This window comes from Vigna radiata, chromosome 7, assembly GCF_000741045.1.
Source record: "Vigna radiata var. radiata cultivar VC1973A chromosome 7, Vradiata_ver6, whole genome shotgun sequence".
NCBI classification, from domain to species: Eukaryota; Viridiplantae; Streptophyta; class Magnoliopsida; order Fabales; family Fabaceae; genus Vigna; species Vigna radiata.
The window spans coordinates 52605732-52675096 of NC_028357.1; the positions used below are offsets into that span (position 1 = coordinate 52605732).

At 30.7% G+C, this 69365-nt stretch overlaps 11 protein-coding genes across 16 annotated transcripts; 4 read left to right on the forward strand and 7 right to left on the reverse strand.

Annotated features, from left to right (window-relative positions):
* Positions 1–1445: 1445 nt before the first annotated feature.
* On the reverse strand, positions 1446–3551 carry LOC106767260 (inositol oxygenase 2). Its single transcript, XM_014652110.2, has 10 exons — positions 3370–3551; positions 3155–3293; positions 2967–3048; positions 2676–2880; positions 2524–2583; positions 2355–2407; positions 2143–2265; positions 1971–2040; positions 1797–1875; positions 1446–1715 (listed from the first exon to the last, which is right to left on the reverse strand). The coding sequence occupies exons 1-10, from the start codon at positions 3401–3403 to the stop codon at positions 1607–1609; spliced, it is 954 nt and encodes a 317-aa protein (XP_014507596.1). The 5' UTR covers positions 3404–3551; the 3' UTR covers positions 1446–1606.
* An 18897-nt stretch (positions 3552–22448) lies between these two features.
* LOC106769447 (zinc finger CCCH domain-containing protein 20) lies at positions 22449–24225 on the forward strand. The gene has a single exon (XM_014655068.2). The coding sequence runs from the start codon at positions 22749–22751 to the stop codon at positions 23826–23828; it is 1080 nt and encodes a 359-aa protein (XP_014510554.1). The 5' UTR covers positions 22449–22748; the 3' UTR covers positions 23829–24225.
* Positions 24226–27482: 3257 nt separating this feature from the next.
* On the forward strand, positions 27483–29146 carry LOC106766635 (transcription factor MYB87-like). The gene is made up of 3 exons (XM_014651352.2): positions 27483–27768; positions 27842–27971; positions 28191–29146. The coding sequence occupies exons 1-3, from the start codon at positions 27489–27491 to the stop codon at positions 28675–28677; spliced, it is 897 nt and encodes a 298-aa protein (XP_014506838.2). The 5' UTR covers positions 27483–27488; the 3' UTR covers positions 28678–29146.
* A 1168-nt stretch (positions 29147–30314) lies between these two features.
* Positions 30315–36590, reverse strand: LOC106769263 (vacuolar protein sorting-associated protein 32 homolog 2). Of its 4 annotated transcripts, none has more exons than XM_022784254.1 (8): positions 36474–36590; positions 36140–36301; positions 35438–35537; positions 32189–32274; positions 31429–31520; positions 31099–31213; positions 30761–30956; positions 30315–30497 (listed from the first exon to the last, which is right to left on the reverse strand). In XM_022784254.1, exons 2-7 carry the CDS (start codon positions 36209–36211, stop codon positions 30765–30767), a joined length of 657 nt encoding a protein of 218 aa, XP_022639975.1. In that variant the 5' UTR covers positions 36212–36301; positions 36474–36590; the 3' UTR covers positions 30315–30497; positions 30761–30764. The 4 variants fall into 4 exon arrangements, with proteins under 4 accessions (XP_022639975.1, XP_014510287.1, XP_022639974.1 ...); XM_014654801.2 differs by having other exon boundaries at positions 30315–30507; XM_022784253.1 differs by having other exon boundaries at positions 30315–30675.
* Positions 36591–40469: 3879 nt separating this feature from the next.
* LOC106769292 (asparagine--tRNA ligase, cytoplasmic 1) lies at positions 40470–43268 on the forward strand. Its single transcript, XM_014654847.2, has 6 exons — positions 40470–41087; positions 41390–41983; positions 42134–42390; positions 42482–42611; positions 42715–42773; positions 42898–43268. The coding sequence occupies exons 1-6, from the start codon at positions 40605–40607 to the stop codon at positions 43079–43081; spliced, it is 1707 nt and encodes a 568-aa protein (XP_014510333.1). The 5' UTR covers positions 40470–40604; the 3' UTR covers positions 43082–43268.
* Positions 43269–44437: 1169 nt separating this feature from the next.
* LOC106767429 lies at positions 44438–47745 on the reverse strand. Of its 2 annotated transcripts, none has more exons than XM_014652321.2 (7): positions 47569–47745; positions 47384–47445; positions 47193–47276; positions 46475–46529; positions 46118–46214; positions 45174–45224; positions 44438–45086 (listed from the first exon to the last, which is right to left on the reverse strand). In XM_014652321.2, the coding sequence occupies exons 1-7, from the start codon at positions 47660–47662 to the stop codon at positions 44987–44989; spliced, it is 543 nt and encodes a 180-aa protein (XP_014507807.1). In that variant the 5' UTR covers positions 47663–47745; the 3' UTR covers positions 44438–44986. The 2 variants fall into 2 exon arrangements, with proteins under 2 accessions (XP_014507807.1, XP_014507806.1); XM_014652320.2 differs by having other exon boundaries at positions 46118–46253; positions 47569–47743.
* Positions 47746–49945: 2200 nt separating this feature from the next.
* Positions 49946–50855, reverse strand: LOC106767278 (60S ribosomal protein L31). The gene is made up of 3 exons (XM_014652132.2): positions 50708–50855; positions 50520–50616; positions 49946–50385 (listed from the first exon to the last, which is right to left on the reverse strand). The coding sequence occupies exons 2-3, from the start codon at positions 50600–50602 to the stop codon at positions 50106–50108; spliced, it is 363 nt and encodes a 120-aa protein (XP_014507618.1). The 5' UTR covers positions 50603–50616; positions 50708–50855; the 3' UTR covers positions 49946–50105.
* Positions 50856–51834: 979 nt separating this feature from the next.
* On the reverse strand, positions 51835–60281 carry LOC106769131 (zinc protease PQQL-like). The gene is made up of 21 exons (XM_014654616.2): positions 59945–60281; positions 59599–59845; positions 59384–59509; positions 59110–59247; positions 58880–59014; positions 58513–58770; positions 58257–58394; positions 58107–58176; positions 57785–57998; positions 56849–56954; positions 56182–56415; positions 54924–55088; positions 54694–54843; positions 54526–54617; positions 54135–54216; positions 53770–53853; positions 53572–53688; positions 53378–53488; positions 53120–53200; positions 52459–52653; positions 51835–52368 (listed from the first exon to the last, which is right to left on the reverse strand). Exons 1-21 carry the CDS (start codon positions 60151–60153, stop codon positions 52273–52275), a joined length of 3048 nt encoding a protein of 1015 aa, XP_014510102.1. The 5' UTR covers positions 60154–60281; the 3' UTR covers positions 51835–52272.
* A 1954-nt stretch (positions 60282–62235) lies between these two features.
* On the reverse strand, positions 62236–64811 carry LOC106765630 (F-box/LRR-repeat protein At4g29420). The gene is made up of 2 exons (XM_014650317.2): positions 64255–64811; positions 62236–63745 (listed from the first exon to the last, which is right to left on the reverse strand). Exons 1-2 carry the CDS (start codon positions 64712–64714, stop codon positions 62847–62849), a joined length of 1359 nt encoding a protein of 452 aa, XP_014505803.1. The 5' UTR covers positions 64715–64811; the 3' UTR covers positions 62236–62846.
* A 73-nt stretch (positions 64812–64884) lies between these two features.
* Positions 64885–66190, forward strand: LOC106767498 (40S ribosomal protein S15a-5). 2 transcript variants are annotated; one of them, XM_014652404.2, is made up of 3 exons: positions 64885–65056; positions 65407–65567; positions 65718–66190. In XM_014652404.2, the coding sequence occupies exons 1-3, from the start codon at positions 64927–64929 to the stop codon at positions 65814–65816; spliced, it is 390 nt and encodes a 129-aa protein (XP_014507890.1). In that variant the 5' UTR covers positions 64885–64926; the 3' UTR covers positions 65817–66190. The 2 variants fall into 2 exon arrangements, with proteins under 2 accessions (XP_014507890.1, XP_022639976.1); XM_022784255.1 differs by lacking the exon at positions 65718–66190 and adding an exon at positions 65656–65706.
* Positions 66191–66911: 721 nt separating this feature from the next.
* Positions 66912–68217, reverse strand: LOC106767922 (probable caffeoyl-CoA O-methyltransferase At4g26220). Its single transcript, XM_022784256.1, has 4 exons — positions 67952–68217; positions 67795–67874; positions 67222–67366; positions 66912–67142 (listed from the first exon to the last, which is right to left on the reverse strand). The coding sequence occupies exons 1-4, from the start codon at positions 67994–67996 to the stop codon at positions 67068–67070; spliced, it is 345 nt and encodes a 114-aa protein (XP_022639977.1). The 5' UTR covers positions 67997–68217; the 3' UTR covers positions 66912–67067.
* Positions 68218–69365: the final 1148 nt, after the last annotated feature.

Genomic DNA, 69365 nt, shown 5'->3' on the forward strand with positions numbered 1-69365 from the left:
TAGTTATAATTACTTTTATTCGTTATTTTCTTCATGATTTTAGATAAAAGTAATTATAATTTAAAGTAGAGATAATAATCATTAAAGTCCTTTTTTGACTTATAATGAGATTTGATTACAATAAATTATGAATTTTCCATAAAAAAAAAAAAAATAAGCCACTTAAAAGGAAGAGAACATATGTTTTGTTTTTTCTTATATTAATGTCTATTTTAGACTATTTTCAAATTAAAATTTAAGTATCTTAATATAAATATTGATATTTTCACACATATTTTTTTTTATATTTATTTGATACTATTTTTTTATATCAAATAAATATTAATATGTGTTTTGTTATTCTTAGTTAAATACTTTAACTAATTTTTATTTTCCTATATAGAGTGTTTTTCACAGACGTTTTATTCTTCATTTATAGGACTTGTATTTTATTTTTAATTAGTTAGGTTAATATTATTTACCTTTTCACAACTTTAGGATGCATAAGATTTTTTCTTTGTCATAAGTATATAAAATATTAAAGTCATTATTTCACTTATCACAATAAGTAAAGTGTCTGTCTTTTTAAGTATACGTTATTGGAACTTTTGACATTAATTTAACTTAGAATTGAAAGTAAACACAAAAAGTTTTTCTTAAAAGTTGATAGGTGTAAATTTTAAACAAATCTAGCTATCATAACATTGATCAATGTCTAAAAAAAGATTTTTTTTTTTTAAATAAAATCTAAATAAACGTAAAAAATTTGAGATTTTTTTTCCTTGATAAATTTGAGAGACAAATTCCACTCGTGAAGCATACAAGACAAGTAAAAACTTATTTTAAAAGACGATGATCTTTAAAATTTGTTTGTTCTAAATGTTTGAGTTACGAGAGAAATCCATAAATGTAATATGTAATTCTAAATATTAAGAAAAGTTATAGAAAGCGATTGGTAGGGTTTCATTTGATTTAATATACAATATTGGCAAAATTATAGGAATAGATCTTGATGGATGAATTGATAATAAAATGATATTTAATGGAGGAATATTTGATAATAATCAGAGAATATTCTTAGACTTTATTTAAAATACTTTTTTATTTAATTCAGAATATTTATTAAATATATTAGAACATTCTTAAATTTTATTCCCAAAGAATTACTGCAAAGTAATAGTGAAATTATGTTGCAAAATATTAAACGAATATTAAAAGAATTCATTGCATTATTTTTAACGTATGTATATTATTTAGTTAACTCCATGTATTTTAATTTTAGTTCAAATATTTATAATTATTAGAAAATACACACTATTTAATTAAAAATTAACTGTCAAAGAATTGGCCACTAGTTTGCTATAAATAATGTTGACTACAAATTATAAAACATGATAAGTCAAGAAAAGAAGGAAATATTTAAGCACTCAATGAATTGTAAGAATTATGATTGAGAGAGGGAATTGTAAGAAAGATGTGAATCATATTTTACACTATAGATGTGAATAAATTTATAAATACATGATACCATATTGCAAGTGAATGATAAATGGATTTCGATATAAATGTAACACATCTGTGTATAAAAGAATTCAAATAATTCATTCAATCGCTTCCTCATAATGAATCACCATTTAAGCTTCTTCGGAAAATACTTTTCAATGAGTGATAAATAGTATGGCTTAACTTTCTCTACATCAACTAGAACTTTGCTCTTGCTGTAAAGATCATACTTGCTGCACAAAATTATATATGTCAGAAACAGTAAAAGATATGCACAGATGACCAAATTCACACAACTGAAAACAGAAACATACTTAAATATTTTGAGCCATTTCATGTTCTCAATGTCTTCTTCATTCATCAAGTGAGTATATGCACCTTCCTTGTGTAAAGCTACACAATTATGTTACACATGTTATATATATATATGCTGGTTTACACAAAAACAAAGTTCATAGATAAAAGAAATACATAAGGAAAAAGCTTACGATAGAAAGAGTGATATCTGATAATGAACAATCCTGCAGATGGCAAAGTGGTGCCATTTTCTTTAGCAACCTTCACAAAACCAATGATTTTTCATGTTATTAGACCTCAAAAGAAGCACTGTATGTTCAAAACATGTCTACATAAGAGTGATAGAGTTATGCAGAGACCCACCATATACATGTAATCATCATGTCCCCATGACATGGCCACGTTGTCTAGTCCACATCCGTCAGTGTATATCCCGTTTTTAGTGTTATAAGCAGGGCATTTGGAATCAGGGTTGTCCTTGAAATACTGCATCAGGAATGAAATTAGGCTTGTTAGTAATTTTATTTAGAGTAAAAAGTACTTTCCTTAACGTATTTCTTAGAGAAATTGATTACCTTATGATGAATATTTGACTCGTCAAAGGCACACCCCACAGGAAATGTATCTCCTGCAAACATCCAATTAACCATTCAATTCAACTAAAATGGAATGAAGAACATAAAATCAAAGCTAACTATTATGCAGATGATAACGATGATTGAATTACAGAGGAAGGTTTCTTACCAACAACAGCCCATTGAGGAAGCTCACCAAAACTGGGAAGGACAAGAATCTTTCCGAGATCTGAAAAGTCAACAACATCATGTTAGTCTCTATTGGTTGAAACAAATATTCAAAAGGGTGTATGCTGATAAAAAAAAAAAAGGTATATTTACCATGGATGAGAGCAGTCAAATGCAGCCAATCTTCATGAGGGTAGTCTTTTCTGATTGCCTCAGCAGACTGCAGCAGATGCTGAATTTGAGGTTCGTCCAAATCAGGGTCGCTGTCATCCACCACTTCATTAAGCAATTCACAACATTCCCATATACTCATCTCAGCTTTGTCCAATTTCCCATATTCCTCCCTCATTCTCTTCACCTACATTATTAGTAAAACGAATTTTCATCAGCAACGCGTTTTCTTCTCGACAAATCTCCGACAATTGAACATAAAGCTTTGCTTACAAAGTCATATGTCTGGTTTATGTGTTGCAACCTATAAAACTCCTCCACGCCCTTTTGTCTCTCGCTTTCTGCCTCATAATCTCTGCCAGATATTTCAAAACCCCCGAATCATTCAAAAGAAAGTTTAAACATATTGAAATTGAGAAAAACCAAGATCAGAAAATACGGAATGGGAATGAAATCAAAACCTGAAGGATTGGCCAAATGCATTGTTTTCCGGGGCATTGAATCCATCTTTTGACTCATATTTTGGCACTTGAAATCCACCATCCAAAACAAGCTCATTGGTTTCTACAACCTGAACGTTTTTCCCTTCAACATGTGACTCTGCAATGCATGCAATGCGAGCTTAGTTATGTAACTCTAGGAACCAAACTAAAACGAAAAGGCAAAGCATTCATACCATATAGAACGGGTTGCTCAATGAGAATGGTCATTCTCTCCTTGATGGAACAGCTGGGAAAGAGCAGAAAAATGCAGAGAGAAAATGAATATGGCAGCAATGTTTGGGAAGAGGGTATATATAGTCCTTGAGTGTCCTCACCGGGAAATTTGGAAGATTGAAGTCCTGAACAGAAAAATACAATTTAAGTAAATGAGAAGTTGTTGGTTGGGAAGGGGTTATAAGAAATATTATTAGATTATTATATGCATGTGTGAAGAAAATATGAAGATGAGCCTGAGTCAGCAATACGTAAGAATCATATCTTGTGGTTAAAGTCAAAGGTATGGGCGAACTTCTGACGAGGCATCTACTCACTATGAAATCTCATTACTCGCAATTTGTTACCTTACATTAATATCTGTCCGTTTTGCCACATTTATTATATAATATATATATATATATATATATATATATATATATTTTTTTTTTTTTTTTTTGAGACAGACTTTTGACCTATTTTGATATTATTTTTTTATTAATTTATTATTTATTTGTTATTCTATTATGTATTGATGTATTCTAAAGTCAATGAAAAAAATTATATATATATTACATTAAAATATTGTAAAAAAAAAAGCTGTATTAACACATTATTATCCTTATATAATTTAGATTTTTTTCAAATGTTGCATTCCATGGAACGAATGAATGCTTCGAAAGTAAAGGAAGCGTGTTCCTGTTTCTCCCCTTAAATTATTAATTATATACGTAACAGTAGAGTGCTCATATAGAAAAGTGTAATGATTAATATATGAGTATTACAATTAAATTAAAATGCTTCCTTTGTGAAACTTAGAAACTCTTTTTCAAGGCTATTTATACGCCGTTTTGAAGGTATCAAATTAATATTATTTTTTAAGGTAATTTTAGTATTGTCAAGTAGCATTTAAGAAAATAGGTGGATTAAAGTAAATTTGAGTCGTCTTTTGGTAAATGTAGAATTATATTTTAATATTTAATTCTCATAAATACTATGCAATGTTTTAGAATAAAAGGGAGAAATTATGCTAATGAAATTAATGTTTGAAGAACAAACATGAAACTTAAAAATAATTATAATAAAATAGACTAATTCCACTACTTTTCCAAGATAAATTCATCACCAGTTATCCACATATTATTGATTATTGTTCGGGTTTCAAATTAATTGAAGTACATTTTCAATTAATTTGAGGGAGATCATGTAGTTAACCGAAGTAGATTCTCGATCAAATGCAAGACCTTCCTAGACTATTTACAATGTATTCAACCAAAGTATATTCTCAATCAAATGTTATTGTGTTTAATCATGTTTATTCTTAAATCTTCAAACCAAATTAAAAGTTAATTAATCAAAGTAAATTTTCAATTAATTATAGTTGAAATTATTAACACCAACCAAATTACATTCTCAATTGACAGCAAAAACCAATTTAATCGTATGAGAGTTCATAAATTTAACCAAAGTAATTCTCACTCATATGACTAATATGCATGTAGGTTCAAGCACCTTATGATGCAAAATCATTGCATTTAATATGATTGAGAGATGAAAGACATAGAAGAAGAATAACTCAAATCAATAATCAAAAGAATCAAATACATTAATTCAACTTAACCTTAGTGGAATAGCTCTAGAAACTTAACCCTTCATGAATGAAGTAGAATACATGGCAAAATAAAAGTGAGAGGAGTGGTGGATGAATGAAGTGATAATTTTTGTCTCCCTTGGGTCTCTTTATATAGGATTGACTAAACTTGAACTCTGAATCTTCTGTTGATAAAATATTTTATCTTATATCTAATATATTTAATCATTTTTTGAGAATATTTGATAATATCTTTCCTAGATTCAAAAACATTTAGCAAATATTATCTTTTGATATTTATTTATATAGTTAAATAAGGTAATTATTTAATAATATTAAGTAAAATATCTTAAGATCTATTTTCTCCAAAATATCTTTTAAAATATCTAGAAGATTTAAACTTGTCCAAAATTACATTCCAACCCTTTTTATTTTATTCAAAATTACATAGAAGTCCAAAATTTTCCTCTAATTGCACTTTAGCCATATCTTTCTTTTCAAAATTGCACAGGAGCCTTGAGTTGACCAAATTGGATCATCTTTAACCATTCAATTTCATGCTTTAAATGAATAAAATTTTAACTTTAGTTGCACAAATAAACATTAGAACATCCAAAATAATTTATGCAACTAAGAATCACATTTTAAACATATTTAATTCTCAAACCCAATAAATCGAATCGTCACAAATTTACTTTAAGTCAATCGTTTAAGCACAAGAATCTCATAAAAAATTTAAATTGTAAAACATAAATATGGACATAAATATACACTCATCGATATATATATATATATATATATATATATATATATATGTATATAACTTAAAGTAATTAATTATTTAATAAAGTAGACGATTTAAAATATTAATAGTAGAAAATGAAAATTGAAACACAAATAAACTTTAAAAAGGGAGTTTGAACAAAGTTTTAATTTTTTTTCCTGATAGAGAATTAGAAGTTGTTTGTAGAAGTTGTAGAAAATATTGAACACTTAAAAGAATTTAAGAAACATTCAGAAAATCTTTGATATTTGCTTAAAAAAGACTTGTTTTAATACAATAACAAAAAAAAAAAAGACTTATGTTGTATCACTTTAAACTGAATTACATTTAATTCAATCTTAAATATTTTTGAGAGAATTAACTTTTTAAGTACATGTATAGTCTTTTGGTATGAGATTACATGCTATATATGTTGCTTTTTCATATGCAATTGTTCTACTTGTACGGATATATGTCAAACAAAAAATACTGAGGAAATATTCTCAAAATATCTCTTAACATTTTTTCTGAACTGATGTAAAACTGTTGAATAAGTCTATATCTTTTGTGATATGCACGAATAAAGAGAAATTAACACAACAAACAAGAAAATACTATTTGTATATACATTTAAACGATAGAAATTCATTAACGTTTAGTTTGATACGTATATTATAACATTTATACAAAGTTTGTTTTAGAATAACATTATATGTTTAAGATGTTTACACATATATAACATTTAATGTTTTATCTTAGTTTTTTCATTAAATATTATTTTGTTTAATGTTTTATTTTAAACAATTTCTTTTCATTAAATATTATTTTGTTAGAAACTATTATTAAACTTCAAAACAAGAATGATTAGATATGTTGTCTTAACAAAAATATCATTTTTAAAAAATATTCTAAAAATTTGATTTTCGGATAAAACTTTCAGTACTACTTAATCCATTGATCAATAGCAAAACTATAGGATCCTAAAATATTTTATTAATCTGAAATGCGTTTGATTAACTTTCCTTATAATCATTTAATACCTTAAAAAATAAATCGTAGAATTCTCTTTTAAAATAATTAATGTATTTTAGAATTTTTTAGGAAATTATTATAAATATTTTATTCTATATTAGGAAAGAGAGACTTAAATATGTCTTAAATTCACGTTAGTAAGTTTTTATGTTAGTTCTTTGAAAAAGGTTTCTTCATTTCCTATAAAACTTGAAGTCATTATTTGTGATCCTTGTAAAACATATGAATTTTCGTTTTAGTCCTATGATTTTTTTTTCACTCTCCAAAATTTTCAATCACTACTTTTGATTCCTATTTAACTTTTTTTTAACTTATAAATAATTAATTAGTATCTATAAAACTTGGGAGCGGCAAAAGTAGTAATAATGAACTGGAGAGTAATATTTTAACAATAATATTTTTATAATATTTTAATATTATTTATATGTCTATATTAATATTAATATTTATAATTATTATTATTATTATTAATTGGAAAGAATTTTAGATCAATTATATATAATAATACGCAAATATGTTAAAATATTATAAAAAAATATTTACAGATTATCTTTATTCTTTTCAATTTTAAGGTACGATCATTGATAGCAGACTGCCAGGGGTGGCATTTATGCTTCCACCAAATCCAAAATACAGACAAATAATTAGCTGTAGGGAAAATTATCCTATTTATTTCTATTTTTTAACAACAATAAGTACCTATCCACAATTATTAAAATTAAGACAACCATCAAATATATATATATATATATATATATATATATATATATATATATATATATTTAAATTAATGACATAATTTCATTTTCTTAATTAATGCAGTTGTACTATTTAATTAGTTGTTTGGATATTGCAGTAGTAGAATTTTGATATTTTATTAATTAAAATTTGAAATAACAAAGAGAACTAAATTGTACATTTAAAATTGTAATATATAATTAACACCGTTAAAATTCAAGAAACTAAAATCATATAATTAAAATATTTGAAGAATTAAAATCCAAATTAATTCCGCAAGTGTATGTGTGGTAGGTATGCTTTTGACGTTATGTTCCCATCATTTGCTTCGCATAACAGACCAGAAGCATTGCATGATATCTCAATTTTTTAAAACGTTTTTTTTTTTTTGCGTGTGGACCGGTCATTATTTTTCATTTTAATTTATTTGAGTATGTCAGACTATTATAATTTAATAAAAATTAATTAAGTTTCACGTCAATTTATATATTTTTAATTAAAATTTTATTATAAGATTTTAGATATTAAATATTGAAAAATTGTATATTCAATGGTAATAATTTAACTAAAAATATAAAAGTCTAGAATATTTAATATATAAAAAATTAATTAAAAATAGATAAATTATGAGTGATTTAAAACTCAATTAAATAAGAAAATAATTCATTATAAATATTCAAATATAATTTACAAACATATATGTTTTTATCTTTTGTAATAAAATAATCAATTATTTAAATATATAAGATAATAATTGATTATACTTTTTAATGCATTTAAGCATGTAAGTCTGTTTCTAATTAATATTTTAGATGGATGAAATGACTTTTTAACAACTTCACGTTTGCTGTTTTAGGAAATGTTTGATTTTAATCAAATTTATTGTAATGCTAGTTTTGGCAGTCTTTATTGTTAACATTTGTAACCTTAAAATAAGTAGATGATATACAACAAAGTTATTTTATCATTAATATGTTTAATTGAATTTTAAGCTCTTTATAAAATTAAATATTTTTAATTTTTATTAATTTTTTGGTTTATTAAGAATTTATTATTTTGTATTTTAAGTTGATTATATATTGTTTAATTTTTTATATTTAATATTTTGTTTGATTATGTTGCTTATTTGTATTCATGTGTTAAGAAACATGGTTGTGTTTGTTTTCAAGAGTAGATTTGTGGGAGTGCATTTGAGAGAAAAGAAAGGTGAACGTTATGTTCTTTGGATTAAAGGAAAAATGATGAAATTTGAAAGTAACAAAGAGAAAAATAATTTAATTAATAAAAATATAAGATAATTACTGTTGTAGTAAAATTAATTTAAATTAAATTGTAAATATTGTAAATTATATTATAATAAAAAGTTAGTAATTATTTAAACTGAAAAGATTAATATTGATAAAGATACATTAATTTAAAATATGATTTTTAGAAATTAAGATGAAATATAAGTTTGGATATTGGTTTAAATAAAATTAAGTAGTAATTTGATTTTATAAAATTATTCTAAATTGATAAAGGTAAAAAAAAACAAGAACTCACACAATAAAAAAATTGAAAAAATTAAGAACAAAATGATAATTATATTAAGAATAAGCTGATTTTTCACTCAATTTTTCTCAGTAAATAGATAGTAACAAAGTGATTTTATATTAATTATAAAATCTTATATTTTTTTAACAGGGTTAAATATGTTTTTCATCCCAAAATTATAATGTGATTTTAGATTTAGTTTTTTTTTCAAATTTTCATCTTTTTCCTTTTAAAAAGTTTTGGATTTAGTTTTCGAAGATCAATGTCGTTAATTTTTTTTTATGTGGCTAACTGTGTGTCACATCGTCAATACAAGTGTACATTAAATGTTTAAAATGAAATTGAAATTAGAGTTTAATAAAAGAATGAATACACAAGTTTATATTTATCTTAAAATGAACGACGACGAATAATTTGTAGAGTTCGTTTTCAAGGAAATCACGATTTAGAACTCAAAGATTAATGAAAAGAAAATCTTTAATATTTGAAGTTGGTCTTGAGAAAGATACCTACGTTCATTTATTCATTTTTGTGGGAATAGAGGTGGGATTGGGATCTAAGGTTTCAATATGTAAGTAATTTACCTTCGAAATCATTGTTGTAGTGTGATTAAATCTGACGTCAGAGGATTGGGTTGTATGCGAAAAAGCATTGGTCCGAGAATGTCACAAACATGTGGATAATCTTCACAGTTAGCATCAAAAGTTTATAGTTATGGGCAAAATTGTTGTTGTTGAAGGCAACTACTCTGAAGAACAAAATAATATTATTTTTTAGATGCAAAATTCAAGCAATGAGTACAAAAATGCATTACCTATAGTAATGAAGTTTTTATTGATTGTTTGTAATTTTTATTGCAGACCAATTCACATTATAACTACTTTTAGTGGGTTGATTAAGGATTATATGAAATTGAAGCTACTTTAAAAACAAAAGTTGAAGAAGTTGAAGTTTATTTTGGAAAGCAAAAAGTTTGATTTTAACTAGTATTGTAATATTGGTTTATACCGTTAATGTTTTAAATTTTGTTTTTGTATTATACCAATGATGTTAGTAAACTTTGTTGGTTAATCCCATAACAATGATCTTATGTTATATGAATTTAAGTATGATGTGTTGAATCTGTCATAATGAGAACTTGACAAACGTGTGTTTAGAGTTCAGTCAATCATAATGAAATATGAGTAAAGGTTTTTGGTTTGCAAGATAAAAGTTCGACAAAGGTGTAGTGGACATGTTTAGAGCTTGGTTTAGCATAATAAAAGTTATGTTACTATTAGAAGTGGAGTTTAAGCCTAACTCAACCCCACAAAACCGGCTTGTAAAGTGAGGTTTGCACCCACTTATATACACTTAAATGGCCTTATCTCGAGTCGATGTGGGACTTCCAACACCCCCCCTCACGCCGAGGTATATACATCTCGAGCGTGGGATTAGACTTTTTAATGGGTGGTCCGATAGCGGGTGGAACAACATGCCCAACGACAACAGAAATCGCTAGGATAGGCTTCAATCATGGCTCTGATACCATGTTAGAAGTGGAGTTTAAGCCTAACTCAACCCCACAAAACTGGCTTATAGGGTGAGGTTGCACCTACTTATATACACTTAAATGGCCTTATCTCTAGTCATGTGGAACTTCCAACAGTTATCATGTATAGAGCTCGGTCCACTATAATGAGAGTTTGAACCTGTAAGACATGTTTAGAGTTCTAGAGAGGTCCTTGTGTAATTTCATTATATTTTTAAGTCATACAAGTGGTTCATATCAATATTCAATTAAATACAATTTTATGAATAATTGATAGTGTATCATATTTCATTATATTTCTAAGTCATACAAGTGGTTCTTTTCAATATTCAATTAAATACAATTTTATGAATAAGTGATAGTGTATCATAGCGTCGTAACATTAAAAACAATAAAATTATAGTGTATCGTACAAGTGTTTCCTAATAACATTCAATTAAATATAATATTCAGAATCACATACGTGGTTCTCCATGACAAAAAAAAGTGATCCTCAGTAACTATATCCACTGATAATGTGTTCCATAAGTGGGTGACAAAAGTATTTTCGAATTATAAATGAAAATAACTACAAAAAAATTGAACTGCGTCAAAAGCCAGGAATTGTCCAAATATTATGTTGGTAGTAACTTGAAACCCTAAAACTTGTATAGTCATACTTATTATGCATTTTGTTGTTTTTCAACACCACAGCCAATCAGCTCCACCAACCCAGCTACCGACACTCATTAACCACTCGTGGGCTCTTTTCTGGAGAACACCAGGAAATGGGGTTTCAGCTATGCCAACCTTACTCTAGACACCCCTAATTTCATCACCGCACCCCTGTCTTCATTGGGCACGGACTGGGTTTGCTTGCTGCATCTTCGTTTTAATTCATGCACTCCCTAATATACTAACTCCATACCCCTCTGCTTTTAATTTTGGAATTGAAGTTGATTGTATTTCCTTCCGCACCTGTGTCATAAATGCACACACCTCACCGTTATTTTATGGGCTTGTTTCATTTTGATTGTCGCAATCAAATATTTACTGTACGCATCCCCTATTTCAATAAAAAAAACAAATATTAAAAAAGTTACAAAACAAAAAAACAAAAAAAAAATGATTTCCTTTGTTTTTAAAAAATACGAGTTGTCGTGTGACTGTAATATCTTTCAAATACTTAATATTTTTCATTTTCTAAACAATTAACACATTTTTGAAATGTATGACTACTCATATAACTCATATAACTGTTCGTCTTGTCATAATATTTAAAATGTTTTTCTATCTCTAAAGTGATTGAATAATGTTTAAAGGTATGATTACATTGTGATTGTCCACATCATTCATTTAATATTTTTATTTTTTTCAACCATGTTAAAAATATAAAATAAAAATACAAAATCTTATAAAAAAACTAAAAAATATTAATAATTTCAACACAAAATTTCTTCATCCAAAACTACATTATTCTTAACTTTTTTTAACATAAATAGAGATACTCCAGAAAGGTCAGTATTTGTTAGTTTCACTTTGAAAAAAATCCAAAATAATTTATAATCATTTTTAACAAATTTTATAAACAGATTTTTAAATACGTATCTCCTATTTCTCATTTTGAATGAGAATAATTAAAAACAATCTTTGTCAATTAAAAAAAATAATTTTTAAGATTTTTCATTGTTAGGAAAAAATTAAATATTTTGAAAACTACATTATTAACATTAAGACAATTCTCTCAATAAATCATCAACTGAGCTCTTTACATGTCCAACAAGATCACTAATAAAGTTTCAAAAAATTTATATGTCAAAATTCGTCTAGTTGAAACCACAAAAAAAGGAACCAGGAAGGAAAAGGCGAATTCATAAAAGACACAAAATATACAAAAGAGAAGTTGGGAGAGTCTGAAACCAAAAGCATACTTAAAAAGGGTCCATTAAACAAAACTAAACACAGACACAAAATTAATTGCATATTAAGGAGGACATAAATAGATATACTATTATCATATTAATTAAATGACTCTTAGAAAGATAAATGATAAAAAGATTAAAACCATGGATAGGTATGGGCTGAAATGGACCCACTGCACCTACCAGTAATAGTAGGATAAAAAAAGTTAGGTTGGACTTTCATCGCAACAAATTATTATTCAGGTTGAGTTAGGTACATATATTTATATTTATTTTATACATATTATAAAAGATAACAATAATAATAATAATAAGCACAGTATCATTTTCTTTACAGTATTGAACTATTGATGTTGAAGTTGATCTTCCCATTTTTTCAAAGTCATAAAAAGAACCCTTCGTTGATTTCAACCAATCCAACACTGTTATCACATGCTTGATACAGTTCAAATTTTACAATATTTTTTAATTTTCTAACAAACAGCAACAGTTATTTATTTTAAATAAACTGAATCCTAACCCTAAATATATATATATATAGTGTGGCCAAACATTCCTAATGACTGATTAGTGCGCATGTTGTGTTAACAGGACATGATTAGATAAGAAGGGAAGCTTAACAAATCAGATATAATATCCCCATCTTTATGAATAAAATAAATAATCAATATTATTCTTTTATATAATTTTTTAATAATTCATCAATACTATAAATATCGATGTTTATACTATAACCTTTCTTAATGACAGAGGGTATTAATACTATAACCTTTCTAACTTCTATACTGATAGAACGATGAAGAAAAATATAAATATATGTGTGAATAGTATTTAAGGTTAAATATGTTTTTTATTCTTAAAATCAAAAACATATTTATTCATAATTTTTATGTCGACTACCATGTCCGATATTATACTATTACACTGTAAATATCTTGAATATTTTTATGAGATGCAACTCAACAAAACCAAACATATGATTAAGACTTGTTTGTATGACTTTCATTTTCGCATACTATATACCATTTCATGTCCACAAAATTTATAAAGGTTAAAGGCTCAACCACCTCAATTATTTTTTATAACTTTTCACATTCTATTACATTATATAGTTTGATTAAATCCGGACAATATTCAACTATAGAAATACTAGAATATTCGTGTTAAAGTTTTGACTTAAAAATGGATACATGTCAAAGGTACGAAAATTATTTTATTAAAAATTACGAAAGGATAATTAAATATGATATGAATTAAAAAAAAATACGTGATTTTTAATCTATTTAACTAATACGAAAAAAGTGTTTTCGGAAGAATGGTCGAAGAATATGTTAAATTTGTTTAAAACGATACAAATGATAATATTTAGTTATTAATATTGAAATTTTGGTTATAATAAAAAATATTTAAAAATAAAAAGTGAAAAAAGTAAATAAATATGAAAGTAAATTAATTAATGAATTAGAGCTGTAGTTTTGTATATTTAGTTTTATCACTTTCAAGTGGACAGGAAAGTAGATACTGGAAATCCCGGGAATGTTGACAGCCCCACACAAGTGGGTAGTTACTAGTTAGGTTACTTTCTCTTCAATTAATTTTATAATCTTAAATTTTTAGATAAATCAGATACAACTCAATTAAGAAAATTAAAAAATAAATAAAATAGTTTTATATAGGTGAAAAATAACAATATTTCGATTTTAAAACTTTTTAGATAACATTATAAAGATTAATTTGTCAGTTTTAAAATTTTGAATTTCGTTATGTTTGTCTATAAAAGTTGCCCTAAAAGGTTGAGAGAAAGATATGTGTAGACAATATTTCGATTTTAAATTTCTTGAAATAACATTAATTTGTCAGTTTTGAAATTTAGAATTTTGGTTATTTTGTTTTCAAAAAGTGTCTTAAAGAATTTTAAGAAAAAAAAATGTGAATTTAAATTATCTTTGACACCAAATTATAAATATCTTATGTCTTTTTAAAATAAAATTGTAATGAAGTTTTGAATTACAAAAAAAAATCCCTCGTATGCAAAACGAATATCTGAAATTGTGAAAAAATTTAAGATCAGAATATATATATATATATATATATATATATATATATATATATATTTAAGTTAATTAAAAATGAAATTCTAAATACTCAAAATGTATTTTATTAGTAAAGCTAGATTTAAATTTGATATTATTATTTAAGGGTGTTTATTTTATTTTTTTTTATATTTATCAATGATTTTATGTTTCTATGTACTGTATCAGTTACTTTGCTGTAACTATCAGCTAAGTTTCCGACAGTTTTATAAAATTGAGATATGTCATAGTTTTTCCTCTTTTAGTTAAATTTTTAGTTGAACTATATTTTCCAGACATGATTTATATATATAAAGACTAAACTGTTTACGTCCTTTGATTATATATAATTTGGTCTTTTAATTTTTATAAATAATAATTTACTGTTTTTATAGTTTTAAAATAACTTCAAATATTTTTCTATTAATCCAAATATACATAAGCGATTTAAAATATTTGTCTCACTGGTGACAGTAAAATCTGGTCACACATATTTTTTTCTTACTCTTTCTGAAAAAAATATAAAATTTGTTAAGTTTTATATTTAGTTCTTAGAAAAATGTTTTTATTTGTTGTTGGTTATTTTAAAAATTCTGTTTTTTTTAATATTCATAGCAGCGACGAAATTTGGACAAAGAATTCAGATTAAAATTTTTATATATAAATTATTTTTTCTAACTAATTAAAAAAAAAAAACACTTCATTTCCTTTCCTTAAACCATTTTTCACACCGTTATTCACGTATGCACTTTTTCAACATAGATATTTTAATTTATATTTCAAATCAAGACTATTAAACTAAGGATAATGATATTTAGACAACATGTTTTTGACAACATTCAAATATTGATTATGTGTCAATCTGTGATTGGTAAAAAATTACTCCACAATCAATAATAATAATCATAAACATTATTGTAGAGTAATTTTTGACCAATTACAGATTGACACGTAATCAATGTTTAAATGTTGTCAAAAAAATATTGTCTAAATATCATTATCCTTAAACTAATTCATTACGTGCACCGGAATTCATAATGCAATCCAAAATACACCCATTTACAAATTTTAGTATGGAAAATACAAAATTCCTAAATTTCTTTATCTAGGATTATATTAATTTGAGAAAAAAAATAGGATAATGATATTTAGACAATATTTTTTTTACAACATTTGAACACTGATTACGTGTCAATCTGTGATTGGTCAAAAGTTATTCCACAATCGATAATAATAAACAATCATAAACATTATTGTGAAGTAATTTTTTACCAATCACAGATTGACACGTAACTAATGTTCAAATATTTTCAAAAAAATGTTATCTGAATATCATTATAAAAAAAATTGAGTAGGGTTCATGCCAATTTCTAAAATCAGAAATACAGGTCATACTAATTTGAAAAAAAAAAAACTTAATTTAAAAGGAACATCGTAATAAGAAAATTACAAATCCAATCTAGATAAATAATAATAAGATATTAATCTTATTTATGAGAGATATTCCAATTATGCATTTTCAATCTCTTTATTCTTTAGTCTTCATTTTCAAATCTATTTTTTTTTTATCTTTCTTTTTACTCTCGTGCTTCTTTTATAACTTATTTTAAAATAATTTTATAACCAAAGAGAAACAAAATCATTATTAATCAAGATTGATCAAATTAGGTTTTATTTTATTTTTTAAACAATAAAAATATGTAAATAAATAACATATACAATAGTGATAATATGAAAAACTTTCTTAAATTTAATATAAAAAATAATATATATATATATATATATATATATATATATATATATTAAAAAAAATTTGAGGAAGTTGTGATTTTCTATGACACACCATCACCTCTCACTTATAGAATTAAGTGACTTCTTCATTCACGAATATTTAATATAATATATTTTATCTTATTTTAATTTATTTTTATTATTCAACATTGTATTTGTGATATTACAACTTGTTAAATAAATGTCTGAATGCTAGAATGCTATAATGAATTAAAAATATGTTGTTTAATGTTTTCATATTAAGTTGATACATGAAATCTAATCTCAATGAAGATTTTATTGCATAAATACTTTTATTAATTTAATTGTTTTTGCCAAATATTGTTTATAATTTTTTCGTTTAAATCAGTAAATAATCATAATTTTTTTAACAACATAAATTTTTTATATATTAAAATATTATTTAATAATATTTTAGTAGTTTAGACGTTTAATTTATTTCCTTGTTCACAAACAATTAACATCTTTAGATATTATTTTTATGATATTAATGTCAAGCAAAATACCTCGAAATTTTGATTGTATATTATTATAAATAGATAAGTAAAGGGAATTAATTTTTATTATACTACAATTAATATACAAAATAAACTAGAAGAATAATACACTGACAAAACCTGTGATTGATGGAATTGAATTACAAAAATTTGTATTCTCCAAAAGGTAAACTAGGTTACTCATTAAACTAATTTTCACAAATTGAGTTGACTCACCATGATATTCCTAATTATTTGATATTTATTTAGCTTTTTTCAAAAGAGTAAATGTATTTTAAAATCAAACTATATCTTCAATTAATTTATTTTGGTTATAAATTGATAAAAAATAATAATTTACGTGCGAATTTAATCTTATATGAAATAAAAGAGAAGATAAATAAATATATATATATAACAAAATCAATAAGTTTATTATTTTAAACTTAAAAAACAATATTATAATTTCTTATAAAGTTCATAGCATATTCTTATACCAAATTGTGAAAAATAATATACCTCTCACGTGAATACATGTATATCTTATTCATACAATTAAATATTTATAAATAATCTAATAGCAAAGTAATAACAAGTAGCATCTGTATACTTTATATTAATCTTATATTTAATTGAGAGTTCAAAAGTTTGATTCGAGGATGTCATAAATTGGTAATATATATTTAAAGAAGATCGTACTCGATCCATATTAAGAAAATGAAAAGCATGAATGAGTTGGTTCCATTAGGGTTAGCTTGGTGCTTTGAAAAAGGTGGTAACAATAATTATAAAAAAAGCTTACCTAAAACATTAGATCGATGGTGATATGAGAAATGAAATGCTGAGGGTTTTGCACATGTTAATACCTTACACAGAAGGTAAGCAAACAGTGCCCTATTAAAGCTCAACTTTAAAATCAAAGATTAGTGTCGTGCATGTTCATATATTGCAAATTAATGCTACGTATATCTTATCTTTCTCTTCGTTGAAATAAACATAACCCATAAAACTACCCAAGCCCACGTGATCCTATCCTTAATTAAATCACTAATTAAAAATTAGACACCTACTCCCTACTATATTTAGACTCATAATTCAACTCCTATACTTTCATAAAATAAATTTAGGGTTACCTTCTACTTAATCTTGCTCTTTGATTTCAATAATCATTTATTAATTAATTTACTCGGTTTAGGGAAAACTGTTCATTGATTCTTTCACAATATTTTTTTTTTAAAACTAAAAATTTTAAGTGTTTCTTTTCAAAATTCATAAAATTCTAACTTAATATGTAAAACTTTTAGTTATCGTCTTTATCAAATATATACAGCTTCACATCATTGGAAAACCTAATAAAAAATGACATTAAACATTATCGATCGTTACATCAACACCTAACACCTAACCTCATAGAGTTAACTTAAAGGAGGTACAAAAAGTCTATTTCTAAACCAAAAGAAGAAATGACATTTTCAAGATACTAAAAGCTCAGTAATAAACATGTAAACCAAAAAATCAGTTTAATACTCCAAATAGATATACATATATTGCAAAATATAATAAATATACACATAAACAAATTTAACGAAGATTAATCAGCTACAAAAATACTCAAACGAATTATTTTTATAAATTTTAAATCTTCAAACACTCCTATACTAGTTTTGGTTAACTACTTGAACCTATACTATATATCATCTTTTTAAATTCAAATCTATTTAAAAAATTATTCTAACCAAAATTTGACCCGTTTAAAATAATTTAAATCCTTTACATGTTTTAACTCGTGTATTGCGAAAAAAATTGAAAACTTGTTTTAGAAATCTAGAAAGGAATCACAAGTTTCCTAAATTTTATAGAATATTTAAAAAATGTTTAGGAGGATAAAATATTTTTAAAATGGAAAATAATGATATATTTGTCATTCAGAATACTAGAAAAACAGAAACTATTTTACTATAACAATATTCGTAATGATAGTTGTGTTGAAAAACAAGAATTTTATTACGGTTTTGGTACGAATTTTTAATCTGTTTCCATATTAAAAGCTCAAACAAAATGACATATTAAACTTTTCATTTTAATTAAAGTTAAATATTAAAATATATGTATTTAAATTTAATATTACATTTAGAGAAACTCAAATTAAGCTACATATTATTTTTACTCTTTATTGAGGATGATAAACCAACGAAGATAAAATAATAAAAATATTTGACAGTACTGCAGTATGGTATTTTTGAGATGATAATATCAATGCGGTCAAAAGGAATTTATTGTTTTTTAATAAAAAGAAAAAGAAAAAGAAGAGAAAAGAAAGATGGATAGGGATGGAGTTAGGCAGTAAAAAGAGGAGAGCGATCACGCGAATCTCGAGAGCAGAGAGAGAACAACAAGAGGGCACGTGGCAGAACATGGAGAGATTGTGAGAGAGTGGGAAAAGGACAGGGCACACGTGTTTGGTCAAAGGAGGACGCGTGGATAAGGGCAGAATCCGTACATGTGTGGCACCCCATATTTTACTTCGTCGTACGGACACCTTGTATTCTGTCGGCTAGTGGACTCTCCCTCACGTGACTTCCTCACGTGACTAATAAATTTCTCATCCACCGTGCATGTATATGTATGAATGAATGTCATGCTTCCCTTGTATTGCATATGACATCAACCATAACATTCAATGAATGCAACATGGTAAATATTCGAACAACCAACCACACACATGCAAACCCCTGAAATGGAAACTTCTTTGTTTTCGTAATCTCCGTGTAAGATGAAGCATGAATAAATTGGATTGGATTATGAGCATATTGATGCATGATTTGGATAAGGAAGAGTTGGTGTCGGATAATATCTACGAACATATAATTAAATAAATAAATAAAATTGATTAATTTATTAAAAGTATTTATAATATTCTCACTTAGAACCATCCTTGTCACCAAGAATTGATGCTTCATCAGAATGTAGAGTGGCTTTACGATATTCAAGTTTGATCACGACATCTTACGATTCCAACAACCATCTGTCATGTGCTTAAGAAACATCAAGTTCCAATTAAGCCACTTTTATTCATTCAAATGCGACACAATATATAATTATAAAACTATTTTACAGAGGGAAAAATAGTTAAAAATTATAAATCATAGAATAATATTTCATATATAGGTATTTTTTTTTTAATCTAAGATTCTAACCAAAACAAAGGGATAACTTACAAGAGATAAAAAGAAAAAGGAAAGAAATTGGCGCACGCTTACATCATAGGATTTTGGGCGAATAATGTCGTACGTGCGGCGTGACAATATTTTATTTCAGAAGCAACTTTATGTGATATTTTATATAATTTCCTTTTTTTTAATTATCTTAAGATTTATTATCCTAAAAATGAAAGAATTTTTGCCTTCTTTGTCAATATTTTGTTTTAGAAAGTTATAATTAGATTTTGATTCTTTGCGAATTTCCCAATTTTTTATGATTAGAGTTTTTATCTGTGTTTTTTTTTTTTAAGTTAACATTTTAATTCGTTTATCATAAATCTATTAGTTGTTAATATGTTACGTTAAATAGAAAACTCATTCTTTATAAAAACGACACAATAGTAAAACTATCAACCAATATTTTTAATCATATATATCATTTTGATTAAAAATGTAAAATAAAAAAAACAATTATTCATTAAATAACAAAAAATGAAATAAAATTGGTTGTGTGTTCTAAATCGCCATCATCTCTGACAAGTCTATCCCATTTCTAGTGATGCATAATTGATATACATTAGAAACAATTTTTTTTTGGAGTTGTTATTTTAATAATGATAAAAATAATTTATATGTTTTGTGGTTAAAAAGTTAGATACGATTGTGAAGTTTAGGATAGTGTTATGAATAGTAAACCTAAAATGTTGACCCCAATGGAAAAAAAAAAAAAAAAAGACAACCCTTCTAAAAAACTTCGCCGTCTGTTTTTTGTTCTTGTTAGTGATAAAGTTTCGATTAATTTATTAAACTTTTCTTGTATGTTTCTCCTAATTTGTTCCAGATTATTTGTTATTAATTTCCTAAGCAACAAAGCCACTTCTTAAAAAAAATGAATAAAACTGGAATTTTAATTGAATAAACTGGTTCAATATTTTACTTTTTTTTATTTGTTTGCAGACCTAAAAAAACCACAAATCTTAGAAGATCTGTATGAAAATCAGAATAAGTAGAGAAAAAAAAAGGTTGAAAGCGATGTAATGATTTAACCCCACTTTCATTTAAGGGTTATGGGAGGATTAATTAAATTTATTGAACAAGACAAACTAGAAAAAAAAATAATACATATATTTTCAACGTAAAAAGTATGAGATAAAATGTGATTAAATTCATAGTTAACTTTTTATGATTTAATATAAAGTACTTGAATGAATAATAAATAATGTATTTTCATTTAACTTGGAAGAAGTGGTTCTTACCCAGTGGTCATAAAAAAAGAATGGTGTAGTCGAATATAAGACACAAAGACAAAACAAAAAATAGTAATAATATCTATCCTAATGATAAAGACAAAATGGACGATTGTGAGGTAATTGAAACGATAAGATCGACAAGGTAAGGGGCCAAAATCACTATTCATTTGAAAGTCAAGTATTGGACTTTATATCCTATGCCCATAATGCCCACAAAATCATTTTTATGCATTTTTCTTCGTACAAAGGAAAATCAAAATATACCACAAAGTTTTATAGGAAAACATTAATGATTAAAAAGCATATTTTAAGTTTAATTTTGAATTACAAAATTAAATTATAAGATCAAAGAAAATCCGGAAAAATGAGCATAAATGAGTACTGCAGCATATGGATAAGGTGAAGAAATGAAAAATGACAGTAAAAAGAAATTTGCAATAAACGTTACTTTCCAAGAAATTGAATAACATGCCTACCCACATTAAACTCTCACACGACTTCAATGCCACTACATTAAACCACATTTTCTTTTATCTCTCTTAACTATTTATTCTCTTCACCCATAAACTATGCACAAATTAAATACTCTTTTTCTTACTAAATATTCACTTCCATATCTTTTCTTCTACTTTAAATCTATATCATATTATTGAAATTCAAAATTAGTTCCTATTAGGTAAGATTTCTTTCTTACATTAATTATTAAGAGCTTGATTAACAGAAATTAAAACATTTAGAACCCATTATCAATAAAAATGGAGAAGAGAAGAAATCATACTATTTAATTACATTATGAAACAAGTTCCCACAATTGTACTAATAGTCTATTGACTATGCAGTAGAAAAGTTGGTAATTAGAACTTTATAAGATATGAAACATTTAACCATTATTAAAAAAATAAATAAAAATTATTAATATTTTTATAATTTTAATATAAAAAATTAATTTATTATTTATTTTGTCTTAGTTAATATAAATCTTCAAAATTGTCGGAAAATAGAGAAGGGGTGGAAGATTTATCAGAATTAAATTATGATTTAAGATAGCACACAGAATTAATAATATTAGGTTATTTTAAGATTTATTAATATAGGCGTGGCTTTTGGTAAGGGAATGATAAGCTTCCCTCTACTGGTTTGGGAAGAGAAGGAAGATACAAAGTGATGATTAGGGGGAGCACATGAGAATCCAACGGCTCGTGCCAGCTTTCCTCGCATTAACACCTGTTCACATACGTGGCAAACGCAAACTGCGCGTCTGTCACACCGGCGTGGTGAGGGAAGGAAAATCCCGCGTGAACTTTAACCGCAATGGAGTTCCGCTGGGTTCATTCATTTCCAAGCAAACCACGGTTAGAGTAAACCCAACCAGGGTTAAAGACATGTACTGAGGTAGTTTATAAAGAGACACTGACCATGCCGGAAGGGACGTAAACATCTAATCCAAATAAAACCAAAACAACCTTCAAAGGCAACACAACCATGATGTTGGGGGAGACGCACCGCGCAAACCCAACCGTACACATCCCACCGTGGCCGCTCATCCATGAATCCTCGCCGGAGATCTTTTCACCGTACACCGCCAATGCTGATTACTCTCCGTACTCTCTGCAAGAAGCTCTGACCGCCCTTCAGCACTACGACTCCACTGATGCAGAGTCAGACTCTGATGTTCCTTCCCTGGAATCGGATGTCCCGGTTGACGCCTACTCCTGTGATCATTTCCGCATGTTCGAGTTCAAGGTTCGGAGATGCGCACGTGGCAGGTCACATGACTGGACCGAGTGTCCGTACGCCCACCCCGGCGAGAAGGCTCGCCGCCGTGATCCTCGCAAGTATCACTACTCCGGGTCGGCCTGCCCCGATTTTCGCAAGGGAAATTGCAAGAAAGGTGACGCATGCGAGTATGCGCACGGGGTTTTCGAGTGCTGGCTCCACCCCGCTCGTTACCGCACTCAACCGTGCAAGGACGGCACCAGTTGCCGCCGGCGCGTCTGTTTCTTTGCCCATACGCCCGAGCAACTAAGGGTGTTGCCGCAGCAGAGTCCACGCAGTGCTGACTCGTACGACGGGTCTCCTCTAAGACACGCGATCGAGTCCTCCAAGACGGCGGCGCCCTTCGTGTCTTCTCCCGGGTCGTTGTCGCCGCCGGTGGAGTCTCCGCCCATGTCTCCGATGACTCGTTCGGGGTCTTTGTCTGTTAACGAGATGGTAGCTTCGCTGAGAAACTTGCAACTGGGGAAGATTAAGTCGTTGCCTGCATCCTGGAATGTTATAGGGTCTCCCGGGTTCGGGTCACCCAGAGGACCCGTGATCCGACCCGGGTTCTTCAGTCTTCCTTCGACCCCAACACAGGCTCCAGTTCGCGGCGGGGTGAATTACTTTGACATGTGGGATCAGAGTTGCGAGGAGGAGCCTGTGATGGAGAGGGTGGAGTCCGGAAGAAACATTAGAGCGAGGATGTTCGAGAAGTTGAGCAAAGAGAACGTTCTTGACGGGCCGGGTTCGGGTGATCCCGTCGTCCCGGATGTAGGGTGGGTCTCGGAGCTTGTGAGTCGCTGATTTCATTCTACCACTGTTCCCTCGGCGTGTATAGAATACGGGGGAGAAGAGAAGGAAGAATGGTAGTGCGAGATTTATTTTGGAAGAAGAATCCACTGATGTTCTGTAAATAGCCTATTCTAAAGGTATGGGTGAAGACAGTATAATGGTTTTTTTGGGGGGACTTGTTGGACACGATGAACAAGTGATTTGCAAGGATGAACATCCTAAGCATTTGTATAGGTAGCAGCGGATGATGAAGTTATATAATTCCCTTGTCTTAATTACCGTGTTTATTTTCACTAATCTCATCTCATTCATGTATAAATTTAAAATATTTCTCATATCTTATGAACAATTCAAACCTCTGTCCTTTATGACTCCAAAATAAAATCTTTAAACAAGCACTTATGTTTTACTCTGTTGTTTTTGTCAGTAAGATTGAAATGATGCAAGTAGGTGTTGAAAATGGATGGATGGTGTGTGAGATTTGGCAGAGTGATAGAATTTAGATTGCAGATTGGGGCATTTGGTAGTTAGAGTGATCTCCATTTACTGTGGTATAACATGAGATCCAGTTTGAAAGGGATAGATTGAAAATAGTGATTTGGAGTTTGTGCTGATGGGCGGCTTTGCGTGGCAAGGGTGGCAAACTACCATTGTTGTTGGATTGGTATTGATGCAAACGTTTTCCCTCATCACCACCTCTTTCAGCGTACATGGTCCCCCATTTTCTTTTTCTTATTGAATCTTGTCGGTTAAAAGTAAAGACTTCACCTTCTGCTGGGCTTCCAATATTTGATAGTGAATGTAAGAAATGTAATCTAAGTAAGTGAATGAGTTTGTATTAAAAATGAATGAAAATCCCCCCTTTTTGAGGGAAGATTGTTGGTTGGATGGCAACAGGTTTTTGCTTAGAGAAGAAAAAAAAGTGTTAGAAAAGAATTATTAATGAGAGTGGAACAACAACAGACAAGATGATGAGGGTTGTTGGACTTAGGAGATAAGATTCTGATGGAATTGACTCATAAAATATGATACATTATCCCACTCAGATAAAATCCACTTTCTTCTGTTTTGGATTGGATTCATACCTTCCTGTCTTTCTTCTTTAATTTTAAAAGCTAAGTTTAAGTAACTAAATTTCCCTAACCTTATCCTTTTTCATTTTTAATTCTAAAGTCTACAGTGGATTCCCTCTTCAGAAAAAAATACTAAAGAAATTAGTTGCATATCAAATCTCATTCTCTTGCAAATGGCTTTTATGAAATTTGATCTACCACAAGAATATCATCATCAACTTGGTATATGCAAAGTTATAAAGAACATTGTTTGACTTTATCATTTAGTAGTGTTTAGTAAATACGTTTTTAAAATACCTTCTGATGTAACCTTTTTCTAAGACTATATACATGAAGATTCATTTTTTTTTTAAATATTACTTTGTAATTTAATTTTTTATATTTCTTTTCATTTTAACCCTTATTTTTTTTTTTATGTAAAGCATGATCTTTAATATTGTATTCACGATTGTTTATAATATTTTATGTATTTTAAACATGCTGTGTTTTCACCATGTTTTTCGTATTGTATTTTAAGATATTTTATCTATTACATTAACGAAAATGTTACATTGTTTATGATAAAAACGTGTAATTTTTATTGATTTTTAATTGATATAGAAGTACTGAGATATAATATAATACTAAAAGTAAACTCGATGTAAAAATATATAACAAATAAAAGTAATAAATTATTTAACTATGAAAAAATATTATAATAGTTTGAAATTAATTATAAATTAAAAATTCAAATTAAAAATACTCTCAAAGTATAGTTTATGTGTAATTAAAGTTTAAATACCAAATTATATATGTGTATCCAATTCTATCATTTATATATATGAACTGCTTTAACTTGTAATTTTACTACTCATAATTTAATAAGTCAATTTAACAACTTCAACATATCAGCCACTAATTTTTAAGTATCTGCTCTGTTTTTAATTTCAACTTCTCAGTTTTCAACTCATTTTACATTTAAAGGTTGAATTATTTTAAAATTTAAATATTAAATTAACAATGTGTTGAGGAAGATGAAGCATTTTTCCTAAAATGATCTATATGTTTAATCGTAGTTTTTTTTTTTTAATATTGTAGCTTTTTCTATACTTTTGGACAGAGGATTTGTGTGATTACATGGACTTTTACTTAATTATTACATTAAATTGAAATGAAAAATCATAAATTTATGTGGATTAGATGAAGATCACTCCTTGCTACTAAGAACTACATTTACAAACTGTTCATGTTTTGACAGCCATGTGCTGGGAAATAAATAATTCAATACTTCTGATGTTTATATTCAGAACGACATCAATAATTCTCTATTTCACCTTATTCTTATCTTTAATAATTTTAACTGTATAAATAAATATAACATTTTATCGTATAAACAATACTTTCTTTTTTCAAAATTTGTAAATTAGAGATGTTGTATTTAATAAACAGTCTTGTTCTAAAGTAAATATGTTTTAGACACAAATAATGGTTTGTACATAGCGTTTAGATAAAGTTTTTTTTTTACATTTTAAAATAATGTTTTTTGGAATAAGTAATTTTAAAATAATCAAAACTTAAAATTTAAGAGAGTTTAAATACATTTTTCTTTCTTCTTCGAAGCGTTTTTTAAAAAGAAAATTGTACAAAATTTTAATTATACAATATTTTATATACATCTTCGATACGAACAAGAAAGATATTGAGTGAACAATTGGTGTTTAAATTTCTCTATGGTTGTAAATTAATAATAAATAAAGTGAGTAAATAGAGTATTAGAGATTATAATGGTGTTTAAAATTTAGATTTGTTTTAGATTAATATGAAATGAAAGTTGTTGAAAAGGTTGGTGTGTCTGTGACATAGTCAGTGTTTTGATGATAATGTTATAGTACAGACTAGAACACCATAGAGCCAAATTTGTCAGAGATGATAATAGCCTGCAAACAAACATGAAGGAAAATTAACAACGTAAAAGTGTTTTTAACAACTTTTTTTTGATAATTTTTTGATAACACTTACGATTAGTCCATTTTAAATATTTTTTAGAATAAATTCAAACAAACTAATAAAATTGTGACACATGTTCTGTTGTAAAAAAATTATTAAAAAAGAATTGTTAAAATATCACTGTCCAATTAATAATCTCTCGAACTGCATGGCATGTGCTAAGACCCAATTCCACACGTCCTTTTACTCACATAACTTTGAAATTTCAATCGTTAAAACATATGATATATATGATTTTGTCTGTATGAATTTCATAATTAACGTTGTCGTTTTCAACCAATCACAGTATTCATATAATACAAAATATTTCTCTAGACCTAATTCCAAGCAAGTAAACTGCTGATTCAAAAGCTAAAACATGATATCTTTGAAATCCCTTTGATGTTTGTAATGTTTACAGTGGTAAATGGATGATGAGATATGATAAAATTGAGGGAGAGAGAGAAAAGAAGTACTTTTTGTTGCATTCCATTACAGTCATTGACTGAGTCTTTGCCTTGTTTCATAAGATAAGAAGCTCCATAGGTTAGAAACACTGAGCAAACTGGTATGAGTTAGGACACAACAGCAACAAGTAAAACAAAACAAATCACACAAAGGAAAAAGGAAACAAATGAAACAGCTCTATCAGTATGTGTGTGTGTCTGTCAGTCAGACAAAGTCAAACTTTTCAAACCTTCCATTTTCTATAATATATACCACTCTCCATATTCAGTGTTGTCTTGTTCACTTTCAAATCTTTTCTGACTTGAGAGCCATGGGAAGAGCTCCATGTTGTGACAAAGCTAATGTCAAAAGGGGTCCTTGGTCTCCCGAAGAAGATGAAACCCTCAAAAACTATCTCAAGAAGCATGGCACTGGTGGCAATTGGATTACTCTCCCACAAAAAGCAGGTTTATATCTATATATATATCTCTTTCCTTTTTCTTCCACTTCTCTTTCAATTTTTTATTTCTCTTTTCTTAGGCCTAAAGCGGTGTGGGAAGAGTTGTCGTCTGAGATGGTTGAACTATCTCAGACCTCATATCAAGCATGGAGGTTTCACCGATGAGGAAGACCAAGTTATCTTCAACCTTTATTCAACCATCGGAAGCAGGCAAGTTCATTCATTCTTTGTTTATAACTAAGACAAGATTGATTCTTTGGCACTCATGAGTTTAAAACTAACTCTATCAATAGTGCTAAAACCTTCAGTTTCCTAAGGGTGTGATCGTGATGTATATTAAAACACCAATCTAGGTTAACATGTTTTACAATGTTTTGTTTTGCTTGTTCATATCACCAAGTGAACATATGCTGTGGTTTTTGGGGTTAGGTGGTCTCTTATTGCGGCTCAGTTACCTGGGAGAACAGACAACGATGTGAAAAACCATTGGAACGCTAAGTTAAAGAAAAAGTTTTTGGTAACAAACACCAATGCCACTGTCGATACTGTTTGTCCACAGTTCACAACTTCCACTACTCCTCAGTCTCGAGCTGAAAACCGTGTCTTCGATCATGAGAACTCAGCCGAGCCTCGTGTTTTGGGTTTGGAGCGGACACACATTCCAGTTCCTTCACCATTGCCTTTAGGATCTAATGTCTCTGGTCTTGGCAGCAGTTGTAGTGTACCATTATCCAATGAAGTCTCAGTCGTTTCAAACTCAACATCCCTTGCGAAACAGGAAAACCAGACTCAATGGTTTGGCTATGATGACGATATTGAAGGTGAAAATGAAGCCCTTTTGCTTGATTTTGTGTACGAAGATCTCTTGCTTAGTAATGGGTTTGTTTCCAGCGAAATTGCCCCATCATTTGGCTAACCAAAGGATCTCTCCAAACAACAGCACCATTTCAGAAAGAAAAAGGATATTGATTTCATATATTATATGGTATTAATGAGTGCTAGTGATTATATACCCTTCAAATGTGGATTGTGATTTGAATTTGATTAAAGTAGTTAGGTGTGTAAGAAATTATGCAGATTTTCAGTGAAGAACTCTACATCTTTTATTACTTTTTGATTGAAAAATGTTGATGAATGTGAATGGGATGGCAGTGGACATGAAAGTTGCGTTGTGTTGAGGAATTTCTAAGCTTAGAAAGAAACAAAACGAGGGGTCCCCATCTGACAATAACAATAACTACATAGATGAATCGTGATAGTCTGTCTCTTTCGCCATTATCACATATAAAGTTGTTGTGAAAAAGAAGCCTACGTGATTTCTTTCACATAAGCTTTACGTTTAGTCGTTTACTGCAAAAGTTGCTGTGTTTTGTTGTTTTTTCAGTCGGAAGATTATAGTTTTGCATGTGCAGTTTGTTGATTGCATACATAAATCCATCATTGAATAAACATTGGAGTGATGAGTAAAAACTAATTATTAATGATTTTTTTACACTTACCTACGCATGTATAAAGAAACACATCCTTTTACTGGGAAGGTTTTCAATGAATAATCACATAAAACTGTGCTGACCACTTTTTTTCTTTTTACTGTTGGTGAATTTTTGCTATTATTCAGGCTCCACAATTTAGTCCCTCGCATTATACCACATTGAAAATTACCAAAAGATATTAGTTTGGGAACTTATGAAATGAAATTGAACCATATTCGGTACGATTTTGAGTTGTTTTGTGGAAAATTTTCAAGTTAATTTCCAGTTTAAGATTGTTTTCATTTCAAATGTGTATTTTAGATAGAAACTACTACTTTTTGGATATTTAAATTGAAGTACAAGATGTGCAAATATACTGATAAAGAAATTAATCATTTTTAAGTTATGATTATTCGACATAAAAACAACGATGTATTTTCTATGAAATACTAGTTTATAAATATAATAATTTTAGTTTATCCTGTGTTAAACACCATTTATGGTTCAACTTAGGCTTTTTTTCTTAAAATAATAAGTATTTCTCTTATTGTCAAGGCTAAAGGTTATATTTCATAGATATTAAGTTGAAAAAGATGTGCAAACATAACAGATACGGCTAGGAAAATAATATTCAGTTCTAATAAAAAAAACCAACAATGTTCATATCTTATAAGGTGAACTTCGTGAAAAATAATGTATTTTTGGCCAATAAAAGGTAATTGTTTCAATTTTTTTTGAAAAAATATTTAAAGTTTGAATTGTTCAAAGTTAATTTGACTACCTAATTAGCATGCTTACAAATCATATTTGAATTTATGTTTTTTCTATTATTTTAAATGTTTAGCATTTTTATTCAAATATCTTGTATCCTTGTGGACTCAGTCTTTTGCATATCAAAGTTTTATGTATTATATTAAATATTAAATATGATATGTATAATTAATTAAATTAATTATAAAAATAGTTAGAATATAAAAATTTTTAAAAATGTAATATGATCAACTAATAATAATATTTCAATAAAAATATAACGAATGCATCAAGCATTTAACAACCATATAAAGCAGTGTTTTCAACGTTGTGTAGAACACGATATTGAATAGGGTGACACATCCCAGGAGAAAGTAGAAGTTTTGAAAGGCTATTGAATTTAATAACCTTTATATACATTTCTGGTCTGCTTAATAAGTTCATAGATAAGCAAGTATGAGAGGGAGCAGAATTCTCCGTGTCACTGTTTTTACAAGATCATGCACGTAAATGCCTGCAAAGTTCTGGCTTAATCAAAGCCAGCAGCAAAATCAATAAGAAATGCGTAAATTAAGATTTTCAAACTTTTCCTGAGAAGCAACTTTAGACAATTCATTCCAAACTATGATTATACAAGTGAACTCAGCTGTGCAAAGGTTGATATCGAACTGGTGCACACACAAACCATTCAACTGCACATTAATTGCAACACCAACCAAACTAAAACAGATTAATGAATACAGCATAAATTAATAGTGACGCAGCTGAGAAAGGGACCTGCTCAAAGTGCCATCTCAGCCTGCAGAGCTGCCAACTCATCTTCCTCAGCAGTGGGCTTTGATGATGCAGGGCGAGTGGATTGTCTCCCAGCTGGAACATGCACCGGAGCTGCTGGAGCTGTAGTTGCAGGCTGAAGAAGCTGCTCTTCCAATTCAGCACCCTCCAGCTCTTCAAGTTCTGCTTCCAATTCATCCTGATATGGAAAAGAAATTCAGATTTTAGAATGCTCCTCACATGTGACAAAATACATTATAACTACGCTCAACAACTAAACAGATGATTTCTCGGTTGCAAAGAGTACAAATGCATATAAAATTAAAATTAGAGCAAATGACCTCGTCAAAATCAGCAGCTGCACCAATTGGAGTAGACAATGCTTCCTGAATTTGTTTCATGTTCTCTGTCTGTTCGTTGATCTCATCCATGGTCTTGTCAACATCATCAATATTCCTGAAAAATAAATACCGCAATTCAACAATGTCACAAACAGAAGCCCATTAAATTAGATGGATGCACTAAATAAGACATCTCTGTTACAAGCATGGAGATTTTACATATTGCAAAAAATACAGTAGACTTGTCAGGTTTTAGAAACAATCCTAAAAAAACAAAGATGAAAAACATGGAAGAGTATATATCAAGAATGAAATTACAAATATACGTACGTTGCTTTTTGCATAGCCTTCATAGCAGCTGCACCAGTTCTCAATGCATCAACTGTTTCAGTGGTAGCCTTGGCACCTTCCAACATTATCATCTGTAACACATTGTCAGCAGAAAATATAAATGATACTCCATGCACTGAAACATTATCATACCCAAAATTGTTAGAACTAGTGTGGACGGACTCTCTTTGAGAGAAAAAACCAGTAACTAATACAACCAATAAGATTTCAAAAAACAGACAAAAAAAAGGAAATACCAGTCTTGAACAAGCTGACCCGTGTGAACTAGTCATGCATGGTTCGCATAACTGATTGAACGAGACCCTTCTACTTTCTTTTGAAAAAGTTAGAAACTATTTTACATCATATTGATTATTCAGTTCCAATTTTAAGACCAAAACTGACTTATTCTTTTCCTAATTTGTGAGATGAGAGACAAGCAAGAGCTTGAAATTCAATGAGTTTAACTCTATTTATTACCAGACGTTTCACTTCTTCCATCCCTTTTACCTATTCAATGACACTAGTATATTTTCATGTATTTTTATAAAAGTATGCTAATATTCGTATACTCTGTTAAAATTAATTCTTATTAATATAATAATAATAATAATAATAATAATAATAATAATAGTAATAATAGTAATAATCTTTACACCTTTCTGCCTACAACTTTTTCTTTAATGATTCAAATGACTATTCACGGGCTGTAGTTTCAAAAACATTTGTTGCAGCTACTGAATTTAAAGTGCATTCACACCTGGTCATGAATACGCAGCTGAAAATTTCCAAGCTGTTCTATTTGCTGTTCATATAGCCTCTTCCTCTTCAAACACTGTATCGCCGCTGCATAAAGCAGAAATTAAAAAGAAAAAAAAGTCATAATGGATTAATACACCATTGATGGGTGAATTGGCTCGCATTTTAAAGAAATCATACGTGAGGACATAATTTTATTTTCAGAAAAAAATGCATACAAGCTTATCAATGTAAGTTCAGTGAGAAGTGGTGATACAAATGGCAAGAGTATTGGGGTAAACATGATGCATCTAGGGGAGTTACACACTCCAGCTTATCAACTGCATTTCTGATTTTTTTTATTTTTATTTTTTATTTTATTACAAAAAGTTGAACAAAACATTTATTGATAAAATAATTTCCTTTATTATTTTTTAAAATTAATCTGGCCTGTGCCTCTCATTTGTCACTAAGCTAATTGTATCGAAATTGCCTACAACAAATAGGACTTCCCAACTGCCATGCACATCCACTGAAAAGGATTCTATGGTTGGCTCATGCCGTATCATGGCTCCAAATAGTGAAATTGTCAGATTGCCACACTTGAAAAAAATGAGGTTGCAGCAGCAAACAATCTGGATGAGGGGGAGGTCATAGAAACCTTTTGAAAGAGACCTTATCATTTTGTTTGATTCCTAAATTGTTGTGTTGGCACAACCCTCAACTCACCTCTGCTGCCATCCTTTTACACTCCTCTGGTTCTTCCCTCGCACTAATGATCCTTTCTGGTTCTTTCCTCACTCTTCTATTTGGCCCCTATCTTTTTGGTTTGATTTTTCTTTGGTTCTCTTCTCAGGCTTTTCTCTATTTGAGGCATGATCTCACTTTTCATTTGTTCCCCCTTTCTTTGCTGCATGATCTGTTTTGTTGTCAAGGAAAATGGCTGATTTGCTGTGTGCTCTTATGAGTTGGTATAAATCCTTGTAATTTTATTCATATAAATAGATACACACATACGAACATGTATATAGTGCTGCATTTCAGATAAATCTTATTATTTTCATTACACCCCCTTTGAATACAACATTGAAACTCAATTTTGATAACCTTGACCAAGCTTGGTGTTTAATGCATTGTGGCTCGATGTTTAAGTTTTTAATTACTACTTTTTCTAGTTAATGGGTGTATTCCGACTTGTCAAAATCATAGTGTGATTGCAGTTTTCCTAATACTATATTTTCAAATTGCACACTAATAGAGTATATGATTGCATGTTAGCTCAATCTATTTTAGCTTCTGCAGTAAGAAATAGGTAAGTTAACTGACAGCTCTCCAGTTACTTAAGCATGCTATACAACACTACAATTCTGTTACAAGCAGTTACTATCTGATCTCTATGTTTATTAATACACCTTTCTGCCAAATCTGAAACTCTCTGATTTCTGAACAGTACCAGAGCTTTTAAAGTCGTACACATGGCAACCAAATCTCTTTACTTATTCACCATTCTCACCATGACAACTGTTAACGTCATTACTAGCCTACTGACTGTGCATCTAAAATTGTGTCGCTACAGGTCAGATTACTCAGAGGACCCTGGATTCCACAAATCAATGGTTGGCAGTAGCGGCCCTGCAATATATTTATATTATCAGACTTGAGATTGGGTATGCTGTCAACAAGGTTTGTCAAATCGAGTTTGTAACCTCACTGGACAGTTGTTAAACAGATCCTTCAATATCATCAAGGTGCAACTGATTTTGGCCTTGTTCTTCAACCTTGCCCTGCTCAGCTGCCTCTCAGATTGCATGTCTGATTTGGGGTATTTGACATGGGTGACAGAGAGTCTAATTCCAGTATCCGTTTCTCAGCTTTGCATATTTTCTTTGTTCAGTGAGTCATTCATTCTGAATATGTTCCTGTTCAAGAGCTGGTGGCTGAAATCCGAGACAAGCCTTTTTGAAGGCACAGCTCTGTACTCTAAGAGACAAACTCAGGCATGCTCACGGCTCTCACCTTGAGTTAGAGGGGGTGTAATAGAGTATATGATTGTAAGTAGCTTTCTGTATTTTAGCTTCTGTAATGAAGTGTTTATAAGGCTCGGGCAGCCCTCTTCTTCCAAATTGGTTTGGAGAGAAACTAAAATTATAAGTCAGAGTCTATCTTAAATCCCTTGTTGAGAAACCTGCATTGACACTCTCCAGGCCCATGGTCCTGATTGTGATAGGTGCATTGGAAAGTTGCTTTAGTTGCAATCAACCATAGGTCACAAACAGTATTTTAGAAAAGGCTACCTACAGTGGGGCTAACAAAGCACCACAGTGTGAAGCCACTAGGATGTCTACTATTCGATAAGATATATGGCCTAAGTAGTGCTTAATAAATTCTACTGGGTTGTGAATTCCATAGCTTCTTTCCTTGGAAACGTTGGTTGCTAACACAGCCATGACCAGAAAATAAGTTAGAATTCATTGCAATGAGATTTGTCCACTCTGGCAATCTTTTCTTCAATTTGAGGCCTAACATAACTGTGTGATTCTTCTCCAGATTGGGAATCTGGTCCAATTCCTGCAACTCGTGATTCAAGCACAAACATAATTCGCTCATCCATTTGTGTTCCCAACAGCTTGAATCATATCAAACTGTATTCACCAATTCTTATCCCAGCTGCTCAAATCATATTGACCCAACATATTGTATTATATATCATATAATACTAATAACCACCATGCTTATATTAGGAAGTCTACACCTTACAAACTAGTTTTATAGGGACAGAGTTAGACTCTGAGTCCATATTGTGAGAGAATATAACGTAAATTAATAGTTCAATGATAGCAGTAGATGTGAAAATGGTGTCCATCAGTGGTGGCAGTAATAATAAAAGATCACGATAACAAAATAATTGGAGTAAAAGTAAATCTAATCAATCTTGGTGGAATGGAGTAGTCATTTCCTCTGAAGGTAGTGTGTCATTCAAATTATAAGGGATCATCCAATCATAGAGTGGACTGGCTTTTCACATTCTAAAGTACCTACAGAACTTTTATCAGAACTTTCTGTTCATTCCAACTACCACCACGCAGATGTCAAAACAAATGAGACCACAAGTTTTGTTGAGAAGCTTGACATCGTTTTTTCTATGAAACTATCATGATAATTTTTTACTAATGCATGCATTCAAAACCTCAGTAGTAGCACAAACATAAGTGGAGTGGGGAGGCATTGCATGTATTCTCGATAACAAGCATAAATGAGTTTTGCTACATACCCCTTTTATTCTTTGCTCTGGTGAACTCTTTGGCCCTTTCAACTTCTGCTGCGGCCTTTTTAAGGAGTACTTTCTCTTTTTTCTCTAACATTTCAAGTGTCTGCAGCATTCAAGGAACAAAGCACTCAAAATGAGAAAAAAGTTTCCTCAAACAGCAAAGTAATTCACAAATTGATCCTTTTCTAGATCAAAGGACGTCTAGAAAAACTATGCAACGTTATAGAACCAGAAAAAAATAGAATTTCAGAATACATGCAAATTGCTGGACGGGTTTGAATGAGGACAAAATAGATAATAAAAGCAGAACTTGGCTACTGAGGCAGTATCGCGACAATGATGTGAACATATGCAGTTTATTCGCTTAGTTAACATCAAGCGATTTCCTTAACACTACCTGGAGAAAACCATTATAAAAGGGACGAGACAGAGAGTAAAATAAAATTTGCTATTCCTCCAAATTGTAAATAGCTAAGAATTGACATATGGGAACATCCACAATATTCAGGAATTCGTTTTGTAATAATTCCAACTTCCAAAGACGAGAACGTGGCTTATCATTTAAACTTCGTGGAAAATGATAAAAACTAATAATATTTCACATTATAAATATATGAAACTCAAATTCATCGACTATGCACAATTCTTTCGGTTGAAAAAAAGAAAAGAAAAATCTCCCAATTGGGACATCAAAATCCAATTTACCTCGTTTAATTTGTCCAGAGTCGTTAGAGTATTGGCTTCTTGTTTAGGTTTACCAAAAATTCGGGTAAACATGGTTGATTAAGAGATGTCGAAACAACGATACCTTGCTCGTCCAATAGGAAAATAAATGGAACTCTAAAGACTATTCGCAACTCGATCTCCCTGGAACAGCAAAAGGATTCACTAAAATCAAATTCATAGAAAAAGAACGAAAGAACAGTGAAGATGAACGAACCTCTTGAAAAATTAGGTTTATTTTAATTTTTGTTGAGGTTAGATATGAAGATTAGGTTGGATAAGAAACAAAAATGGGAGATCTAGCAAGAACACCTACCCTGTAGAGTATCGAGGAAATTCACAAATTCAATTGAAGGAGAAACTAATCGAAACTTGATCTGCCCTTTCTCGACTCCTCCACGTGGTGACAACTGTGGGTTACAAACTGTGATCCCTGATTAATATATATTATGGATCGATGTTTTAACTGCTTTTATATAAATATATTTTTGTTGATTTTATAGTTATTGATATAATTTTTTTATTATTTTAATTTTTGAATTTATAATTATATTTTTAAAATAATTAATTATTTATAGTTAAGATAAAAAAGAATTATTTCGTATTTATAACAATATATAACAATGATGTACTTGGATGATTTCCAATTTTTGTTAATATATTTTATTTTATCTTTCTAAATATTTTTTTTTTATTTACTGTTATGCTGTTATGTAACTTTGTTTTAAAATACATAATCATTTACTGATTTTATCTTTTATCAATATGTATCATTTTATTCTTTTTATATTTTAAGTTTACGTTAATAATTTTGGAATTTTTTATATAACATCTTATTTTAATAATATAGAATTATTATATATATATATATATAATTTTATTATAGTTATCTTAAATATAACTACATTACCAAAAATATATATACACAATGGTGATATACAACTAAAAAATAATATTACACCCATGATAAGATTTTTCAAAACATAACTTATACATTACCACAACACTATACTAATACATCATTATTGTCTTGCACTAAATCAATTGTTATATTCCTGTCTACTCAATGTGATTGTTATGAGTTAATGTATCATACAACAAATATAAAAATATTATCATCCATAAATAATTCATATCAACATTCATAGCACGTTCATATCAACAGACTTTAGTGAGTTATTTATTTGTGATGGTTGAAGAACTAGTTCACCCAAACTATCCCACACAAGGTTAGTTTGTCAACTATCTTTAATCATGTAAAGCCTATATGACCTTTTGTACCTCTTACCATGTACCATACCCATTTTTACTTGAGATTAAATAGTTATTAGAGCAATATAATAACTCTCAATACGAAATTCATATATCAAATATATACGTCAATAAAACGCCGCCATAAATTCTCACCACGAGATCCACAAAAGTGTTAATCGATTAACGTGATTAACAATCGCTTAACGTTAATTGATTATCATAAGTGTTAGTCGATTAACACATAGAAGCTAGAATTAAACTTTTTGTGACTTTCCCGATTTATTCGAGACCCTGCCCAAGGTAAACAATAGGCGTATAGGTACTCAAATTGAAGGTCTTTGAGTTTAGTTTCCAATAAAAAAAATCAACTCATTTGGACTTTTGTACAAAGAGTTATGAGCAAAATAGTAAGCAAGTGTCAGATTTGATAGCATCCTATTTCACAAGAGTACTTAGTTTTTGATGCAAAAGACGAAAATTTCTCTTCCTTCTATTGGAAGAGAACGATGAATGAGTAGAGATCAAAAGTAAAGAAGAGAAAGTGATTAAGTTAAGTTTGAAGAGAGAGAGAGAGAGAGATTTAATTGTTTGAATATCAGCTAGTTGGAAATAGAAACGAACAGGTGAAAATGGAAAGAATGAGAACAATTAGCATTTTTGGATTTTTTGGACCCACGTGGGGTCCACATGGGTGAGATAGTAAATTTTATTTTGTGGTGGGTTAAAATTATTAAACACAAAGGAGTGACTCATTAATGAGGTATTAAACCTTGTTAGTTATTTTGTTGGTTAGTGCTTTTGCACACACATGTTATTGAGAATATTAAAGAGTTCGTGATTGAGCACGATTGGTTTGTTGGCCTACTTTTGTTCGATTGATACATTTTATTAAGAACATATATTAGTTCGTGATTGAGCATGGTTAATTAAGTTTGTCGGTGAAGTTTACATAATTTATATTATTCGCTTGTAGTTTTGTCGAACGTGTGAACATTTCATTACACTAACAAATTTTAGTCTCGTCAGATATCAGAGATTCGAGTGTCACTTCCTTTTGTGTGGGAAGGTGAATGTCCCACCCATTGATTACAGCTCATGCGGAGTATAGTGCACCGGTACGTGTAGTATCGTTGTTTTTACTCGTTAGTCCTTGAGGAGTTAGGAGAGATAAGTCTAATGTCGCGGTTAAAGACGACTCAAATCAACTGTTATCGAGAGCGTGTTGTGTTGACGAAATGCAAGGAAATGATTGGTCCATTAAAGGACAATCGTTTGTTGCATATGATGACGAAAATAAAAGGAAACGATATTGGAATATAAAAGGCTAGATAATAATGATATGTTTCATGACGAAACATGATGTTGTGAATTATTGTAGTGTGTGTATGATGTTTATATTTTGTTTTATATATTATGATATTTTTAGTTATTCACTCAGGCATGTTATGATTGTGGTTTCCACTTGAGATGATTATATTTAAACAGATGATATTGCATTTAATACTGGAATGAAGTAGTTGAATAAGAGTCCTAGATAATAAAACTTGTCAAGTTTTCTTTATGTTGTATTTTTGGGTGTGTTTGTATTTTATTGTTTTAAAAGATAATTTATATTTATTTCGATGTGGTGTAAAAACATATAATATATTTATGAATTGCATCCTCGTTTTTTTTAATATATGTTTGGATGCGAATGTTTTATAAATTTTTTTACTTTGACCTATTATAAGTTGGATTCTATCAAGGGTGTTACAGTAGTCGTTTAAATTTAAAAACGTGGAGATAAATTTTAAAAAATATATACAGACACCTAAAGAATAATCTTTATATAATAGTACATATTTTTTAATAATCATGATAAAAATTATTTTATCTATTCGATATAAATAATTTTTTTCGTAATTCAAACTAAGTTTGAGATAGTTCAGTCGATACATTTACATTTACATATAGTGAAAAACTGTAAACTTTAGATAGTCATACATTAATTTGATGTATGCAATAAGAAATAAATTAATAATTTTGATATTTAAAAATTGATAATATATAGTTTATAGTTGTAATACTGTAAAAAGAAAACTTATAAACGTTATAAGTTTTGATTGAAGTAAAGACATTAAAAATATATATTATTTTTAGATTAAATATGTTTTTAGTTATCAAAATTTAAATATAATTTTGTAGTTTATTTTTTTTATATTTTAATATTTAAACTTATAAAATGAATAAATAAAATAATTTCAAACTAACTACATTATGTTTTTTTAAATTAAAAAATGTGACTAATATATAAATTAAAACATGACAAATAAAATAAATATTTCAAATATTAATATCAAATATGTTTAACACATAATAAAATATAACATAATTAAATTAAAAATTTATGTCTATTTATTTATAAAAATAAAAAATTTAAAAAAAAAAATTTATAATATCTCAAAATTTAAAATAAAAATAAATTTTAATTCCATGTTTAATTTTAGAAACTAAAAACATGTAAAATATTTATCTTTGGAAAACTTTTATAACTATAAAAGCAAAAGAACATGTAATACTTCCTCGCACGACAGCATACAAAGTTTTCAGAATTTGTTTAAAGTTTTTTTCATGTTTAAAAGACTAGTAGATTTACTAAAATACCCTAAATCCCAGCGTATTTTATTTCATGTCATCTTTCTAGAATTCAGACTTTAGATATTTTTTTTAATACGCTTATTAGCAGATGACATAAGTGACTGAAAATGTCAAACTAATACTTGAAAATATAATTTCTATCTCGATATCAAATACTATAAATTAATCAGTTTTTTAAGCAAGACTAAAAAATGAATTCAAATTAATTCTTAATATATATATCATCAAATACCTCCTTAAAATTATTATTCTTTAAAATATTAATAATTAATTATATTGTTATAATAAAATAAAAATATTAATAATGAATAAATATATATATATTTTTCTAATTCAAACAATATTTTTTTGATCTGCAGCCGTCCAAACAAAGCATCATCGTACTATGAGTAAAAGCTAAAACCTGTCCAGTTATTATTCGCATGAGCACCTGCAAAATAAAAAAGAAAAGACTTAACAGTAGACACATCAGAATTTCACACCCCAATTTAGGGTTTACCTTTATTCGCACTTCTTAGTGTGCCACCCATTTCCTCCTCCGCCGCCGTCAGCAGCAATGGCAGACACATCTTCTCCTCCGACGGACCAACTCGCAGTCACCACCCTCGACGACGAGGTACCCAAGGCCCAATTCTCGGATCGCGTCCCGATCCGCTCCATCATTGCCCGCCCCGACGGCGGCTCTGGCTTGGCCGGCCGGAAGGCGCGCGTCGGTGGCTGGGTCAAGACTGGTCGGAAAGCCGACAAAGACGCCTTCGCCTTCCTCGAAATTAACGATGGCAGCTGTGCCGGTAACCTCCAAGTTATCGTTGAAGCCTCTCTCGGCGAACTCGGTCAGCTCGTACCCACTGGAACTTGCGTCGTCGTCGACGGCCACCTCAAGCTTCCTCCCGCCGGCACTAAACAGAAGATCGAACTTCGCGCCTATAAGGTCCTCCACGTCGGCCCAGTCGATCCCGCCAAATATCCTCTGCCCAAAATGAGACTCACTCTTGAGTTCCTCAGAGATTTCGTTCATCTTCGTTCAAGAACCAACACGGTACCTTCCTTCTTTTTTTGTCATAAACTGTTATTCTAAAAGTGTTAATGAATTTAGTTATTATGGCATAATCTTACTCTATCAAGAAGTTTTATAGTGTTATCGTGATTTTGTGACATAACACGGATTCTGACTGTATGAGGGCAAAAACCTTTACTTAGTATCTCGGTTTGGGAAATTGTGGACGGATATTGTGAGAAATTGAAGAAAAAAGAGATCTCAATTGTTATAGATAACCTTAATTGATTTGGTTGTTATTACTTTTCGTAGTTATACTTATGTTGTGTTGTGTGTGATTGCAGATATCTGCGGTGGCTAGAATTAGAAATGCTCTTGCATATGCTACGCATACTTTTTTCAACAAAGAAGGGTTTCTTTACGTGCACACACCGATTGTTACGACGAGTGACTGTGAGGGTGCGGGTGAGATGTTTCAGGTGACGACTTTGCTGAGTGAGGCTGAGAGATTGGAGAAGGAGTTGTTGCAGAATCCGCCTCCTACGGAGGCAGATGTGGAAGCGGCTAGGTTGGTTGTTAAGGAGAAAGGGGATGTTGTGTCTCAGTTGAAAGCTGCCAAGGCGACTAAGCCAGAGATTGGTGCTGCTGTGGATCAGCTTAAGAAGGCGAAGGAGAGTTTGGCTAAGGTGGAGGAGAGGTCCAAGCTTAAGCCTGGGATTCCTAAGAAGGATGATGGAAAGGTGGATTATGGGAAAGATTTCTTTGCACGTCAAGCTTTTTTGACGGTTTCAGGTCAGCTTCAAGTTGAGTCTTATGTGTGTGCACTTAGCAGTGTGTATACCTTTGGCCCCACTTTTCGCGCGGAGAATTCTCACACTTCCAGGCATTTGGCTGAGTTTTGGATGGTAGAACCTGAGATAGCGTTTGCAGAGTTGAAGGTATATAAAAATTTGAACTCATTCATAAGCTGAACTGTTTAATTTGTCCAGTGCAAAGCTGCCTACTCTACATGCTTTTATAAGATTTGATGTTTTTAATTTTTTGTGCTGGAAGCAGTAAAGTCCATGGTTTTTGTGTTTTATGTGTAGGATGATATGAATTGTGCCGAGGCGTATGTGAAATTTTTGTGTCAGTGGTTACTTGACAACTGCCTTGAGGATATGGAGTTTATGGCTGATAAGTTTGATAAAGGTTGCATTGATCGTTTGAAGTTGGTTGCTTCCACCCCCTTTATTCGAGTTTCGTATACAGAAGCAGTGGAAATACTAGAAGACGCTGTGAAGAATGGTAAAAAATTTGAGAATGAAGTGAAATGGGGTATTGACTTAGCATCTGAGCATGAAAGGTACTTTGTAATCTCTTTTTGGCCTTTTGGTCCAGCTCTTGTTCTTATTAATTTGTGTTGTGTGACATCTTGATGGAATGGTGTTATGCAGATTCCTGACAGAGGTAAAATTTCAGAAGCCAGTCATTGTCTATAACTACCCAAAAGAAATCAAAGCATTCTACATGCGGCTCAATGATGACTTAAAAACAGTGGCTGCTATGGATGTGCTTGTACCAAAGGTGGCGTTCTGTGTTTTATTTTGAACATGTTTATGGTGGATAGCTATATTGATGGTTTTTTGGCATAATAGAAGCATGTATTTAAGTAAATGCAATTTTTCAGGTGGGAGAGCTAATTGGTGGAAGCCAAAGAGAAGAGCGTTATGATGTTATTCAGTCAAGGTTCATATATATATATATATATATATATATATATATATATAATATGTTTACTGTTTTCCTGATTTCTTTCCTTTGGTTAATTGATATCATTGGAAGTTATTTGACTTATATTTTTATGTTGCAGAATAAAGGAAATGGGTTTGCCTCTTGAGCCATACGAGTGGTACCTTGATCTGAGGCGGTATGGAACAGTGAAACATGCGGGATTTGGGCTTGGCTTTGAAAGAATGATTCTCTTTGCAACGGGCCTGGAAAATATTAGAGATGTGATCCCCTTTCCACGATATCCTGGCAGAGCAGATCTATGATCTTTCTCATTCTCTTGCTCTAGTAGTTGAGTTGAAAAATGGTAATTATATATAGCATTTAATTTTTATTTTTTTTTGTGGTTACAGACAACACGAGTGGGTCTTTGAGATTCCTCTTTTTTGCCGAACTAATTTATTTTTAAAGGATCCTGGGTCTTGATCTGTTATTTCAATTTTTTTTATTATCCATCCACCTTTATATTTGTTTTATTCTACGTCAGAAGTGAATCAGGCTCTGCCAGAAGATACAAATATACAAATATAGTAATTAAAATTATATATAGCATTTTAATTATCTATATATATATATATATATATATTATTTTTTTCATATTTTTTTCATCACATCATATACTTTATAAATTTATTATTTTTATTTTCTTTCTAGATGTATGGGTGCTATTTTTATTAATCTGGATTATCCGTCTTAGAAAACTTGTCTTTTGTTAGTATACAATTATCTGAATGTTAAAATTGTCTAACTTCTCGGTGAATAACTAATTCTAGCATGATTTTTCATATTTCTCTTCATATATATTATGGATATGTTTGAATAACTATTGCAATATAAATAAACTAAAAAGTAGAAGTAAAGAGTTCATTTTATAAATTAAAATTAATTTCAATATAAATTAAGAAAATAAAATTTACAGAAATGAGTATAAGATATTGTAATTTATGATTTTTTTTTCCCGGAAACACTAGTGATAATATTGTTAAAATATATTCTAAGTCAAATATTCCCACTTAATTAGACCATTACAGTCTGCTTTAAAATAAATAACTTTTAAAAATATTTATGTATGTATTTTTAAAATTTAAATTATATTAAAAAAACTAATTTTAATTTTTAGGTTGTGTTGTTTGTTTCATAAATTATAATATATTAAAATAATATTAAATTCGATATTTTTAAAATATAATTATTATTTTAAAAATTGAACCGACTCACAAACCTAGTTCGACCCATCGATATGACTTGTTTGATAATGTGTGAATTTTATTAAAATTTGAGGATGCATAATGAAAAAAGAGTAAGTTTTAAGCTGATAACTTGAAATAATATCTGAAAGTAAAATATATAATCACTTGGTAAAATTTAAAAGTAAACTAAATATTTTGGGGAAACTAATATATTAAATAAAGTATAAATGAATTGAAATAATTACTACAATATTTCAGATCTACCAGAAGAATTTTCTTCACGAGATTTGGGGAATTCTATTCTTCTTCCAATTGGTAGGAATGCATAACAAGTGATAGGAATAAACTTTTGAAGTTCTATCCTTTGTAAGTATCATTTCCAAAAAAAGGGGACGAGTAACAGAAAACTAGACTGATGTAACAAAACGAATCTATAAAAATAGACGTCTTATGCAATTTTTCCAAAAGAAAAAGTTTTTACTGCAATCTGTAATGCTTTTGTAAATCTATGCAAACAGGAATTACACACTCCCTTAGAACCATCATGCTCCCGAAATAAGCATATGAAAGTTTTCACCAAACTCTTCCGTTATCTTTGGGCATAAGGATTGAATGAATATATGCACGGAATAACATTGTCTGATGTGGTTCTTTCTTTACCCATTGATGCAGTAAATGTTAAACTGATCGAAAACTCCTCACAAAAACAAACGGTACTACCTTCAAAGTCACCTTAACTGCCATTAATTAACTGATCTCCAATTTGGTGAAAGTTCCTATCTTCACCAATGATTTTCATCCAATCAAAGCAAATACAATAAAGTAGCTGAACCAACAGAAGAAATCATCACCGTTCCATGCCGTTGCTGATAAGAAGGATATTATATTTGGGGCCGATCCATATGATAGATAGAAAATATTCTTTAGTTTGTCTGGTCATGATTCTCATGCAGATATCTCCATTACTAGAGAGATATCTTTCTAGCTTGCTTTGTAGGTATACATGTACCCCCGAAGCTTTCTCACCTCTTCTGATGACTCGGTTAGTAAATGATCCACATAGAGGCAGAGTGCAGATGCTCTGGATCATAGTAAGAAGCAATGCACTTAAACCGGGTTAATGCTCACAAAACTAAACAAAACAAAACACATGGAATGCATGGCCTACCCAAGAGGACCAAATGGTAGCCAGATTACATCCCAACGAAACTTTGGCAACCTACAAAAAAATAATTATTATTAAACAGGAAGAATTGAGAAAGCACCTATAGATAGCAAAAACCTATGATTTTAAAAGCGGACGTATTATTGAACTGGTTAAAGTATTGGTTTAAGGTTTAATGATTTAAAATTTAATGGTTAAACATTTATCAAAAAAGGGTCGAACCAGTGTTAATAAAACTGTTATATTAATTGAATGATATATAAAATAATATTAAAAATATAACATCACAATTCTATGATGTTAAAATCTAAAATAAACATAATTTCGTTGCTTCTTAACATTTAAAATACATATAAAAATTAAAATAAAATGTTAACATAATTGAATTAAATTTTCAATAACATTAATAAATATTTATTAATAATAAGCTTATATGTAGAATAGAAGGAAATTACCAAATATTTTATATTGTTTTAAGAACAAAGTTAAAATAATTTATTACTAAATATTTTTAACTGAACTGGTTTAGACTGGTTTTATCAGTTTTGACCGGTTTTCAGTTCTTTTAGGCTGGTTTTGTTGTTTATTTGAGCCTGTTAACTTACTGGTATATCGGTTTGACACATCGGTATGATTTCAAAACAAAGACGAAAAAAACAACTGAAGAATGTGTATGAAGGAATTATAAAAATTTATTTTGTCCTCCATATCACTACTACTTGAGTAGAATGTACAAGTTTCCTTTATCGTTTTCCCACTCTATTTGGGCCCATAATTATAGCCTCTTGATTCTTGAATCTAGAAAATTCAAACTGAAAATATACACTGAAAACCAATGCCCAGAGTTTTGCAATATATTTCATTTCACTTTTCTACATTTAACAATATGCAGAATCCTGTATGGAATATATATCAAATGCACAATCATGCTTATCAAGTAACTTTACCTCAACATGTAATATAACCAGAAAACTGCCAGGGTAACGCCAGTATACCATGAGTACTTGATCCATCTCCTGCGATGGTTTGATTCATGAAGCAGACCTATGATGGCAAACAAGCATGCTAAAACAGCCACCCAGTCTGTAAAAGTTATTCAATTAAATAAGTTCACAGCATTGATCCACATAATTTGTGATACGTGGAGAACATATCATATTTTATCGTTGCAAATCAGTATAAGCAGATAATGCAAATAAGGGCACAAAGGGACTAAAATCTACAACTTTATAGAACAGAATAATACGAAATGAAACAGTTCCTGATTAAAATAGGAAGAAGAAATTCAGATACGAGAAGTGAACCTGCAGATATAATAGTCCATGAGTAGATCTCCTCCATGAAATACGCATGATACCGCTGTTTATCAAAGAACAAAGAAAGACATATCATATTCAGTAAAGGCAACTATCATGAGATTGAAAAAAAAAAAAACAGCTAAAATGCTTCAATGTTACAAATCAGGAAAAGAGTAAAATGCAGAGCCTTCCCACTATGTCAGATTTTAACATAACTCCTATTTGAATAAATTTTTCCACAAACATTAAAAGGGGAAGAAAATAAGAAGGTAAAATGAATTGAACTTTTCTCATAACTTAAAAATCAAGTTGTACACTTCTGCAAAAAAACTCAGTTGTACAAGTTACTTTTAACTAACGGGAAAGGCTTAATTCATTTTTGTCTTCTTAATCTCTTCTTTTCAAGTTTACAGAGTTTATCCAACGAAGAATCCACTTCTGACTGAATATGTCACCAAAAGCACAGCCAAACAATGTATATCCAAAAATTCATGAGACGTAAATTAAATAGAAAAAGATGCTTATCAAATCCCATAACACCAGCATTCCAGTTAAAAAAAAAAAAAGAAATGCTCAAATCACAAGCAACCTAGAGAAATACGATATAAATAAACCTCCTTCAGTATATAGTCTCCGTTTCTAATTTCAACGATTCTTCCAGAAGACAGTAATTCACAAATTGGAAATTTTCGGTGTAAAATATAGCAACAAGTCTTGAAAATACCAGTTCCCACGGTGTTAAAGCCTGATGGAAGATGGAGTACAAAAGAAACACGATGTAACAGAAGAACAAAGTTGCGAATACCATCTATATAATAAAAAAGAAAATCAGGTTAGCAGGAGTCCAATAAGTTAAAGAATTCAATCAAATTGTGTTTAACAAGAAATAAAGGTAACATTGTGTTGTGAATGTACCCTCCATAAGCGACTCTGCTCAGCTTGACTTCTTTCAAGAGAACGAACTAACTCTTCCTGCTCTGCGCATCAAAATCTAAGTCTTCATTAATTAACTAGATGACCCAATTCGAATTTATAAAACAAAATGAAATATTTATAATTTTAATTTTTCCGCAATCAGAAATAGTCGAGGAAGATCGTACCATGAGATTCTAAGGGTCGAGAGTCTCCGTCGTGCACCGGAAGAGAGAGGTTTCCGTCTTCCGAATGGCGAAATTTCCTTGCGAGCTTCTTCATTGTTCTAATTTACCGATTCCTTTCTATCGTCGCAGATTTGAAACGGTTCTTGGAAAATCTTGTTCTAATTGTTAAGTATTTCGTTATATTTATTCGTCAATCTATTATATGATTAAATATTAAAAAAAATCAAAGACAGTTACTATTTTATAAATTATACTAGGAGAAAATTAAGTTTCCATGTATTTTTTTTAAAATAAAATAAGGGAAAAATAGAGAGCATAAAAGTTTAAATGAAACGTGTCTAATTAAAAGTTTAAATCATCTACAATGTATTCATTATACAAAGCTATTTTTTCTCATTCTTCCTTTGAGTAAAGATTTAATTTATAAATACTAATGTATATGTAATTACCAGTGTTGTTTTGTGGGAAAGTTAAAAATCAAGAATCAACTTAATCACTCCAACAATTGCATATTTCAAGTTTTTGATATACGAGTACTTGATTTTTTTAGTATTTAATATTTTATTTTAAAATGAAATGTTTAAAATTTAACATTTTATATTAAATATCGTGTATTGTTTTCGCCAGTTTTAATGTATATATATGATCGAAACTGTTAAAAATGAAACATTACAACTTGAATCAATAAGATGTCAAAATGATATAAAAATATATAAAATATTTGAGAAATAAAAACAACATAATAATAAATATTTTTCCTATAGTTACATTAAAATTTCAAAATTTACTAAAAATATAATTTCAAAAATTGTAAGTACTCAAAATATAATTATTTAACACTTTTTTAATCCTTCAAAATATTTGGTAAAAATATGTTGGCCAGTGAAAAATTAATTAAAAAAAATGGTACTGCGATAACTATGATAGATTTAATTTTCAAAATTAATATCCAGAACTTACCTTTTAATATTTTGTATATAAAATCTAATTACTGCCATACATTTTCTGAAAGGAATGAAGATTAAACTATCATAACTATTATTTTTAGTATGTCAAACTTTAAAGTTATTTTCTCATAAAATATTGATATAATTTACACATACATTCGATATATTAACAAAGTCAAAACATTACAAATTTGTTACCGAATGCATTTAATGCTATACATTACAAATTTTATTAATACGACATTTATCTCTTTACGCTTTAATCTATTTACAGTTTAAAATTAAGTATAAGAATGTATAATTGAAGTACCTCAAAATATTCCATTATAATAGTTAGGGAATATTCCATTATAATAGTTAGGGAGTTCAATGATAATATTTGGGAATGATTATGAGAAGTACTGACAAAAAATATACCTTTTTAAGACTTAAAATCAAATTTACGACAATGTCGATAACTATTAACTCTAATTATTAGTGTATCATTTTGTTTGAGTTTAGTATATTTAAAAATTTCACATTTATAGAATAAGAATATGAAAGGCACTGTTAGCTTCATTACAAAACACAGTAATGTCCACACATTCAATGGGGGATCAGGGATGTGGAAGAAAAAAAAACACGAATCATACTGATTCAGAAAACATTGGATCCATACTATTACCAGGGTGTTCAGTTCCGTTACTTCAAGAAATAAAAACTGACAACGCCGATTAGCAGACCAAACTAGACCCAAAAAAGTCAAACGATTTGAACCGAGCCGGTTATAAAACAATTGGTATTGAACCATACTGGTTGATTAAAAGTTCCACTCAATCCGAAACTGTTAATTAAACAGCTTGGCTCAAACCAAACCAAACCACTATATAAAGGACTTCACAATCCGATTCAGTTTAACTGATCCTCTTCGTAGTCCCGTTCGATTGAAACTAAACCATCTTAGAAAACCAGTTCAGTTCAAACCGAACTATTTCCATAGCACCTTATAATCGGTTCAATTTAGCCCAGTTTTTTTTAGAAAGAACCATGTTCACTAGTCAACACTGTTCTGGGGAGATAGGATGGGTTTGAAACAACAAGAATTAAACTGCAGCTATCTTTGCATTCATCCACATCAATGTGGTAATGCCAATTAGGACAGCTAGGTTTATAATGATTGTTGTTCCTTGACACAGTTACGAGGAATTCAAACGAAACTCCAAAATCCATGATCCAAAACCCGATCACGGCAATTTCAGCTTCTCATCAAGCTCAATAGCACTCTAAAATGCTAATGTTTTTCATAGTAAGACTTAGTTCAGCTGTTTCTAGATGTATTACCACAAAGGTTCAAGCTAACCCCTTTTCAAATGTTGTTACATCCTGTTCTTTAAACAGAAATTATCCCCTTCACTATCCTATTAGCAACCACCATAGCAAGGGAAAAAGTGTGTCTAAACTCAAACATGTTTAATTTTTCTAAGGCAATCAAAACTGAGGCAGAAAATCAATATTATCAGGCTACATATTCTCAATGTCTCAACAAATTAAAAGATAAATATAAAATCCGCAAAATCAACTATAACAAAAAGATATATATCGAGTACATAATTAATCTTCATCATCAATAACCTTAGTACCCAAACCTTTAAGCTCCTCCTTGGGGATCTCGACGACGGTAACAAGAGAGTATAACTCTTCTTTGGCATCCTCATCATCATTCCTCTTGCGAGCAATGCGAACCCTAATCCTCCTGGGAACACTCCGGATCCCCTGACTCCAGACATACTTGTTGAGCTTCACATCCACTCTCACGTCATTCGTCCCCATCGCCTGCTGCGCAAACTTCCTTATTTCCTTAATTGCTTTGGGAGCCTTCTTCTTAAACGTGCTGTTTATCATTGTGACAAACATCAGAAACAAAAATTAAATACATAAAATATGAATTAATTATCGATTTAAGAAAGAACGAGAACAGAAAATGTTCTACAGAACAGTTGCATAGTTTGAAAAAAAGGAGATTACCAGCCATGTAAGCGTTTGTGTAGGTTGATGGTGTACTCTCGAGAGACGACCTCCTCTTTCCTACCCTTGGCTTTCTCCACCATTGTTATTCACTCACCTATGCATGTAATATATACTCAGGATTTGCTTCTATCTGAACGTTAATAGAAACAGTTATGACTGGAAATCGAGCAGAGAAGACAACATACCTTTCTTTAGATTCTGGAAAATGCAGCGATGCTGAGAGAGGAGGAAGAAACGGAGGCAGAAGAAAAGGACGAAATATAGGAGATTTCACATACAATAATAAAATCCAAACCCTAATGGGCCTCTTATGAATAACGGGTTCAATCTACAGGCCTCATCATGGAGAGATTTTTTAGTGAGAAAAAACGTATATTTGTTTTGAGTTTTTTTTTTTTCAAATTTTTTAATTTCTTTTTTTACTAAGAGACTGATGGTTAAATACAAGTAAAATAACTTAAAATTTACTGATGGTTAACTGTTTAATATGTTAACTCTTTTTTAAGCTTAATAAAGAGGTAGGTTATTTTCTTTAAATAATTTACAAACGACCTACCAATAAAAATTATTGCCAAGAGTCTAATTAATATGATTTTATTTTTTTTATTACGGTAATTAAATTTCTAATTGTTTGGCTTCTAAGAAATCATGACATAACCTATTTCATTTTTAACAAATGGATTTTGAAGTTTTGAATTGGACGATTATATCCATAAAAATAAAATTCGCACAGTAAATTTATTATATTCGCAGAGAAAAACACACCTATGTTTTTCCCAACCCATTTGGTTGAAGTATATTTAACAGATTTTATGTAATTTTTTAATTATAATAATTCATGCACCGTGCTCAACTGAGTTAGATCCTATTAACAAGATTTAATGCATAGGATTAAAAAAACAAAATTGGAAATAACTAAAAGATATAACCAAATCCAAATTTAAAAAAATATCTTAATTAGTTCTGAATTAGGTACAATTATATTAGTTGTAGGAAAATACAATTATAACAAGTAATACTTTTGTGAGAAGACATCGCATTGAATAAAATTATTCTAAAGCTATATATAAAACTATTTCCAATAAGACTATTTTTCTTTAAAATCGAGCGTGCATTATATATGTGTATATATCCAACATAAAATTACATTATTTTAGTATCGACACAAGATTAATTTTTCAAAACTTATTGAAAAATTATTTCTAAATACAAATACTTTTATAATAATTATTTTTAAAAAGCAATACTTTAAATGAATTTAAAACATTTTTCATAATTAATTCTACCAAAATCTAAACCAAGTGCATAATCCTAAAAAATAACAAGAATATATTTCTGCTATTTCCCCACAGTTAAAAAGTTAAAAAAAAGATGAAAAAAAAATATTAAAAGGCATACAGGTGCAGCTGCAATGCAACCCTTTAATTATTCTGCAGACTTGTCCAGGAACTGTCAGACGGCCAAAACTAGTTCTTTCGGAGAGATTAGAAAAATAACCAACATGGAAACATTTTTGCATCACCTCACCATCACGTTCCCACTCTTTTGTTATGAAGCTGCACGATACCCTTCTCTGCAGCACAAATCAATGTAGATATATGTTTCATTTCAAACCTTCATTGGGGCTACGTAAACACCTAATTTGCCTCCTAAGTCATCACTAACCAACAATTTACATAACCTATTCTCACAATGTTATGTACGTTTTGTGCCTTAAGTCAAAAAACGAATTACGGGAGTTGCAAAATTTCTAATTCACGGCTCTGCTAAGCAATCTGCTATTACTTCGCCCATGTCTCCACAAACTGAATGCTAAAACTGCAAGACTAGCAACTCCTGCCAAAATCTGTCACACAAAAATGTAATATATGGTTGTTTCCATTACTTCCAGCCATGCATATAATAATTTACCTACAAGAGGCCAGATGTAACTAACCTTTGTTTCTTTCCCATAGTTAGTTCGAGCAGATTGGAATACTGATTTCAGTAATTTAAAGGTAGAAGACTTGGGCATTAGGATCACAACAGTATACTTGCTTTTGCAAGGAAAAGGTAATATTCTTTTAAGTGCCAATTGTGCAGTTGATGGTGTAAGGGATGATCTAACTTTTGATCGTCCTTCATCTTGAACCTGCAGCAGAGATAATTCCACGTCTAGTAAGATTTCACGTATATGAAAATGAGCAAATATGACCGTGACCTATACAATCATCATAATAATAATAATAAAAAAAGCAGATCATCATCTAATTTAAAGAAACGCAGCTTATGTCAGGTCAGGATCCATAACACAATTTTAATTTATAACAAGATTATGAAAAGGGGAGAAAATAATGATTATTTACTTCTAGATCATAATCACTTGCAAGCAACATCTCAATGTTGCAGTCATTTGTCATAATCAAAATCAATTAAAAGAGAGATATTTTCATATATTCATGTGCTAAACTTCATTCCAAACTCAACACTGGTCATAAAGTAACAGAACTGGAACTAGAAGTTATGATTAATTCCTTTCTGATAATCTGAGGAAAACCAAATGCAAATAGCAATCCTCGTGACACATGGCATTTCATGACATTGCAATAGTCACTCACCTCAAAAGAAATGCCAACATCACCCGCATAGACTCTTGATTGATAGCTATGCAAAATCCTATCCAGCCAGTAATAATTTTCCTGAAAGACGTGTTCCAGTAAGTAAAAAGAAAATATTCATCCCCGATTCAGAACGCTTTTGTGGATAAAAGAGATAAGCTTATAAGAATTCGTGTCAGGTGTATATAATTTTGCTCAATTGTGACTGAGTTGTAAAGACTACAATGCTAATAAGACAAACTTCAAGATCAAATTAACCTGCAGTCCATTCTCATGAGCTCGTTGCTCAATTTCAAGTATGGTTGAAACGTCCTGTCCTGAAGGCCCTTCCTCTTGAAGACGTAACATTTCATCCAAAGCAATATCTACCTGTAAATGATTTTATAAGACAGTAATTCTCACCAAATAATATATTGAGAAGTTCACTTATTTTACATATGAAGGAGACTTGCCAGCTTAGAAGATATTTCTGGATCACAAGAAAAATTTATGCTTACGTCTCCACGAACATCACCTATTCTTGAGGGTTTATTACCACCAAGAAATACTGAAACACCTACAGAGTATATCTGGTGGAGGGAGGCAAAGTCTTAGAAATAGTAGAATACCATATATGACAACTGAAGGAAAAGATAGTAACACATATACACCTGGCCATGCTTGAAACGGAGAACCTGCATTATTTTTGTTTCAAGAAGCTTGCTCAAGAACCCAACAAAATGAATCTCCTCCACCTGCCAAATCAAGTCCCCCAAACCCCATGCAGGTCGAAACACAGATTATCATGTTATTTATAATATTCAGTTAACACAGGTTTTAATATCTATATCTTTTTGCTCAAGACCATGAGATTAATCTCCTGAAATTTAGAAATTACCAAAGTGGGTCTTACCTCTCCTAACAAAGTCAACATGCACAAGGAACTTAGTTATCGACCAATATTCCTTGTTAGTTCAATTTATAATTTTATATAATTACATAAATTCAGAAACTAGGGGGGGAAAAGAACACACACCATGGTCCCATTCCTCAGCTCTACAGGAAAACATATCTGCACCAAACATTGTGCTTCTACCATGGGACTCCGAACCACTTCTCTACAAGCAAAGTGTGGTTTATTTAGAAAATGCATCCAATGAATCCTTCAAAAGTATATCGAGCATCCATACACAATTGATAATGTGGAAAGATGTTTGTAACATCAAGATTGTCAAAAATATGCAATAGGGAAGCAAGAGTACAATCTTTCCTAGAGATGATGCCTAAGCATAATTTTTTCCTCATTTGAAAAGCCATACAGTTCATTTGAGAGCTTAACAAACCATGCACATCTTTTCCCGGTGGTACAACGTCACACAACAATTATCATAACACCTTTTGTTTGTGAATGCAGTGCGCTGACATACCTATGGATTTCTGTGGGAAAATTGAAAGGCAATCCTTTCAGTTCATCACGGTTAAAATGCATAATAGGTTCAGGAGGTTTTGGTATCCCACCCTGCATGGAAAGAAATCAATTGATATAGAATAGTTCAAAAGGTCTCCTGGCTTTTGTTTAATGGATTCGTACTCACTAGGTACTGCAATATCAAGGGCATTGCAATAGCAGGATCAATGTTTCCAACAATCACAACAGTAAAAGTTGATGGATCTTTGAAACATGTACTGAAGAATTCACAAGCTTTCCGTGGATCAACCTTTTGTAGGTCACTTTTTCTAATAGGCTGCAAAACAAAGAATATGCTGAAAGTCAAAAGTAGATCATTCAGTCAATGGTTTAATTGATATCAGAAAGTAGCTATACCCGGAAAAAGTAAGAGTTGCCATAGTTAAGCTCTTTTACACGGTTTGTAAAAGCAGTATATGGATCCCTATCTTGAGCAGATACTGCTTCTTCAGCCATCTGCATAACTATTTTGACATCTTCTTCACCTGGTGTTAAATTTGTTGTAAACAGCTGATAGACCAGCTGGAGTATGTAAGAAATAAACAAATGTCATCAGAATAGGTAGAAAGAAGAGTAGCCTAACATATAATAGTGGAATTGGTGTATGAGTTAGTAATACAGAATAGAAAAGAAAAGAACTATTAAAGGCCTGTTTACTTCTTATTACATTTTACTTTTTCACTTTTAATAACAAACCATCAAATTTTGTAAATCAATTTGCTGTTTTCAAAGCTTTGTTTTCACTAATTACCATACAACTTTTTGAAACCATGAAACAAACTGAAAATAAGGTTTCAGTTTTGTAATTAAAACTGAAAACAAAGAATGGAGTTTGTAATTAAAAGTAGAAACAAAAATTAAAATTGAAAGTATTTTTTCAAAGTAAACGAACTCTTGCATTTCTTGACTGAATTATTAGAAAAGGGAAAAAGAATTCTCTTCCTAGGGTTCTTCTTTTGAAAAAGTTCTTCTAATTAATGCATCTTCCATCGTCACTCTCCCCTGTTCATGAATTAATTAGCACTAACTAGGACTGGCAAAAAAAGCACATTCACACCCGTAAATACTCAGTGGGCGGTGGGCAACACGTTGCAGGTAGGTCGTACTTGGATTTTTATACAGGTATCTACAGGTGAAAGTAAAAATCTTATATTTCCCTAATTTACCAAATGTCTTTACAGTATCTCAGCAAATTCTATTACTACCAACAGAATCAAAAGCAGAAAAGCCTTTTAGTAAAAATAGAAGTTAGCTGGAATCACATGGCATTAGGGCATATCATAAAATAAAAAATGAGAAAACTTGAAAATAAAAGTATTGATATATTGAAGTTAAATCCAAAAATATATATACATTATGTCCAGTCCATACAATAAATAAATGAAAAAAAAAAGAGAAATATTATCAGGAATTAAGAACAAGATTATTACTAGATACTAAGTTAAAAGTAAAAATTCCTTGCTTCCAGCTTTAAAACATAAACAGGTGCATGTAGTATGATTTAATAATAGTTTTTTATGTGCTTGCATTTTTGTGAGAAACTACATCCTACGACTTTAAATTGCCATCAAATCAAGAAAGGAAAGGAATTTTTTGTTAATTATATCAAAGATACCTGCAAAGCAGTTTCTAGGTCTGAAGGTGAACAATCACCATAAAAAGTTCTCATATATGCACCAATCTTTGTACCAACTTCAGCTCTCTTGCCAGCAAGCATATCCATTAGGACAGATGGTCTATAACCAAAAACACCAATTTCCCCAGCAATAGTTGGTCCCATCGAACAAGAGAAGTACTCACTCTCTGGGAGTTCAGATAAACCCCCATATGAATACCCAGTGAAGATAACCTGTTATAACACATCTATAGATTAGAACTGATAATTATTAATGCTAAAATTCTAAATTCACCGTTAGCTGATGCCTAATAAGTGCATGTTTATGCTAATTTAAATTTTGAATTAGTAAAAGGCTGGAAACTTAAATCTCTTGGACTACATGCAGTATAAGGCACTTCAAAAAAATCAATTATTTGTTTTGGGAATTTTGCATTGGAATTTTTTTGTGATGTGTTGAATTAGATGTGTTGATGAAAACCCTAGGTTTAAGTACCATAATTATACTCCATTAGGGTCATGTAATATAATTTAACAAAATTTGAAGCAAGCTGTCAATCATAATGTAACCAGATTGGTACAGAAGTAGGTCAATGTCTATTGAAGGAATAGGTATGAATTATGAACCATGATAAATCTGATAAGCAATGCCTAAGAGGATTGGAACCTGGTCATCAAGAAAGTCTGTACGCTTGTAACAGATCCGCATGCCATTTGACAGTACCAGTTCAGTAGCTCCAATATTTGAATATTCCAATTCCTGCACAACATGCCTAATTTGAAGACAGGGGAGGGATCAAGATTTCGAATGTGATTTCTTAAACATAATTTAATTGGAAGAAAAACCAGAACAGTCATAATAATCTTATACAGAAGAAGTCACATTTCAAAAGCGTTATAGAATTTCAGAAATTGTATCCATATGATAGGTTAATAACTGGTATACAAAACCCTGCCTTACATAAATAGTAGCAGCTGGTTAAACAGATTATATTGGCTATCACAACTTAGAAAAAATCAAGATTTTAATGAAACATGGTTATAGTCGCAAAGTAAACAATAAGACCTAAAATCATAAAAAACTGAGCCCTACACGGAAAACCATTATTTTCAGTTTTCTCTAACCATTCTGAAATTTGGAATTCTTGTTATTATAGCATATGAGCAGGTAGGATAAAATGAAGTAAAAGTATGGCCACATAACCATGACACTTATCAAGGAAAGGAATTTACTTTGTTTTCTCTTAATAGATCCAAGTAATATGAATTAAAAAAGAACCGTCAAACCTTAATGCTTTACAAATTTGTATGATCTTTTGATAACGAATAAAACTGCAAATGTTCTCATAGGAAGAAACATGTCATTGCCAACCACTCTTTCATAATAGGATAAAGATTCAACATCCACCTAAAACAAGCTACCAAGGAGGTACTTAATAACAGCAGTGCTGAGACTTGATTCTATGGATTAACAACAACTCCAAGGACACATTCACAACTGATTATACAGGCCGGCCATAAATCAGAAAATAAAAAACTATATTCGCAAATGAAAATGCAATGCACAAAATAGAGAACGATTTCATGGTTGAATCAAACTCACCCCATATTTGGCTTTGTAGTGACAATTTCTTCGGGAACATGTTCATCATCCCAATAAGAGATTCTCCCTTCTTCCTCCATAAGATTAACTTTCTTAACAACATTTTTCAGATCATCAAGCACAGCAAATGGCTGGGGCTCAATAGTCTTTATGACACAGCTACATGATGTCCTTAACTTTTCAGAACACTTAGAGATTTCTAATGTTGATATATCTGATGGGTATAAATAACACAACATCAATTACAAGGCTTCACAAGCTTGACTATACAGAAATTTGATGTCAAAAGAGAAAAAAAAAAAGTAGAAGATAATCAACTCACGTGGTAGAAGAGTCTTTTGGAGTTGAGCCTCATACTCAATCCCAACAACAGGTTCACCGTGGAGAAAATGCTGCATGAACAAAGAGAAGATTATCTCCAAAGCCATCTATAGTTTGTTATGAGACCTTTTAATGCAAAAAATATATATACTTGTAAATATTCATCTCTCAAGCTGGTAGATTGAATTTGATCTCGCTCCAAATACGCAGATTCAATCTCTGACATCAGTAGTGCACGGACTACAGATATTTCACGATCTGAAAAGCCATGAAGTCTTACCCTCGCAACCTGAAATATAGCTGTCATAAATATCAAAATAAAAGGGGACAAAAGAAGGGAACTGGAAGAAAAAAAATGAAAGGCAGAAAGATGAAGAAAATGCAACTCAGGTCAAGATCTAAAGCACCTCTATTAACATCGATTCCAGGGCTTCAATGGTTCCTTTTCTTTTACAAGAGGAAGTCATTATATTGGCCTTTAATGGGCGGACTAAAACATCAGCAGCAGCAGAACAGGAGAAATAAGGTGGATCATTTCTACGAGCTATTTTAAAGAACCTCTGGTTTAAAGCATAGAGGAACATGGATTCTGCAAGTAAATTACGGTAGTCTTTCACTGTCTTAAGCTCATCCACTGGCGTCTTATAGCTAATCATCACTGCAGACTGTTATTAGGAAAGCCCATATTAAAGTGTTAATTTCGAAGCAAGACAAAATCACTAACAAAAAATCCTGGAACTTGAATTAAAAGTTAATGGTTCGTTACCTACTTACCCCAGCAGCTTCGGATTCAATAAAACACGAAAATCGTGGCTCATCATGTGATGGAACCTGGAATGTTGGTATAAGTGGAGGATCAGGATCTGGAATTTTCTGACCAAAGTGAGTCTTTATTAACTCAACTACATCCTGCAAATGTGTGTGAGCGATTAAGGAAATTCAATGACAACTAAACAGCACCGTTACTTAACCAAACAAAAATCAGATGTGAATAAATAAAGCACCTGCGTATCAGAAAAATCACCAACTGCGATCACTGCCATATTGCATAAATGGTACCACTTCTTGTAAAAATGCTTCACAGTCTCTGAAGAAACCGTCCGAATCACTTTCTCTAGGCCAATTGGCAAACGTTCAGCATACTGCAATCCATTCAATACTTGATGAAATAACACCAATCGATATAAAACAATTTGCCAAACTGCAATCATATGTTCTAACCATTTTAACCAACATTGGCTAATAAAATAGCAAGTAGTAAGTGTTGAATATAGGCACCTTTGAACCTTCCATCATCAACATCCAATGAGCATCCTGCAGCCGCCCCGTGGCGTTTCTGCTTCCTCTGTACTCTTCCATGACAGCTCCCCTCTCTTTCGCCAAGTCATCCTTCGAAACTCGAATCTACAAACACAGAACAATCCAATTACAGAAAAATATAGAACAACAAAACAGAGTTATCCAAACAGAGCATAAACAATTCTCGTTGAGACCTCTGAACTGAACTCCGCCAAGACCGAAATGGCCCGAGACAACAGTTCCGGCTTGTCGACCGGAACCAATAGCTCGTAAACCGTGTCGTCCGCAGAGGTCACGGCGTTCTGACAGGCTCCGAATTCGGCTCCAATACTCTCGAGAAATTTGATGATGTCGTGATTGGTGTATTTCTTGGTGGCACTGAACGCGAGGTGTTCAACAATGTGAGCAACTCCGCGTTCATCCTCCTCTTCGAGAATTGATCTGTCGTAACCGATTTCACAATCAGCAATTCAGCATTGAATGATTCATAACACATGGATATACGAATGGAGAATTAGGTTAGGTTAGGTTATCGGTTACCCAGCCCTGACGGCGAGAGCGAGAGCGGCTCTCATGCGAGGCTTGGAATTGCAACGAACGTAGTAGCGAAGGCCATTGTCGAGGGTGCCGTAGTCGACGCCGACTGGTTGGTCGGAGAGAAGCTGCTCCATGTCGACGTTGACGAGCTTAAGCGATCTGAACCCTTGTTTCTTCGAGATCGGAGGTACAGCGGCGGGAAGTAATTCCATTCTTCTTGTTTTCTTCACTCTTTGCCCAGACTCAACGTGATATTCTGCGCCACTTACCACTGTCACTTAGGATACTACCACTCTCCTATATCATTTCTTTCTCTTTTTCTTTTTTCTTTTATAATTTCATTTTGCACTTAATAGTTTCTTTGAAACCCACCTCGGGAACACGTTAGGTAAATTATCTTTTTGTCTTTACGCATTTTTCTACTTTCATATTAGTCAGAAATTCAAGGATTGGAGTCGGGAGTTTCATGATTTAAATTATATTTTTGTCTTTATGCATCCTTTTCAATTTTTATATTAATGAGAAAATTAAAGATGGGAGTAGGAAGTCTTATATTGAGTTAGATGACTATATATAAAGAAAAATCATAAATTCAATTTTATACTAAAAGTGATATTATGTTTATTGTATATATTTTACAATAAACTATGTATTACTTCATAAATATATTTGAAATGGACTAACTATAAATTATTATATAATTATAAAAAATTGTCAAAATCAATTGTTAAAAAAACATAACATTCACTTCTTATTCAAAATTCCAGTTTTAAAAGAATACCATTTTTACACTATAAACCATTTTGCCTAATTTTTTATTTAAAATTCTAAAACCAAACTTATATTTTATTATAAAATTTCAAATTTTTATTCTTTACTTTCTTTTTCTTTTGAAGAAAAATTAATTAGTCAAAATTTGATTTTTACGAGATAAAGAATTCATTTTTAACATCGATCATATTAATAATTTTTTTTAACAATTTTTTGACAATAGTTATATATTACTATTTTATTAATCTGTATATTTAAAAAGACTAATGATATCATATAAGTGTCAAAAAAAATTATTAAAAAATTCTGTTTAAAATACTTATTTAAAAAAACCTGTTTAAAAAGATATCACATTAAGATTAAGGTTGAGACAAAATACTTATCTTTTTATCTAGTTAAAAAAAAAAAACCAATATAAATTTAAAAGTTATGTTAGATTAGATAATCAGATAATATTAGATAAATTAAATTAAATAAAATAAATAATCATGGTCAAATTTAAGTAATACACTATAATTATGTAATTCAATTGAAATTTATATTTTAATATTTATAAATTAGTAAACATAATATAAATCTTACTTTTAATGATACTATTTTTCGTTAAAACTTAATAATTATTATTAAAATTATTATATTTATGTCATTTACTTAAAATAAACTAACCGAATAATTCTAAACCTGATCAATCCAATAAAATTAAATGGTTAAGATATGAATTTTAAAAATATTAAATTGGTTTGCTTCCAAAAATCCAATCCAATCCCCGGTGTCATAAATGTTAACTAATAACTTCTACTGTACAATTTGAGTAATAAATGCAGATGAATAAATGGAGAAACGATAATGATTCTTTCATAATATTTTAATAATTGTTATTTTGGAATCAGTAATTTCTATAATTATTATTATTTCTATAATTATTATTATTGATTGTAAAATAATTTTAGATCAATGAAACATAAATAATTTTAAAATATTATAAAAAAATGTTGTTAAATTATCATTATGAAAACTAATATTTTCACAACTGATGACAAGATAAATTATGAGAGGTGATATCATGTTTTCAATAGGATAAATTTGAGAAGTCACCTAGATATTGACATCATTAATGGATAACGGAATGATTAATTTATCTAATGGAGATATTATAAATAATCAATGCCATTAAATAAGAGGAATAAATATCCAATCTATTATTTTTTATTAAAAAATATAATTTTAAGAGAACCGTGAAAAAAAGGGAATTTTTTTTAATCAACAAAAGAAAATATTTATATGATTTATTTAATTTACTTTTATATTATTAAAGGTTTTAATAAAATCCTGCGGTTGATGCTAACTTAATACTAAAAAGAAATATTTGCAACCTATGCACAAGGATTGAATTCTTCTACCATAAAATGCAATTAGGCTGCTATAGTAAGTGCCATGAAAATGTGGATAACGCAAACATGGAACAAGTTTATAACATGGAAAATTTTTAGCGATGATCTACATAAAACTATGCGACATTCATAAAATGAAGATTTGTATTTTAATAGATCTCCAAATATACAAGTTATAAAAATACAGGAATGAAGCACTTACCCGAGTCCATCTAAACTTCAATCCATAAAACCATAACAGGGATGAATAATATACATTAATATACATATGCTTGAAAAAAGAGCAGCGCAAAGGTATGTACAAAGAGATAATACAACAGCAAAGATCTATACAAAGAGATTTGACGAGGGGAGGACTTTCCACAAGGTGGCTTCTTCTCCACAGTTAACTATAGCCATGATATTATGTAATGCTGATCAAATCCAAAGAAGAATGCTACTTCCAACTGCATCCAATTCGCCAACACAGTTTGGAAAAACTTCTCCTGATACTAATGCCACCATAGTTCATACTCTCCTATCTGATCCCTCATCTAGTTTCTTTCAACTTTCTCTGGTTTTCTAACATCGGAAATAATTTTTTTATCGACATTCTGGGTCGTTTAACGTTCATTTATGCTTATTGGAGTTGATTCAACAAAATATATTCAAAGTCTGACAGTGTCCTAACATGACTCGTCTATTCGTAAACCTATGTTATAACAAATCAATGAGAACTCCCCTTTTTCATAGCAGTCACCAAACTAGGTGCCGTCAGAGACCCAAGTATCCTTGATTCCTTCTTTCCATATTCCCCATCTCCATCTCACTCTTGGGAATTTGCTTCTGCATGAAGAGATCAGGCCGCCAGCAACATATGAATCAACATCACGATGGATAAGAAGCGAAACATCAGACAACTGGGTGCTTTTATCTAAAACAGAAGAGATAAATGCAAGAGTACCCTCCACTTCATGGACCACTAGATGTGCAATAAGTTGTTTTATCATCTTCATACCAATCCCATCTGCCAAACCTCCCCGTCTAAATGAATTCTCCATCACATGCCAGGCTCCAGGACCTAAACTAAGATATGTTATGTTCGGAAAACAACCCAACAAAGTATCAATCCCAAACACTGCTGCATCAACCTGTTTTCTTCTTCCTACCAAATCCAAGGTAAGTCTCTTCACCGTGCTGCAGTGACGAAACATGGTAAACAAAAAACCAAGAGAGAGGCATTCTACACTGAGCTGAAGGCATTGTATATTAGCACAATTTTTCAACCTGAGCTCATCAGTATTCTCGAGGGAGAGATTAAAATTGGACAAGGAAGGGGCCTCAAGGACAACCAACCTAGGTTTGATGCATCTGAGATCAAAATCAACAAGGCAAGGTGCACATATGATCAAAGAAAGTGGAGCATTTGAGACCGACCATTGACAAGTGGTAAGGTGTAAGAAATTAATCTTAGGCTCCTTAAGTCCACCAACCCCAATAAGACTGAGTTGAGTCAAATTAGGGAAACAAGCATTAATCCTGCTTAAGTCCTCATCATCCAGTCTCACAAACTCAAGGGTCAAATGTCTCAACGTTGGCATCAAACACAAACCATCCACGGATAACCACGCATTCCTTACAACCAATTTCACAAGATTATGGCCTGAATAAGACACATTGCAAATTTCCATGAGAGACAGACAAAACTTAGACGCATATTCTTATGGGATGTTTGGATGGACAGAAAGAAGATATAAATGAATACAATACATTTTTTTGCTTGATTTGAGAGAAAGTGTTTTAAAATAAAAATTCAATAATTTCTTTCCTTCATATTTCCCTTCTACTCAAATTTCGACATTGTTGGTACGTTTAACAGGGAGGAAAGAACGTTGATGAAATATTTTCTTTGGTTGGAGAGAAAATGAAAGGAAAAAAAATGTAACTAACAAAAGTTCAAATATTACGTTTTTCTCTTCAATTCTACCTTCCAAACATACCATTAGGTTCTTTTAATATTATTTCAACCAGAGTAATCTAAACAATGTTAATCTTCAACACAAATTGAAACACCAATTCTGACGAAAAGAATACGAAACACACGCAAGAAACCGCATTCTTGTAAGAGAAAGAAAGTATGAAGAAAGGAAAATTGAGAATCAAGAAGCTAACAGGTGGAAGAGATGAGGGACAAGGCTTCGGATCGGCGCCAACAAGACTGGACCCAGAAATCGGAGACGGAGAAAGATTTCAGAGCGTGGGAAATGGATGGAAGCCACTCTCTGATGAAGCTCGTGTCGGTAAGGTAGAGATCGTCGGACTCATCCTCGACGTCGTCGAAGGAGACGCCACCGAGGGCGCGATCGACGCCCAGCGAGACGGAGTCAAGAGTGAAGGTGGAGCGGCAAACGAGGTGAGAGAAGACGGTCTTGAAGGGGGTGACGAGGTGCTTGGTCTCCGGCGAACGGGACTTGAGGTAGCGCGACATGGAACAGACCAGGTTCAGCCACCGCACCTCGTCTGACGCCGCGTTTAGACCCTTGGACACCGCCCTGCACCGCGCCACATCGGTAGTGTCCGTTAAACGACTCATAATTTCCACCAACAGCGACGCCGGAAGCTCCTCCATCATCGCCAATCGAATTGCGCAATTGCATTCAACATAGAGAAGTAGAGAGAGAAAAGAGTTTGTGTTTGCGTTTTGTTTTTCGGTGACCGTGGAATTTTAACTATTTACGTAGTTTGACGTAAGTGAAATGTCGAATATGCCCTTGCCATAGAATTCATTATATTTCGAAAACCCTAGTGAGAGAAATAGGGGGTTTGGTTAGAGAACTCAGAGAGATGGGGAGGAGGATTCTGAACGATGCCTTGAGGAGTATGGTGAATGCAGAGAAGAGAGGGAAAGCTATGGTGGAACTCAAGCCAATTTCCACTGTTATGTCTTCATTTCTCCGAATCATGAAAAACCATGGTATCTTTTCTTTCTCCAGCCACTATTTTTATTGTTCGTATTCTTTTTTCTAAAACTCGAAACCCCTTTTAACTGCTTCACAATTTCAAATCTGGCAATAATGAAATGGTATGAATTCGTTTTTCAAAAGTGATTTCAGTCTCTGAATTTTATGTCATTGGAGTTTGAATTACTTTCGTTGTTGATTTTGTTACTGTCATCCTTTTCCGTCTGAGTCTGAGCATGACTTTCCGTGTTAGCTAGATGAAAATGAAGGGTCCATGAACCGATATAAAGTTCTTTAAGATTCTAACAGTTACTCTGTCCTGTGCCACTGTTAGTGTAGCTAATTTGGCTTAAATTCCTAATAGGTTATATCAAAGACTTTCAAGTCTATGATCCGCATAGAGTGGGGAGGATAACGGTTGAACTACAAGGTAGGATTAACGATTGCAAGGCTCTTACACACCGAAAAGATATCAAGGCAAGGGATCTTGAAGCCTACAGATTGCAGACTCTTCCTACTCATCAGGTTGGTTTATGTTAATGATTCGTTTTCCTGTCATAGCTTCCGGCTGCTGTTTTTGTCTGATTGTGGTTGTTATAATTTGTGTTTTAAGAATAATATGTCAAAGAAAATCAAAGGAAAAGGATAATTGTGCCTTTCTTTTGCTGTGTGCAGTGGGGTTATGTTGTGATTACAACTCCCGACGGTGTTTTGGATCATGAAGAAGCCATTAAGAAGAATGTAGGCGGCCAGGTTCTTGGTTACTTTCACTGAAATGATCGTTGCCATGCTATTTTGGCCGTGTATTACGTTTAGTTATGTTTCCAGATAAACATTCAAAGATTCTTTTTTCCTGTATGAATGTTATAAGATAGCAGCTCATGCATGGAGAGTATGATGAATTGCATTCGATGCTTTTTGGAAATTAGTCCTGTTTTGGTTAAATAGTATTTTAAACATGAAGGAATGTTATGCCTCCTACTTCTTAATGTACTTCAAATTCCAAGTTCATGTAGTCCAGGGTTAATTCTATCATTCTACGCGGTGGTTTCCTTTTTCTCAAGAATTGCAGTTTTGGATTAAGAAGATATTTCTTGTAAACGATGACAATGTTTAAGTTAATCTCCATCCCTGTATCTCAGTAGTCATTTATGATATGCTTAACAAATTCAAGCCCAATTATTTTGCTACATTTTTCAGCTCGTTAGTAAACTACGAATGTTGAAATAGACGTGTACAAATGCATTTGCCATCCAATTTAGGGTGAAATAAGAGATATCTCTGCTAGTCTCCAGTGTTATAATATTTTATGGAAGAAGAAGGCAGGGAACATCAGCATCATTCATATTACTACTTAGATAAGAAAATTTCAAAATAGTAAGTTTATTGATATTTTAATTTTAGATGTGTGCAGAAACATTTATGATATGTGTGGCGGTTCATCTTAATAAAGAAACTACTGCACTCATGCGATTACTTCACGCTTTGTAATCTGTAAAGTATGTAAATTTTCAATTGTACCGTTTGATCTTTGCGTAGCAGTTGTAAATTCCTTCTATCATTGCCCTTACATTGTTACATATTTAATAACATTATTAATTTTTTATCTACGAAAATTAGTGATAGGTTATTGGTTATGTGTAGCTTTGAACAACTCGATTTAATTTCTGAAGAAAGTCACTGTATAGGGGTTTCAAAATTATATTCGGGAGATATTTTTAGCTATTTTGTGTATTAGTGTTTCATCTTATAATCTTGAGAAATTCAATGGTTGGTTTTTCTTGTGAGATTGAAGTGTCCTCGATGTTGTTTTTGGACTAATTTAGGTATCCACCTTATTTCTGCGATACCAAACATGACATTCCTTTGTAGACAAAGAATCACACGTTTTATCTTATTAATAGTAAATAGAACACTCGGTGATTCGCATTACAGTCAAATCATAAACCCCACAGTTTGAGGCAAATCAATTTTAACCACCCACAGAAAAAGCAGAATGAAAAACTAAAAACATAGTACATTAAGTTAACTTGGATCATAGTACGAAACATTGGAAATGGTGTTCATTGAACACGCTCTATCTGGATCCAGGGCTATAATCTACACCACACAGACAATGGAGTTGATGACATAAAACAGACATATTAAACGTACCAATTTACAAAACAAAAGTGCAAACCTTTCCATCATCTGGAATGGTTAGTGCAGTGAGGAGAAGAGAGTATCCTGTAAAAACTCCCACTTCAATGGTCTTTTTAGCATTCAACAGCTTCAAGAGCAAGGCCATTAGCTGCCCCGCATCAGGATCAGCGCCCATAAATCCCCTGCAGAGTGAAAATGGCATAACACAAACAGTTTCCAGATGTTGGATATGGTAGCTAAATTTATGAAACAAAGCCCTTTAATGTTTACTAGTTGAGCACAGACACTGCTAACACAAATATTCAGATGAGTGAAAAACTCTAGGTAGATCCTGAGAATGGGAACCAGGATCAACACAATAACCACACCAAAAATTCATTAAAACGATGTAGAAGCTAAAAACAAGAAACATAAAAAAGAAGCAGATCTACAAGATGCAATGTAAAAGTAAATAGGTTATAATTCTGAGTAAGCCTCGTACCAAAAACTGAAACTTATAGCAGTCTTTCGAGTTTCAACCAACACATTAACTATGATAACAGACTTTGTGTTTGTTGATTTTAACAATGTCAACATGTCTTGAGACAGAATTGTGGCAGAGAATAATTACCAAGAGTGTGTTGCGGTGGCATTCCTTAGCTCTTCGAGAGTCTCGGCTTCTGGAGGGTAAACGCTAGTCTCCAGTATATACTGCCACAACATTGTTGGATTGAATAATTTGTGAAAATGAATCCAAGGAAAAAGTACTGTTTGAACGACAAGCCTACCTTGGTCAACTTCTCACTCTGCAGTATTACTGGATTAGCGGACATTTCTCAATGCTCTGCTACGCCTCTGTTTCTCTTTGTTTTTTTCGGTTGGACTTACAATGCGTCCCCTGTTTCGGCCATTTTAAAAGAAGTGAAGCGGAGGTCGCAGTTGCAACCTCCATTCCTTCATCTGTTCAACAAACAATGAAGGCGGTGTGAATATGTCTTGAATGATTCAGGTACCTTTTTCCTTTTATGTCGGTATTTTGAAGTTCTAAATTTTAGCAAATTTTGTTTTAGCCCATTACATTACAAAATCTTGTGTTAGCCGATCATCTTATAGGAATAATGGGAACTACCGTATCAGTTTTGTTTTGCTTTTTAATAACAATGATGTGAGAAGCTACACATGGTGGTCCTCATCCTTATGCATGTCACTGTTATCACCATAACCACCTCCTTGTTCTACTTCCCTTTCGCAATCATTAATACCATGATGATAACAACAATTCCGATGAAAAATATATCTTTAACAACTTTTTTTGATAGTTTTTTTACCATCATGTAATTAATCTCTTTCAAATATACAAATTAATCTCTTTCAAATTGTAGTTTTTTGATAACAACAATTTATGACAGTATGTAATTAATCTCTTTCAAATATACAAATTAATAAAATAGTAATAAATTGTCAAAAAATTGTTAAAATATCATAATTTTTTTCTAAAAAGTGATTTCAAAAGAGATAAATCATTGTTAAAAAATAAATTTCGGAAATTAGCTTTTGAAAAAGATTTTCAAAAAAAAAATCGTAAAAATTTTCAGAAATATATTTTCCTTTTGCAGAAACGAAATTCCGAAATACATTTTCGAGAAGTAACTTTCAAATAAGGGCAAAAGCGGGAATGTAACTTTCAATTAAGGGTAAAACGAAAATTAAATAAATTGACGGGTTGCAAAAAGGAAATGAGAGGTTGCAGCAAGTAACACCGTTCTCCCGTACTATTATTAGATGGATACAAGGCTTTTTGTTACAATATAAAAGGTAATTTTGGGTAGACCACCTAGATTCATGCGAGGATGTTTCATCCTACACCTCCAAAACTCCATCATGCACCTTCAACTTTTTCAAAAGATTTACTTTTAATCTTAGTAAATACTTTTTTATTTTTCACTTTCTATTTAAAGTAATCTTACATCTTTTTAACAAAATTTTTATAACTTTATCTTTTATTTATAATTTTATAACTATTTAATTTAATTTAAAAACCAAATATTATTTAATATTTTTTTGTATTTTAATAATTAATAAAATATAATTTTTTTTCCTTAAAATTAAATTATTATTAAATTTTAAATAGAAAATAAAATTTAAGAAAAAGTTATCGGATATACAAAAGTTTTTAATAAATTTGTTTTTTATTTAAAATTT

Coding starts and splice junctions, on each gene's coding strand:
- LOC106767260 (XM_014652110.2), bottom strand. CDS start 3,403: ATGACCATTCTCATTGAGCAACCCGTTCTATATG. Junction 1,876..1,970: donor CAGATATCACTCTTTCTATC/GTAAGCTTTTTC, acceptor ATAATTGTGTAG/CTTTACACAAGGAAGGTGCA. Junction 1,716..1,796: donor AAATGGCTCAAAATATTTAA/GTATGTTTCTGT, acceptor AATTTTGTGCAG/CAAGTATGATCTTTACAGCA.
- LOC106769447 (XM_014655068.2), top strand. CDS start 22,749: ATGATGTTGGGGGAGACGCACCGCGCAAACCCAACCGTACACATCCCA.
- LOC106766635 (XM_014651352.2), top strand. CDS start 27,489: ATGAAACAGCTCTATCAGTATGTGTGTGTGTCTGTCAGTCAGACAAAG. Junction 27,769..27,841: donor TACTCTCCCACAAAAAGCAG/GTTTATATCTAT, acceptor CTCTTTTCTTAG/GCCTAAAGCGGTGTGGGAAG. Junction 27,972..28,190: donor TATTCAACCATCGGAAGCAG/GCAAGTTCATTC, acceptor TTTTGGGGTTAG/GTGGTCTCTTATTGCGGCTC.
- LOC106769263 (XM_022784254.1), bottom strand. CDS start 36,211: ATGTTTACCCGAATTTTTGGTAAACCTAAACAAGAAGCCAATACTCTA. Junction 35,538..36,139: donor CTCTGGACAAATTAAACGAG/GTAAATTGGATT, acceptor TGAATGCTGCAG/ACACTTGAAATGTTAGAGAA. Junction 31,214..31,428: donor AAGGCTATGCAAAAAGCAAC/GTACGTATATTT, acceptor TTTATTTTTCAG/GAATATTGATGATGTTGACA.
- LOC106769292 (XM_014654847.2), top strand. CDS start 40,605: ATGGCAGACACATCTTCTCCTCCGACGGACCAACTCGCAGTCACCACC. Junction 42,391..42,481: donor TTAGCATCTGAGCATGAAAG/GTACTTTGTAAT, acceptor GGTGTTATGCAG/ATTCCTGACAGAGGTAAAAT. Junction 42,774..42,897: donor TATGATGTTATTCAGTCAAG/GTTCATATATAT, acceptor TTTATGTTGCAG/AATAAAGGAAATGGGTTTGC.
- LOC106767429 (XM_014652320.2), bottom strand. CDS start 47,662: ATGAAGAAGCTCGCAAGGAAATTTCGCCATTCGGAAGACGGAAACCTC. Junction 46,254..46,474: donor ATGGACTATTATATCTGCAG/GTTCACTTCTCG, acceptor TAACTTTTACAG/ACTGGGTGGCTGTTTTAGCA. Junction 45,087..45,173: donor CTACCATTTGGTCCTCTTGG/GTAGGCCATGCA, acceptor ACTATGATCCAG/AGCATCTGCACTCTGCCTCT.
- LOC106767278 (XM_014652132.2), bottom strand. CDS start 50,602: ATGGTGGAGAAAGCCAAGGGTAGGAAAGAGGAGGTCGTCTCTCGAGAG. Junction 50,386..50,519: donor CACAAACGCTTACATGGCTG/GTAATCTCCTTT, acceptor AATGATAAACAG/CACGTTTAAGAAGAAGGCTC.
- LOC106769131 (XM_014654616.2), bottom strand. CDS start 60,153: ATGGAATTACTTCCCGCCGCTGTACCTCCGATCTCGAAGAAACAAGGG. Junction 58,395..58,512: donor TGGAATCGATGTTAATAGAG/GTGCTTTAGATC, acceptor GCTATATTTCAG/GTTGCGAGGGTAAGACTTCA. Junction 53,854..54,134: donor AGCTGAGGAATGGGACCATG/GTGTGTGTTCTT, acceptor TTGATTTGGCAG/GTGGAGGAGATTCATTTTGT.
- LOC106765630 (XM_014650317.2), bottom strand. CDS start 64,714: ATGATGGAGGAGCTTCCGGCGTCGCTGTTGGTGGAAATTATGAGTCGT. Junction 63,746..64,254: donor GTCCCTCATCTCTTCCACCT/GTTAGCTTCTTG, acceptor TGTCTTATTCAG/GCCATAATCTTGTGAAATTG.
- LOC106767498 (XM_014652404.2), top strand. CDS start 64,927: ATGGGGAGGAGGATTCTGAACGATGCCTTGAGGAGTATGGTGAATGCA. Junction 65,057..65,406: donor CCGAATCATGAAAAACCATG/GTATCTTTTCTT, acceptor AATTCCTAATAG/GTTATATCAAAGACTTTCAA. Junction 65,568..65,717: donor AGACTCTTCCTACTCATCAG/GTTGGTTTATGT, acceptor TGCTGTGTGCAG/TGGGGTTATGTTGTGATTAC.
- LOC106767922 (XM_022784256.1), bottom strand. CDS start 67,996: ATGTCCGCTAATCCAGTAATACTGCAGAGTGAGAAGTTGACCAAG. Junction 67,875..67,951: donor AGAGTGAGAAGTTGACCAAG/GTAGGCTTGTCG, acceptor ATGTTGTGGCAG/TATATACTGGAGACTAGCGT. Junction 67,143..67,221: donor CCATTCCAGATGATGGAAAG/GTTTGCACTTTT, acceptor TGTGTGGTGTAG/ATTATAGCCCTGGATCCAGA.